Below are 68,576 nucleotides of genomic sequence, written 5' to 3' on the forward strand. Positions count from 1 at the left end.
GATGAATTTTGTGTGCTCGTCTGAATTTGGTGATATGCAAGATGAAGGTAAGGAAATCTGCATGGTCAAAGTTTTTAATACATAAGGCCCTTAGCTTCTTTATTAAGCACGCCAAACTTCAGTACAAAATATAGCACAGTTCCGAAGACATAAAACTGAAAGTAGGATAACCGGTTTACCCCTTCATACTGCCTTGAACAGTTTATGGAAGTAATATGAGAGGTCCACGCGGGTATGTACGTTACATGCGCTGTTGTCGCAGCGCAGCCTCGACATGAAGAACTATGACGGGAAGGTGGTCATATTGCTGTTAGTGTACGAACATTATTTCTTACACCATGGAAACTAAGGTTATAGTTATGCGGGCAGCAGGCTTGTGTGTAGTCGCAAATCCTTTGAAATGACTTGGTCACTTCGCAACGTTTCATGTCCGACGCAAACTGATATTCACCACTTATACCAAATGGTACGTCCTTGGAGGGGCCCATTGTCCCGACTCATGCATCAGCATAGTTACCTGGTGTAGAACTACCAGTGATCTCAGCGGATGAGGTCCCATGCCGAGGCCCATGTGGTGGGCTGAAGCACTGACCTCCATTAAGAAGGCTGGACGACACATCCTCGCTCTCCCACGAGGGCGCTTGGGAAGCCACCAGAAGGTCCCTTTGGTGTCTCGGAGGCTGGGGTGTTCTGGCGTTTCAGGTGCGTAATTCAAGTAATATCAGGGTGCAGTTGTTGTTGTGATCGTACTTACTGTGTTTTATGAATTATAACATTCTCACCATTATCCTACGCTACACGTAAAGTGACAGAAGCCGTAGTGCTGATGTCCGAATACAGCCTAATGCTGTGAACTTCAGCCTTACAATTACTCAGCAGTCACACATTGGAAAATATTGTCACGAAATTCTTTTTACCAAAACAAAAATACCAGGCCTGTACGGTAGGAGCAGCGCAGTCACAGCGAAAGCTAGAAAAGCGGCCTTTCAGAGCCTTTTCAAAACACTCAAGGGTAACTACTGCAAGCACACTTGCTTGATCTCCACTAGGGAATTATTAATATTTTTGGGGGGCAGTAGGCTGTCATTTGCGATGCTATTTTTCGTCTCTCTTCGGAAAGGTGTGGTATTCGCTAAGCACTTGCAAGATATTTTGTGCCAATTGTCCAAGCAGTGGCTGACGACGATGCGGAATCATGGCTGAAGTGGGTATGCTCCTCATTTATAAAAGTAACAAGACAAGCTCTTTTGAAGGGTTGGAGCATTGGACGGCCCACTCGTTACGCTATTCGCAATGTGCGACCAGTGGTTGTTCTTTCGCTCTTTTAAAACGCTTTATAAGTCATATCAACGCGATTTCTTTCCCGACATCAAGCCTGCCTAGGGAAGTTTCTAAAGTAAGTTTGCTGGTAAATCACAAGCACCGGCGTTGCTGAGTGATAGAATACTGAGCTGGCACCCATCAGACCCTGGTTCGAGCCCCACTGTGTCATTGGCATTAGGTTTTTTAGAGGCAAAGCTCCTCCAGGCATGGGTCTGTCCATCCCTTGTATGTATGTAGTAGAACGTAGCAACCGGTGTCACATACCCGCTCTAGAACGGTTATGTGCCACAGGGGATGCGAGTTGGGAGATGGCGGTACTTGGAGTGTTCACTAGATGAACGCAAAGACGGACGGACAGACAGACTAGCAGACGGATGGACGGATGGATATGCACACGGACGTACGGGCAGATAGACGCACGATCAGACAGACTTACATATGAATGGACGGACGGACGGCTGGACGCATGGATGGACGCACGCATGGTCGCGCGAACGGATGGAAGCAAGAACGAATGGACGGACGGAAGCACAGACGGGCTAATGGATGCTTTGCCTAACTCATCAACCTTCACTCTGTGGATATGGTATGAGTTTGAAAGACGATAGTCTTTTTCGGGGACCATCGACGCAAAAATTTTGGTCTGTATGTCTGTCTGTTCATTTTACTGTTTGTCCACCCTTGACAGTACCGAGTACTCTAAACGACACCAGCAGCCCCGCCGTGGTGGTCTAGTGGCTAAGGTACTCGGCTGCTGACCCGCAGGTAGCGGGTTCACATCCCGGCTATGGCGGCTGCAGTTCCGATGGAGGCGGAAATGTTGTAGGCCCGTGTGCTCAGATTTGGGTGCACGTTAAAAACCCGAGGTGGTCTTAATTTCCGGAGCCCTCCACTACGGCGTCTCTCATAATCGAATGGTGGTTTTGGGACGTTAAAACCAACAAATCAATCAAGAAATAAATTACCAATACCCCAAAACGGCCGACCCCACCCTATCGGGTGGGGTCGGCCGATAGGGTGGGGTCGATAGGGTGGGACACAAAACCCATAAAGCAGCATGCTTGTCTAATATCCAAACCGATACGGCAGCGCAGAAACTATAAACCAGCAAACAAAAAACAAACACGCTTCTTTTTATACACTAAGCGTGTGTTTATGACGGCCAAATATTTCGTGCGAAATGGGACGAGCTGTCTGGCACGGGTATGTCTAGAAAAACTGTCAATCCATGGACATTCGTCGCTGTCGAGATAACGACAACAAACCACGCTTTCATCTGCGCACTGGGGTGAAACCAACATTTCAGGGTGGGTCCACCTTTTGTTTTGATTACATTTCATATAATGCTACGTCACTGCAAACATCATGGCGTCACTGCAAGCGTCACTGCAAACGTTGTGCCAAGTGCTCGGCTTCACGTATCGCAGAACCATATATCGACAGCCCCTTGATCGTGAGCTTTTCTTTCAGGGCTGCCAAGAACGCAGTGGCCATTCTGCACTTCATTTGCAACTCGGCACCTCCATGGTAGTCGGCGATGAGCAGTCGGGGAGAATTATCGAAAGTTTATTTTTTATTTTTATTTTTTATTTTAATGCATACTACAGACCTTCACAGGTCCAGGAATGTGGGCACGGTACAAGTAGCAAGTACATGTTAGGCACTCAAGTCCCGTAGAAAAGGAAAAAAGAAAGAATTCAACATACAAGTACAGGTTTACACACCCAACACACTGTTTACACACAGTAAATCAACCAAAGTGAATCTTTAAACAGAGTCTTTTAGAAGGTTCCATTCTTCCACTGTTTTTGTAAAAAAAGAAAATATAAATGCATCTGTCCGTGCAAAATAAGGTGTTAGGGTTCCCGGGTGATGGTGTCTCGTATGCCTTGTCGATATTGGTGTCAGGTACTGTGTAGGGTCAAGTGCTGTTTGTCTTTGAAGAAGTTGGGAAAGTTCCTAGTAACACTGCTGTTCCGAACGTTCCATTTCATTAGAGAAGTTCCACGACTTCGAAGCCGGGGTCGAGGCCCCGGTTGAAGAGGGTCTCTCTGGAGTTTACATTTAATACCTTAGTCAGTAGGTTGCACTTGAAGGCATCACAAATGAGCGGTGCGTGCGTGGCGAAAAGGCCGTGGTACATGAGGACGTGGTGAATGCACGAGTGGGCCTCCAGCAGCTGTTGAACGACGGCGACCGCTTGTTTGAACGTCATCTCCGCGTCGTGCGGAATGCACAGGCCCTCTTCTGCCAAGCTCCTCAGTGATGCATACCCGCTAAGCGTTGGCAGTTCCCGCAGTTCTAGTTCGGCGTAGAAGAGGACCTCGTTCAATGCCGAAAGGTAGTCGACGATCTGGCAGGTGTGGTCGGACATGGCCTTATAAGGTGGAAACAAGTCCCTCGCGTCCAGTCCTCCATATAGAGCCATGGTGGGGTAGAAGCCATTCAACCCTGCCATTATTGGCAGGGCTGCTCTTGACAGAGTTGACCTTGAGGCAGGGTTGCCCTTGAAACCTGCATCAGGCAACAAAACGACACATGTAGTGCTCGCTTGTAGTTGGAATCGGAACTAACCGCGTTGAAAATTCGTTATGCTGAAATCACAATGGTGCAGTCGACTAGCCTTTGTTTTGGTACGACGGGCTGCGAAATGGCGTGGCACGTTCTTTGAGCATAGCCGGTCTTAGTTTGATTAAAAAAAACAAGCACTGGACGGAGAAATCGCTACAAGCTCTCCTGCGACAGAAGACTTCGAATACTTTCAAATGCATTCAAACTCTTGGCTCCATATATATATATATATATATATATATATATATGGACGGACGGATTAAATAAATATTTTATTGTTTTGTTTCCTATACTGCATTATTCTCGAAGTCTATAACTATATATATATATATATATATATATATATATATATATATTTCTCTCGCACTCTAGTATTTTGATTCAAACGAAAACAACACATTGTCCATTACGCATTCGCCTATTACGAGTCGAAAACGAAAGACACCTTCTTTTCTCCTAATCCGATGCACTGACCCTCCCTCATCCCCTTCTGAAAGCTTTGTGCAGATAATGGCTTGTACTGCCTCGACGATCGGAGACACTGCAAGCTTTCTGTACCTCTGCCATCTTTTTGCACTGCCTCTGTGACCGGTCCATATTTCTTCGAGTAGCCATACAATGCGATGACTTTATATTGTGACCTCAATATTTTGTGATCTGGGACGTCATTATGGCGGCTTATGGTGACGTCATCGTGTAAAAATTATTTTTTAGATTACTCGCGTTGACGCCGCTGACGCTGATTGTATATGATGGCGTTTTATGCGGCATCTAAGGCTGTCTCTTCAATTATGAGTGTTGGTAACGAATGCTTCAGCTCTCTAGATGGATAAATGAGATAGAACGCCTTCTGTGCTCCGAATAAGGAAGATGCAAACGTCTCACTCTAAAAAGAGCGATCACAAATTAATTGAAAAGCACGTGAGCAGCCGTGTACAATATGCTGTCTTGTAGCGCACAGCTTTGTGAGCAAGGACAGTGACCTGCTGATCTTAAGAGCGGGATCGAAGAAAACATCTGGAAGATCATCTTGCAGGAGATACTTCGAATGATCTGACACTGTTGATAGCAAAGACAAGCTCACTTCTCTCACAGTTTGCCGCCGGCAACTGTACCGACTGGTTCTCCCACTGCCGCCGCAAACTTCTGAACCGAGAGCACGAAGAGTAAGGTGGTAAACCTCCTTATACCGAGGTGGGTAAGAGTGTCATTTCGGTCGCTAACTGAAATCTTTATAATTTTAATTGACCTTTTCAACAACTTGTATTCGCCAAGTAGTCCTTTTGTGCAAGAGAAGCACTGAAATAATAGTCGAATAATACCGCCGTACAAAAAAATTAGTAATCTTGAACCTGAGAAAGTATAACCGCAGCTTTATGCTGCACCAGCGAAAAGTAGAGCCAATCGTCACGTCTGAAAAAAAAAAGAAATGCAAACACGAGTGCTATGCTTACATTGGATAAAAGTGACTCAATGTTATGGACAGTGGCAGCAGCAGAGTTTTCAAGTTATCACCTTTGTCATTTGCCAGAGGCAGCACTGCAATTTAATTACGTGGCACTATATGCATAACACGTTTCATTGCTTTGAGATTAGAATACATGGTGATTTACAGACTTGACATTGTGAGAAGCGAAATACTTCGTTATATCGAGAATTTAGTTATAGAAAGGTTTTGTGTGGAGGGCCCAGATGCTGTCTTTGTTAATGATCACCTTTCGTCGGATAACAATGAGCTCTTTCCTAAAGCACTTGTTCTCAAAAAAGAGAAACAGTATGCGTTTCAATGTACTGATAACTGTCAGATAAAAGCAAGGAAATGTACTGATACCAGAGTGTTTCGCATAAAATCAGAAGTCAAGCTCTCCATTATCTCCAAGATATAGTTCAACTTTTGCATTTGTAGCGTCTGTCAAAACGCAGGATATCGTATATTTCACCATTCGAACTCTCATCATGGCTGTCTGAAACATTCGGGACGTTTGTTCACTTTAACGCTCGAAGTACAAGATAAAATATCATAATATTACCACATTTTTATCAGCCACGGCTCACCAGTTTTCTATTATCTGCATCAGTAAAACGTGGCTTAGAGACTATGAAGGGAACCTGATTAACTTTCCTTCTTATTCCTCTGAATACTGTCTTTGAAGTGACTATGCACATAATGGAGCAGCTATTTTTAGATCATCAGGCTTTCACTATCACAGGCGACTGGACTTGAGACTAAATATCCCTGGTGGCGAATCCGCATGGATCGAACTTTATGAACCACATTTTTCGGAAGATAGTACGAATTTAGTTGCTTCCTGCATTTCTTGCTTGCCGTCGTCCCCTGTCGTGGAGTTTTGCCTAGCTTTAGAAGAGGTGTTGAATGTTATGTCATTGGAATGGAAGCGCGTGATTATTTTAGGAGACATGAACATCAATCTCCTTGATAACACCAACGCAAAGGTTTCAGAATACATTTCCTGCTTTGGTGGGATGGCTATGAGTTCGTCATAACTGCACCCACTCGTGTTCCACTTCATGGTAATGGCACTATTATACAACACATTTTGTGTAACTTCATTAGTCCACCTGAAGCAGCCGTCATTGAGGTGCCTGTCACAGATCATTATACTATTTATTCAAACCGTGACAAAGGCATTTACAGTAATATTAAAACAACTCGAAGCTTCAAGAATAAACTAAATACTGCTTTATTCATTAACATCATTGAGCAGTGTAATTGTCGTCAGTTAAGAAGTGCGAAAATTATGAAGTAGCCTATCAACATTTTCCTCCATTATTTCAAATTTAGTCATGGCCGCTTCTACAGTAGTAATAAGCAGAAAAAAGTACCTTGTCTCAATTCGTTGTTTACATGTCACCTTATAAAATGTCTGCGGAATAAGGATAACTTATACAAAAAGTCGAAAAAGTCCCCTTTCATTGTCAATCCTCAAAAGCTTTATAAATAATACTCAAGCACATTAGCTATGTTACTTAAAGCAACTAAAGTAAAATACTTCGAAAAGATAATAAAGCGAGCGGGAAATGACGTTAAGAAGCAGTGGAAAATTGTAAAAGTATTTGCTTGGCAGGGCCACGGTACATTTAGACATAACCTTAATTCACTCAGAAAAGTGTATGATCGAAAACCCATCGAATATTGTGAACTCTTTCAATGACTCATTCGGCATTGATATTTCTCAGTCAACAGCATCTCTCGAATACGCTTCCTCACGATTATTACATTCATTTTTTCTTTATCCAATGTCACCTGAAGAAGTGTTCAGCTTTATTAATAGTATTAGGAATACAAGCGCTGGTCTGGATAAGTTCTCTGCTGCTCTCAAAAAACTCATAGCTCATTTGATCTGTGATATTTTATATTACAATATAAATCTTGTATTTGAGACTCGGGCTTTCCCAACAGCCCTGAAAAGGAAAAATTATTCCCGTCTTTAAAATAGGCGCGAAGCGTTTAATCTCGAATTACCGAGCCATATCACTTCTCTCATTTTTCAGTGAAGTCATTGAAAAGTTTTTAAGATGTTATTTAGACAAGTTTTATATTCTTTCTAATAAGCAGTTTGGCTTCAGTCCCGGTTAGCCAAATGAACTTGCCATGATATCCCTAACCGACAAAATAAATCTGCTATTGACAACAGTTGTGTTGTTGGTGATGTCTTTGATGACTTTTAAAAGGATTTGACTTTATTTCCCTCGTCATTTTATTTTAGAAATTACAGTCCATTGGTGTATCTGGCATCTCATTAGAACTGAGTTGTAGCTATCTGCGTGATTGAAACAGTTGGTATATATCTCCGGTACCTTTTCCAACCCTAAAATGATCAACATCGATGTTCCGCAGGGTTCGATTTTGGGCCCACTTTCATTTTTAATTTACATCAATGATCTTCCTCATTGCCTCGCTCATTCGTCCTGCATTCTCTATGCGGTTAACACCACTGTATTAACGCCACATGACGAGGTAGTCTGAATCCTGTTTAAATGAAACACTGACCTGAAAAACATCATTGAATGGTTCAATAGGAATAAACTAAATATAAATGCTAAGACGTTAAAATTTGCGGTATTTTGTCACCAAATCAAATTATAACTAAAAACCTTTCTGTCTACGCAAGCGACTCTCAAATACACTCTAATTTTAGTACAATGTTTTTCGGGGTCAAGCTTCACGAGCATTTAAAATTGAATTCCAATGTTCTACAGCTTACACGGAAAGCCGCATATGCCATTCGAGTCTTGCTAAATGTTCACCCCCTTTTTTTCGTTTTGAGATATTATTATCACTGTACAACGCTTTCTTTCATAGCAACATAATCTCTTGGATTTCAACATGAACAAGCACGTATGTTACTCATTTATCACCCATTCAACATCTTCAAAACCAAGCATTGAGAATAATAACATTCAGTAGCTTCATGTCTAATGCATCATCCTTGCTCGTTCACATAAAACTTTATAAGTTCAGAAGCTGGGCAAGTATTTTTCGGCATTGCTATCTACAAATTCGTCAATAGAAAACTTCCCATTCCTTTTACCCAAGCCCAGGACCAATTATGGCAAATTTACCGTGAAATTTTTGTCTGTATTCTTGTGGAAATTGTTACATTTGGATATAAAAAGTAATTTTCTTGTAATGTTTCAAAAAAGCTCGCATTCGCTCTCACTAAACTGATAATGCTTACTAATATACAAAGTTTGTTATTGCATTTTTTGTTTTTGTGTGCTTATCTGCATTTTTGTATGCATTGTGATTATTTGTATTTTATATATCTCAATTTATTTTCCTGACCGTCATAATGCTTGCTTTTACACTAAGTGAATGTTATTGCATATGGTATTAGTTTTTTGTGCTCATCTGCACATTTCCTACATCTTTTCTCGCTGTATTGTACTTTTATGTACAGTTATGCGCTCTAATTTTGGTATACCCTCCACTGTTTGCTATTGTGTTGTAACTCTAATGAGAGATTTTTTAGAAAGTCTCACTCACAGTTTTGCAACTTTGAGACCTCCTTCTGTATTTCTAATCAATCATCTCATGCAATGTATGACTTGTATTTTCATTTCAAATAAAATGAAAAGATAAAGTTCAATGCATCGAAGTTTACCCATATATATATATATATATATATATATATATATATATATATATATATATATATATATATAATATATATATATATATATATATATATAGAGAGAGAGAGAGAGAGAGAGAGAGAGGGAGAGAGAGAGGAGAGAAAATAATGTGTAGTTGGCTGGCGACGTCGGAAAACACGTTGTGTGTTGGAGTTGTGAAGCGATCTCACTAGCGAATGATTTCGTATGGCTTGGTAAAACTGTATTGATAGAATTCCGAAGGCGTGTACAGTAGCACACGGCAGGCCGCTCCCATGACGGGATTGTCTGGCCGAGACCTCTGCTGCATGGAAATTCCTCTGGACAGCCCAAAGCTGTGCCCGTATGTCCGTATTCCACACAGCAGAGCCCTACTTGCTGGTCTACGCTATATCAATACGATATATCGAGAGCACGTGATATATTGGATCCACATAATTATCACATTCACGCGGCTGCTCACACTTAAGCGTTTGTACTTGCCAAGCACGGGCCTTCACATCAGTTTTTCAAATGGCACGGAAAGTGCCTCTTTTATGCCCCGCGACATGCGAAAGTTGCTCACCTCTAGCAGCGAAGCTCGTCTCGGTCAAAACTTCGGGTCCGGCTAACGTCGTAGGTCGTAGTGGCATTTACCTGCAGAGAGCGGGTAAATCTTATACGCCACTCTTACATTAACTCAGTCTACTCTCACAACTCAGCACTACGCCCACTAAATTTCCTGCCACTCCTCACACTTCTTTCAACCACTTCATGCCACACTATTCCCACTTGATTGAACCCGCTTCATTCAAGCCCACTGCTCGTCATCAGCTTCGCTGTTTTGTAAGTGCCCGCCAAGCGAAGTTGGCTGAATTTTTTCTTCGAAACTGAAGTTGTCTGCTTGAGAAGCACAGCAAACCACGTGGTCAAGAATTCTCCGCTACTGAAGATTTACGGCTTATTTTAGTCTTCACGTTCAAGCCTAACGAGCCTTTATTTTATCACACTATTCCCGGCCTGGCTTGGCTGCAACGTCAGCACTTTATGCGTCCACAGGAAATTGAAAATATGACCACCTCCTCATTGCAGTAACACCTTCCCTTCTCAGCATTATCTGAATGCTATAATTGAACAACCTATATTATTATTATTATTATTATTATTATTATTATTATTATTATTATTATTATTATTATTATTATTATTATTATTATTATTATCACCGGCCCAGAAAAGAAGTATTTCATACGGAACTTCAGGTCAACACAACGCTGAGATCTACAACCGCAAGACTATGTCCGCAATCAGGCGTGCTCCGGTTGAACGTCAGCAGAACATGACATGCCCAATGTCTGTTTTTTGCATGCTCTAAGAAAAGACGGCTTTGTCACATGCATTCATAGAGTTTCGCGCAACCAAAGTAAGTTCAGACCAGCATGAAGGCTATGGGGGTCATTTTATAAGCGATGCACTTCGATAGGCACTGTCGTGTACATGCATGAACCTCACCTTTACAATAATAAAAAGTCTTTTAGTTAGGAATCCAAGTGTTCTAGTGGTTCAGCTCCCTGTGTTTGATATCCTTGCTTTTTGGCGTTTCAAGACCACCAAATTATTACGAGAGACCCCGGGGTGACGGACTACAGAAATGTCGACCACCTGTTGTTTTTAACGAGCACTGGTCCACAATTTAATACCTTAACAGCCTGTTTACTCCATTCGCCGGAAAACGTAAACGCTTTACTTGTCTTGTGTCATCTTTCCCGCTGTATAACTTTGCATTTTTTCAATATGTCAAATTTTCATTATTTTAGACAATCTTCAAAGAAATAGCTGCAATTATGTTATAGCTACGGGCGAAAAAGCAATACAAGAAAACAATAAATCCAGTAGAAGCTGCCTCGACGTTTTATTATAAGTAAGCAACTTCTTGCTGTCAATAATTCAGAGTCAATCAAATAAACAGAAGTGGTGTGCTTTACCAGCTACGCCATATTAAACCCTACGTAACGCATTTGTGCAACTTGGACCATGAAGAGCCCAATCTAGCGTTAAGCAAATTATTCACGGCGCCTCGGCATTTTGCGAGTAGGGCTACGCAAGTGAGTCGGTCAATCTAACAAGATTGACCATCCTACTGGGACTATGGTTTAAAACTGATCAAAAACAATGCACACACAAGCGTACAGTGACGTTGAGAGCCCGCCAATTTGCATACAGAGCGAAATTTCCATTCACCTATCAGAAGCGGAGCGTCGCTGTCCTCGATTTTTTGTTTCGTTTTGTTTCCCTGGGATGATGGCTCATACCCACTCAGGGGGATTGGCCAAGAAAGTCTAGTGCAGTTTTTCTGTGATCATTTTAACTATGTGTAATGAATTGGTATTAAAATAAGACTAATGTAAATAAACAACATAAAAAGAGCAAACGAAAAAAAAATCAAGTTGAGAAATTTCGAGATTTGAGGTGTTATGATTACAACTCAGCTGCGTTTACTTAACTCTGCCCTGGAGACTAATGAATAATTTTTTTTATTGAAGATCACAAAGGTATACGCTTGGTTGCCTGAATATAATCGCAAACGGCATTGAAAGCATCCCTGTGGCAAGGTCCCAAAACTGAGGCCCCAAAGCTTAGCGCCGTTTCCGCCGTCAATCTAACACCTATTTTCAGAAATGGCATAACTAGTAACCTTTTTCGAAGTATATGGTAGCGGCGACAATACAAAAAATATTGATCTAGTGATTCCATTTCTCCGCAGAATGCGCAGAGGGGTGACGTTGTCTGACCAGCTCTGTGTAGATACAGGTTTAGGGGGGGGGGGGGACACGACATCGAAATTTAGCAATTAAAACTTCGAGCTTTCTGGACTGACTCCAGTGGGGTTGCCATGGAAACATGAGGTGGTTATAGTCTGTCCATGTAGTTAATTTTCTATCGTATCAGTGGAGATTGCGGATTTTAGATATCTTATTGCCGTGATATATTCAACATCTGGCAGTATGGACAAAACTGGCCCATCAAGTGCTGCTCGTGCTAAGGAATCGGCCAATTCATTTAATCTTAATCCACAGTGTCCCGGAACCCATAGTAACCTCAGGAGTATCAACGGCGGGGATACTAATGTTTTGAATGCGCTTAGAATTCGAGAGTTCTCTGAAGCTGTCAGAGCTGCACAAACTGAAAGGGAATCCGTCATTATGACTGCGTTGTTTTGATTTGATGAAAGTTTTCGAAAAGATAAAATAATCGCCATGAGTTCCGCTTCAAAAACTGGAGTAAAATCAGGCAGTCTCACTGAAAAGGACCAGTCAAGCAAATCAGAGGCATCGCCTACACCTGCCTTTTGATTATTTACGGAAGCATTTTTGGCTATTACATTTTTAGTTTCTGCAGGCTCCAAGTAATCTTGTCAATAGTCTCATTAGTCTTAGTCAATAATTGTCATTAGTCTTAGTCATTATTTGTCATTAATTGTGATTAGTCAGTTTTGAGTCAGTCTCAATCACATTCAATTACATTTCTATTGTTCTCGACCAATGGCATCGTCTTCTTCTTCTTCTTCTTCTTCTTTTCTTCTGCTTTGTCCGGTGCCTCGTGAGAAGAATCTCAGCCTATTAATAATATGATGATGATGATGATGATACTCGTTATTCTGGCCCACACCCACAAAGACGGGATCGGGCAAGAACCGAATGGCAGGATGTTTAATTAAAAGGCTATGGTTTTACAAACACAATGTAATTTTGGACTGAAAAATAATATAGAGAGAAAAACGTAAAATCGAAAAATGAGTATATCTGAGCTGGGAAAATGAAACGTCGGGAATTTTAATCGTCTTCGTCGTCTTTGTCGATTCACCAAAATAAACACTCCGAGCTTGATTATTTCTTCTAAAGAGGGGGGTAACAATTCACTAAATACTCCGTCATATTCGTCAATTTTGTCTAAACTAAATAGGTTTAAACATATCTATTCAATCAAGTTGCCCCGTTCTATTCAACAACTCGAATTGTTCTTTCGGAAGGCTAAAGCGTCGCGCACCCGGCCCAGTTCTTGGTTTTTCAACATTGGAGCTCACCGAAACCCTCTTGTGGCGTTAATATAAAACTGTCATCACAATGAACGGCCTCAATCTTATAGAGCATCTCTCGTTGCCTAGCAACGCTTTGGAGGAATCAAAGTAGGAGAGAAAAATGGAAGTGGGTTGGAGGAACAGAAGAGGCAAATAAAATGAAATATTGGTCGCGTATTTGCATGCTTTCCTGCAAAGTACGTCGAAATACGATTGTCCCCTGTCTAGAGAGATAGAAAAAATAACCCGTTTATGAGAGAAGATCGGTGAGTGGGATCCTTAGTCCGAGATTTTATTGGCTCGGGCCGCCCTCCTCACACGTTTCACGAGCGCCTCTTGGGTCTTCAGATCCGAGCAGGACCCTTGGGCCTTGGGATCCTTCAGACCCTTGCATGTTGTGTTGTGTCTTGGCCTGCAAAGGGAGATTGTGTGGAGATTCCCAAATCTTCTGGTTAAAGGTGGCTGTTTTATTGGCGCAGGACCTGCACTGTGGCGCGTGTGTGTCGGGATCTATCTTAGACAGTATGTTTAAAATATGCATCCCAGGATAGGGTCTGCAGGTGACGCCGCGCTACCTGTGATTCCTTACTGAGGTTCTGCCCAGGGGGCGGAAGATTCTGTCTTTCAAGTCGTTGGTGTTGCGAAATTTTGTGTGCTACGTGAGACTTGGCGTTATCTGGCAGTAATGTGAAGAAATGAATTTTTTTAGAACGGAGAGCTACTGGTAGGTGACAGCACCGTGCCGTTTAAGCGAAGCGTATAGGAAACACTGCTATGTCGTTGATAGCATCGCATGGTCAGCGTAGCGTAATAAAGAGTGCCGTCTTTATAATTGCGTATTTATGAATTTTAAAAATAAAGATACAAACTACCTAGCATTGACGTATTGATGCTGCGTGTCAAATATGCGTTACATTTGCTGTTTGATTGATATTTCACCAGCACAAAAACAGATACCAAATTTAGATAGGTGGGCGTTGAGTACGAGCCTAAACTGTCTCCGGGTGGCTGAATCGTTAGACAGACGGACAGACAGACAAATATTTCTGCGTTGAAGTATTCCAGAAAGACTATCGTCCTTAAAATTTTGTAGGGAAGGGGCATTCGAACCTGAGTACTCACGGTCGAAGAAACGCAAGCGTCGGAACTACTTGGCTAACAGAGTACTTTATTGCAAACACTCTCGACAAATTTATGCCTTTACTTTTATGACCTGCGTATTTGTATATATATATATATATATATATATATATATATATATCTTGCTAGTATGCCTTAAGCGTTGAGTCCGCGGCGCGTTCATTAAAAGAACAAACACAGGTCAAGCGCTCAGCGATCCGAATCGGAGCTATCACGAGTACGAACCACGGACCTCTTACTCGTCTTTGGCAGGCACTGCTGATTGCACCCTATCCATTCTACAAATCACTCCCCCGCAAAAAAAAAGGAGCCATCCTGGCGACCTGAGGCACAGGTACGACTGCTGGGTCATAGTGCGGCTTCCGTCGGTCGACATGAACAGTCTCACGACCGCGACGGCGGCGGACTGTGGATGACTGTACGGGCTCGACAATATAGTTTACCGGGGATGCTTGACGCTGGATGTGGTAGGGGCCTTCATACTTAGGCAGCAGCTTTGAAGAAAGGCCTGGAGCTGAGGAGGCAATGCGAAGCCACACCAATGTTCCCGGCAAATAGGACTGGGGTTGCAGGTTGGTGTCATGGCAGTCCTTTTGAAGTGCTTGGTCTTGTGTAGTTAACGAACGTGCTGGCTGCCTGCATTCTTCCGCATAGGTGGCGACTTCTGAGAGAGTTGCAGACTCTGAAGTTTCCGGACGATACAACAGAACCGTATCCATAAATGAGGTGGGTTAATGGACATATAGAAGAAAGAAGTGAGGAAGTACATTCGTGGACTGAGTGGCGCTGTTGTACGCATAGGTGACAAATGGTAGTATGCGGTCCCAGTTGGTGTGGTCTGCAGATACATAGATGGGCATCATGTCGCCTAATGTGCGATTGAAGCCTTCAGTCATGCCATTGGTTTGGGGATGGTAAGCACTGGTCGTTCGATGAACAACATTGCATTCGCGCAGGAGGCCTTGTACAGCTTCTGAGAGGAACGTGCGTCCGCGGTCGCTGAGTAACTCGCGAGGAGTGCCATGGCGAAGAACAAGTTTTTGAAGAAAAAATAAGCCGACTTCACGTGATGTAGCCTCTGGCAGCGCGGCAGTCTCGGCATATCATGTCAAATGATCAATAGCGACAACCACCCAGCGATTCCCGTCAGGTGTGTATGAAAGTGGGCAGTATAAGTCAATTCCGATGCGATCGAAAGGTCGGGATGGGCAGGGCAATGACTGAAGTTGTCCAGTGACGGCATGTGGTGAACTCTTCCGGCGTTGACATTTTGAGCATGAACGTACGTATTGGCGGACAAATGGGTACATTCCACGCCAGTAGTGCTGCAGCCGGAGGCGTGAACGTCTTTATTACACCAGCGTGGCCGCATTGGAGGTCCGCATGGAACGAGGCGCAAATATCAGCACGTAGATGGCGAGAAATCACCAACAACTATTTGCGACCTTCACTGAGGTAATTGGGGCGGTAAAGTAGCCCATCGCGCATGGTGAAATGGCGAGCTGTGCGCCGCGGCGAGCGACTGGTGGTACTTGGTGATGGCTTCGATAGGAACTCCATTAAACACACTATCCAAGGGTCTTGACGCTGCTCGGATGACATGTTAGCGTGTGTGAGGGAGGCAGAATTGTAGGTAGAAACAGGCGCATTTGCACAGTCATGTGGAAGTGGAGATCGAGAGAGAGCGTCGGTATCTGTATGTCTGCGCCTTCACCTGTAGACGACGCGGATGTCGTAGTCTTGGAGTCCTAATGCCCAACCGGCTAGGCGACCAGATGGGTCTTTTAGAGACGACAACCAGCAGAGGGCGTGATGGTCAGTCACGGCATCAAATGTCCGACCATATATGTAAGGACTAAATTTAGCGATTGCCCAAAAGATGGCTAGACATTCTTTCTCCTTGACCGAATAATTTTCTTCAGCTCTGGTCAGAGTGTGACTCGCGTAAGAAACGACGTACTTATCGAAGCCAGACTTTTGCTGCGCAAGGATAGCGCCAAGGCCTATTCCACTAGCGTCCGTCTGACTTTCGGTAGGGGCGTCTGGGTCGAAGTGACGAAGAATCGGCGGTGATGTCAGAAGATGACGTAATTTCGCAAATGCGTCCTCACAGGTGGACGACCATGCCGAGAAACTTTGGCTATCAGCAAGTAGACGTGTTAAAGGGATTATTATAGATGTGAAATTGCGAATAAATCTTCGAAAATACGAGCATAGCCCTACAAATCTCCGGAGTTCTTTGAGTGTCGACGGCTTAGGAAACTCGGTGAAAGCGCGGAGCTTGTCTGGGTCTGGGAGAACGCCGTCCTTGCTGACAACGTGCCCTAAGATTGCGAGCTTCCGTGCGGCGAGGTGACATTTCTTCAAATTTAGTTGTAGCCCAGCCTCTTTGAAGGATTCCAGGACACTTGCGAGGCACTGGAGATGGGTATTGAAGTCTTTTGAATAAACCACGAAGTCATCCAGATAGCAAAGGCAAATATGCCACTTGAGACCTCGAAGTATGTTGTCTATAAGACGCTCGAATGTGGCGGGGCATTGCAAAGGCCGAACGGCATCACGTTGAATTCATACAAGCCGTCAGGAGTTACGATCGCAGTTTTGGGGCGGTCGGCTTCATCGATAGGTACCTGCCAGTACCCCAACCGAAGATCCAGCGAAGAGAAGAACTAAGCTCCTTGCAAACAGACGAGCGCGTCATCAATTCTGGGAAGCGGATAGACATTTTGCGCGGGATTTTGTTAAGGCGCCTCTAATCAACACAGAAGCGGATACTACCGTCCCTCTTTTTCACGAGCCCCACCGGGGATGCCACGAAACTTCGGGACGGCTGTATGACTCCCCGACTAATCATGTCAGTCACCTGGTCTTCAATAACCCGACGTTGAGCTTGAGAGACGCGGTATGAACGCTGGCGCAGGGGTGCATGGCTGCCGGTGTCTATAGGATGAGTGATCGAAGTTGTTCTGCCCAAGCTGGGTTGCTCATAATCGAAAGACATCCGAAAGCCGCTGAGAAGCTTCAAGAGTTGGGTCCGCTGAACGCTGGGAAGGTCCGAAGCAATAAATGGAAGGAAGACATCTGGGTTAGACGTGTTGGCCGTGGTATCGATATTAACGTTCGCGACATGGAGGCTTGCTGTGTGACCAGGTAGTGAGTTAGGGCAGACTTAATCAATGTCCTCAAGTTTCCCTATACATTCTCCGCGGAACATAGTGGTTGGGAACAAAAGCAGGTTCGTGACATAAATGGTTGCGGAGGAGTTTTCAATCGTGATAAGAGCAAATGGGAGAAGAAAGTGCTTACGGGAAGTGAATTTCGCTGACAACGTAAACAAGGCGGTACAGAAAGCATAGTTCGCAGAAGATTGGCACAATAGCAGACGACAAAGGTGGGATGTCAGTGTCATCGGCGATGACGACATGAGAAAAAGATGAATTGGCAGGAGCGATGTCCGAAATTGCTGATAATTCCAGCTCGGCACGGGCACAATCGACAACTGCATGATGCATGCAAAGAAAGTCCCAGCCCAATATAACGTCATGCGAGCAGTGCGGAACGACGACGAATTCAATCACATACAAAACATCGTGAATGAGTAGACGAGCTGGGCACGTGACGGAAGGTTGGATGTGATGTGCAGTCGCCGTACGGAGAGAAACACCAGAAAGTGGAGTCGTAATCTTTTTCAACTTGCGGCACATTGCTTCACTCAACATGGACACAGCAGCTCCAGTATCGACTAAGGCGGACACGGCAACACCTTCAATGATGATTGGGATTTCGTTTGCAGGTTGGGAATGTGGCCTTGTAGATTTTGACAGTGGCGCAGTTCTTGCCTCGGGAACTGCAGTGGTCAGTTTTCCGTGTGGACGGGCGCGGTGCGTCGAAGCATTGGCGATAGCGAACGCCGGCGCGAGGAGGGTGATTGAGACGAGTGGGAGGTGCGGCGGTTCGACGATGAGGTGTTTGAAGTAGCGTGGGAGGGTATTGGCTGTTGCGGCTCTGTATGGTCGTAGCTGTAATTGGCTTCAATGGCAGTTGAACGAGGAACGCAGCGGCGGCAGAAACCCTCGACATGCCTGGGTAGACCACAGTAATAGCATATTGGTCGGTTGTCCAGTGTGCGCCAAGGATTATTGGGAAGGGTGGCAGGACGTCGATAAAGTGGGAACTTGCGGGCTTGTCGGCGCCCGCGGTACGTAGAAGCCATGAGGGCGTTCAGGAGGGCCTGTGCTGTATGGCACTGCATGTGAAGGTCTTCTCGCGACGTCGGCATAGGTCAACGGCACTGATACAAGCAGTGGCTGGTGCGTAGGCGGAAGAGCTTCGGATACTTGCTCCTCAATGGTTCGGCACAGTGACGAGGGGAGTCCATGACTATTACTAGGGAGACAGGGAGCAATAGACAATTGGCGGGCAACATCCTCGCGGATTAACTGTTGTATTTCGTGCGTCAATACTACCGGATCAGGAGAGATTGCGCCAACGGTCAGTGCTGACGTGCTGGTCGTGTCGAAACTGTGACGTCGCGTGGAATTGCGCTGCTTTCACAACTCGTCGTAGCTCTGACAGTGCTGAATGATGTCTGCGACGGTTCCAGGAGTTTTCGCCACAAGCATGTGGAACGCATCGTCCTCGATGCCCTTCATGATATGCTTGACTTTGTCGGCATCGGACATGGCCGGATTGAAGCGCCGGCAGAGGCCTACGACGTCCTCAATGTAAGAAGTGAAACTTTCTCCTGCCAACTGGGCACGATTACGCAAACGCTGCTCCGCGCGGAGCTTGCGCACTGCCGGTCGGCCGAATACGTCTGCGAAGGTCGTTTTGGAAAAGGCCCATGTGGTAATCTCAGTTTTATGATTGTTCAATCAAAGCTCCGCGAGACCCCTGAGGTAGAAGTGGACGCGACTGAGTTTGTCGTTATCGTCCCACCGGATGTTGACACTCACTTTTTCAAACAAAGCGAGCCAGTCCTCGACGTTCTGTTTATCAGTGCCGTTGAATAGAACTGGGTCGCGCTCCCTCGGAATACCGGGGCAGCGGAGAGCGGGGGGCGTGGCAGCATTCGGCTGTGCTGCAACGTCGTCAGGCACGATGGACGGTGGAGGTAAAGTCCGTCTACGGAGTTACAGGTTCAAAAAGAGAACCAGCACTCTCCATCACTTGATAGTACGCGTTGAGAGTTGAGTCCGCGGCGCGTTTATTAAAAAAACGAACACAGATCAAGCGCTTAGCGATCCCAATCGGAGCTATCACGAGCACGAAACACGTCCTATTTCTTGTCTTTTGCAGGCACTGCTAATTGCACCCTATCCATTCTACAAGATATATATATATATATATATATATATATATATATATATATATATATATATATATATATATATCACAAGAAAAAAGTCCGTGACACACCTGTACAGGGATTCAAACCAGTGATCCCTCGCGGTGCCTCCTGATGAATTCCATTGGCGGATACAGAGTGGCCGACAAACTCTCCGCCAGAACACTCCTCCCTGGTGGAAGGTAGCACGCTGTGGAAGCTACATAACGGAAGCACCTGCCTGCTACCACGACAAAAAATAGATCGTGCTTAGCTTATACTGTGAGACGACGTCAGGTACGAAGGAGCGACCGTTTTATTGTCAACCCAGACGCGCGAGCCAGCAACCGAACAAGCAGCGAGCCGCTACGATGATGATGATCACGGTGCTTTGTATGCGCAGGTGAAAGTGAAAATGATGAGCAACACAATCAGCGCTCACACTATTTCCCCCCTACACGAAAGCGGTCTGCAAGACGTTCATTTAGTAAGTGTATGAGCGCTGGATATAAGGTTTCAGGCGAGACACATGGACGATCTCGGTCCCGCGACGACGGCGATCAGAAGCCGAAGTAACCGGCGCGACGCGATAATTTACGGCCGATGTTCGTTCAAGCACGGTGTAAGGACCCAGGTATCTGTGAATGAATTTTTCACAGAGGCCGGGTGTGCGAACAGGTGTCCAGAGGAGCACTTCGTCGCCTGGGTAGAATGACACAACTCGACGTGTCGCATCACAACGAACTTTTCGCTGGGCCTGAATGGTAGAGGTGTTGGCGCGGGCGATTGTGCGGCAGTGGTTGACACGGGCAGCGAATTCTTCCGGAAGGGACGCAGATGGGACAGAAGGCGTGGACAAAAAGCTGGTGTCTAGAACAAAAGATGGTGCACGGCCATACACAAGAAAAAACGGGCTGTAACTTGTAGTGCGTTGTATGGCAGTGTTATAGGCAAACGTGACGAAAGGTAGTATTGTGTCCCAGTTCTTGTGATCGGGTTGGACATACATAGAGATCATGTCTGACAAAGTTCTATGAAAACGCTCAGTAAGACCATTGGTTTGCGGATGATATGCCGAGGTGGTCTTATGGATTGTGTCAGAGGCCTGTAAAACTTCAGCGAGCACACGAGAAAGAAATGTCTTGCCACGGTCACTCAGGAGAACACGAGGGGCGCCGTGGCGCAGGATAATGGCACGCAGAACAAAGTCGGCTACTTCGCTGGCAGCTCCAGTAGGAAGAGCTGCCGTCTCAGCGTAGCGAGTAAGATGGTCTACGGCAGTAACAATCCAGCGGTGACCGGCGGCGGTAAGCGGAAGGGGTCCGTATAAGTCTATGCCGACGAACTCGAAGGGAGCGGATGGGCACGGGAGAGGCTGTAGAGGGCCGGCGGGAAGAGATGTCGAACGTTTTCGGTGCTGACATGATGAACAGGAAGTGACGTACCTGGAAACACTAGTGGAGAGGCCAGGCCAGAAGCAGCGAGTCTTAATGCGATCGTAGGTTTTATGAAAACCCAAGTGGCCAGCCGTCGGGTCGTCATGAAAGGCTTCTAAGACTTGGAGTCGAAGTGAGCGAGGTATGACCGGGACCCATCGGCTACCGAGAGGATGGTAAGTTTGTCGAAGTAGCGTTCCGTCATGAAGTTTGAAACGCGTGAGTTGTCGTCGCAAGCGGCTGTTGGGAGCACGAGATGAGCCGGTGAGCCGATCGATGATTGTACGGCAGTATGTGTCTGCACGTTGGAGCGAGGTGAGGTCTGCGGATTGAAGGAAGTCATCCGGTGCAGTGGGCTCGATGGGACTAAGACTGGTCATCTGCGTGGTCTCTTGGCTGGGAGGTGCTGCGCAGCAGGTAGATGCGTCATGATTTTGCAACAGCGGACAGCGTGACAAAGCGTCGGCATCTTGGTGTTTGCGGCCCGACCGGTATGTGACACTGTAGTCATACTCCTGCAGTCGGAGCACCCAACGACCGAGGCGTCCTGACAAGTTTTTTAATGATGACAACCAACAGAGCGCATGATGATCCGTGACGATCGTGAAGCGGCGGCCATACAAATAGGGGCGAAATTTTTGCACGGACCATACGATAGCGAGACATTCCTGTTCAGTGATGCTGTAATTGCGTTCCGCTGGGGAGAGAGTACGGCTCGCGTAAGCCACGACTTGCTCTTGTGAAGCCTGGTCACGCTGCAGCAGAACAGCGCCGATTCCGTGCCCACTTGCGTCAGTGTGTAATATAGTAGGGGCTGTGGGATCAAAATGGCGAAGAACTGGCCCTGACGTGAGGCATCGCTTCAGGGTCTGGAAAGCAGCTTCACAGTCATCTGTCCAAAGAAATGATGCACTTGTGGTCAGGAGTTTGTGAAGAGGAGCCGCGATAGTGGCAAAATCACGGACAAAACGGCGGAAGTAAGAGGCTAAGCCGAGGAAGCTGCGAAGGTCTTTGAGCGTGGTGGGCTTAGGAAAGTGCAGCACAGCGGCCACTTTGTCGGGATCAGGTTCGATGCCAAGCTTGCTGACAACGTGGCCTAACACTTTGATGCTGCGGCTCGCAAACCGACACTTCTTGGTATTTAGCTGGAGACCGGCTTTGGCTAGACATGTGAGCACCTCGTCTAGACGTTCTAGGTGTTGCGAGAAGCTGGATGAAAAGATGACGATGTCATCCAGGTAACAAAGACAGGTCTTCCATTTTAGGCCACGCAGCACCGTATCGATCATCCGCTCAAATGTGGCTGGGGCATTGCAGAGCCCAAAAGGCATCACATTGAATTCGAAGAGACCATCAGGAGTAGCAAACGCTGTCTTCTCTTTATCAGACTCATGCATCGGGATCTGCCAATACCCAGATCGTAGGTCGAGACTTGAGAAATATTCTGCACCCTGTAAGGTGTCAAGTGCATCGTCAATTCGAGGCATAGGATATACATCCTTGCGCGTAATTTTGTTTAGTGCCCTGTAATCAACGCAAAATCGCACTGATCCGTCCCTTTTCTTAACTAGGACAACAGGAGAAGACCAAGGGCTTGTGGAAGGTCTGATAACGTTGCGTGCGAGCATGTCATTGACTTGTTCCTCGATGACCTTGCGTTCTGAAGACGACACGCGGTAAGGGCGACGGCGGATAATACGAGAACCGTCTGTGGCGATGTGATGAGAGGTCACCGTAGTTTGACCTAAGCCATCCGAACAAACGTCAAAACAAGTCTTGTGTTTTGTTAAAAGGGCCATTAAGTCATTAGTTTGCGTTGGAGTGAGATATGGACTCAAAGTGGTTTTAAGCGCATTAGATGAGCCTCCTGGTGGCGTACACTTAGCGACTGACGGCGGAGACGATACAGTGACGACACATACCGGTGCTATGTCGATAAGGCTGGCAACAGTGGACCCCTCTGGCAGTAGTTGTGGCTCTGTTGTCGTGTTGTAGGCGGTGAGACTGGCATGACCACGCGAAAACCGCACTAGACAACATGCGATGGCGATTCCTCGGAAAAAGCAGCGCTGATCGGGGACAACCACTGCGTCACCGTCAATGGTATCGCTGGATCTAATGGTGAGGATACGTTCTTGGGCCGGGGGCAGTACAAAGTCTGCAGCTGCAACAAGGTGAGGCGACGAAAAATCGTAAGCACTAGAATTTTCAGTGTCCGTAATGCGAATAACGGGCGGACCACACGAAATGACAGCGGAAGCGGCTGACAGGAAGTCCCAGCCCAATATAATCGGATGAGCACATGAAGAAAGCACAGCCAATTGTATATGGTGACGAATTCCGTCGATCAGAACACGAACAGTGCATTGTCCAATAGGGTAAATTCTATTTTCATTAGCACCACATAACACCGGACCAACATATGGAGTTTGCACTTTTCGTAGACGATGACATAGTTCGCGATCAATGACCGAAATGGCTGCTCCAGTGTCCACGAGTGCGTCAACCGAAATGCCTTCTACACAAACAGTTAGTAAATTTGCAGGGCGCGCAGGAGGAATTGGGACAATTCGACGACAGGCAGTTTCTCCTCCAAAAACTGCAGCTGCTAGTTTTCCGAGTGGCTGTCGAGGGGCATCAGGGCAGAACGTAAAGGCGAAGTAGTACGGCGGAAGGGCGATGGTGAACGACGGCGGGGTGAGCGGGAAGAACGAGGTTCACCGTGGGACAAAGGAGGCGAAGGCGAACGTCGTGACGAGGGAATGTAGGTTCCTGGAACGTAGGGGTCAGACCTCGCAGCCCGGTCACTCTCGTACGAAGAATAACCTCGTCGTTCATCTTGCTGGCGCCGACGGCAAAAGCGGGAGATATGTCCTCTTATGCCACAGTAGTAACAGACGGGGCGCGTAGGGCGCCAGGCAGGGAAGTGTGGTTGTGGTGGTGCCTTGGCTGCCATCGCAGCCAAATGGTCGTATACGACGTCCGTAGTTACAGGTGGAGTAGGTGGAGGAGGCCGTGACACGACTTCGGCATACGTAGGCACATGTAAGGGCACAGGAGGCGGGGCACGTGCGACGCTCGTCATCGACGCCAATTCGTCCTTTATAATTTCCCGCAGGTTAGGAGGGGGTGAGCGGGCAGGTGAAGTCGGTGCGCTGGCAGGAACAAGGCTGTGAAGTTCCTCTCTCACTATGGTGCGAATTAGAGCTCGCAGCTCATGCTCGCCAGTAAGACGAGTGTCATAGGAGGCGTGTGGAAGGCGCATTGAGTAAAGTGCGTCCAGGCGCTGGCAGGTGGTAATAATGTCCTGAACTGTTGTCGGGCTCTGCATGACAAGAGCATTAAAGGCGACGGAGTTGATGCCTTTCATTACTTGCCGAATACGATCGGCCTCCGGCATGTCCTTTTGGGCGCGGCGGCAGAGGGCCAGAACGTCTTCAATGTACGATGTGTACGATTCGTCAGGCCCCTGGATGCGGGTAGCGAGCTTCTGTTTACCTACCTCAGAGCGTCCTGTAGAAGTGCCGAATATTTGACGCAGCTGCACCGTGAATGCTGACCAATCAGGAAAGTCGCGTTCGTGGTTATGATACCACGTCTTAGCAACCTCCTTCAGATAAAAGGGTACATAGCGCAGCTTATGTGCCTCATCCCAGTAATTGCAAGCACTGGTACGGTCGTAACTGTCCAGCCATTCTTCTACGTCCTCACCGCGAAGGCCAGAAAACACTGGAGGGTCTCGTTGCGAGGTACTCACGGTGTGGTGAGGCCCAGTAGGCTGAGCGGGTGGTGCGAAGAAGGCGGTAGGGGGTGGGTCGTTTTGCGCCATCACTGTTGGCAAGCACAGCCGTCGACCTGATCGGAGCTCCAGGGGTGACCGGTAGTGCACGAGGACTTGGGAATCACAGCACGCTCCACCACTTGTGAGACGACGTCAGGTACGAAGGAGCGACCGTTTTATTGTCAACCCAGACGCGCGAGCCAGCAACCGAACAAGCAGCGAGCCGCTACGATGATGATGATCACGGTGCTTTGTATGCGCAGGTGAAAGTGAAAATGATGAGCAACACAATCAGCGCTCACAATACTTTTGTCATTAGCGTTGCAAAAATGATTGAATTGTGGAGTTTAAAGTCCCAAAACCACCCTGTGATTATGAGAGACAACGTAGTGGAGGGCTCCAGAAATTTCGAGCGCCTGGGGTTCTTTAACGTGCACAGAAATCTGAGTACGTGGTTATACATTTCCGCCTCCATCGGAAATGCAGCCGCAACAGCCGGGATTTGATCCCGCGACCTGCGGGTCCACAGCTGAATACCTTAGCCACTAGACCACCGTGGTGGGGTGGCGTTGCAAAAATATTCACTGCTTCATTTGTTATGAAACTCATACAGTCGCGGGAAGTCGTAGGTAAAATACAGTTATTGTTAGTTTTGCAAAAATTTCGGCAAAAAATATATCTTTTTTTTCATTCTTTAGAAGGCACATCCTTTTTAGCAAATTTGTTTTTTAGCCAACCTCGAGCAGCCAATGAACGACGGCGACCGCTTGTTTGAACGTCATCTCCACGTCGTGCGGAATATACAGGCCTTCTTCTGCAAAGCTCGTCAGTGATACGTGCAAGGTGAAATACGTGCAAGGTGAAATAAAACCATACGTGAGACATGACATGCTAATAATTCACCGTGATGTCACACATCGTCAAAGACGCGTTTGTATCCCCATAACGCAACACCTTATGAGCGGTGGCTGCAGCCACAACTCCGCGAACCTCCGTGCCGCTAACAAGTCGGCGACTCCTAAGCGAGCGATGTCGATCAGCTAGAGCAACCGAACGCGAGACCAAACACGGCTGGGCCAGCGGAGAGTCTACCGCCAGCAAACTTCGAACAGGAGAGCGAGCGTAGGCTTGGCCGCCGCCACAAACAGCGTCAAGCTGGTTTGGAGCTAGCGCTGAAGAAATCGACGGTAATGCGGCCCTTTTCCACAAACTCGAGCGAGTGCAGCGCACAAACGCGAGTCCGCCTTTGCCGCCAGCGGACGGCGCTAGCGAAAGCCCCGCCAGCCCATGCTGGTGCACTTACAGCGCACGACATACTACAACCAAGCTCTTTACGAGAACCCGCAACGTGTTTTCGATGACTGCCAACACAACGACGTGGTCTCAACCCATTATCGTCAGCCCGGAGCTCATCGCGGGCGGCGAAGATAGGCGAGCACTCGATGAGCGAGCGTACGGGAGGCCGATGGCAATGGCGGCTAATTTCCAGGCGGTCGCAAAGCACAGGCGAACTGCAGACGCCGAAGCTGACCTTAGTGATGCATTTCGTGCGTGCGATATACAACACCACAGCCCGTTGCCGGCAATCGCGATCCGTATCGCACACGCGACAAGTAGAGTAGCATAAAGAATGATAACCTACTTGCCTTAGAATCCAGTGCTGCTTTTTGCCCTGAGTCGGACTGAAGTATATATCGGATAGGCGTGCTGACTTCTCAGCCGCCATATTGGCCTCCCCAACTGTTGCAGTCGTGTGTTGGTCGTGACTATCTTGAAGCCAGAGATATACAGCGCGGCGTGGTGACGTGTCGAAGCTTGCTCCAGACTTCATGGGTGAAGCGAAACGCAAAAGCAGCAGCCCACGCTCATCCAAGCGTACACACAAGCACCACGTCGTAATTCTTAGATCGTCGAATCTAGGCGGCCGTGGTCGAGCACTCCGAGCGCAACACACCGTGAACTGTTGCCGGCAAAATACGGAGAAAGACTGACTCAGCAGAGGAGGAGAAGGACATGTGTTTGGTGAAGAAGGATGGTCAGCCACCTTGGCAACGCTTTTTGCGCTGCTTGCAATCCCCGGGCGGTTCATCTTTTTGGAGAATAAGTGGTGTCACGCTGCACGCTTCCCTCTGTTGCTGCTCCTCAATGGTCTATCCGTTCATCGCGCGCGTCGAGCACTGCGCTGCAAAGCGCCGCACTGCGTCTAGCACTGCGCTGCAAAGTACGACGAGTCCGATCTAATACAGACACTTTACTTGCCTTGCACGGCTCTCTAACAAAGCAGAACGACTGTTCCCGTGTCAGGGCGAAGCAAAAAGTTTCCGCTCTGAGAAAGGTACCTCGAGTCTTTGCTGCACACTCTCATGTGTTGCGTTACAGACGCCTAATGGGTACTCCAGAGTCGCAAAAGTAAGAAATATGACGTAGAGGGCACCTCGCGATGCTACTTACTGTTGGTACATATGAAACGTTTTTTAAAGATTCAATGCTAAACGTGCACGACTTTTGAGAGAAGAATCGACTTTTGAGAGAGGAGGCGTAAGCTACGAATAACTGAAAATTTGGATGTAACTGAAGAATATCTGGAAAAAATATCTTTTCACTAATGTTCCTCGCGTTAGATTGAAGTCATGCCGATGACGTCATCAATAATCAGTTCGTGAACATGATGACGTCATCGGATAGCGCGGTCACTGGCACAGCTGTTAACAGATGTATGCATAGCATTTTTTTCGAGCCGACTGATGACACTGAGATTTCTCGTACTTTTTGGGCCTAAAAAACAGCAATGCTGTTGATGCAGATGGCATTCAAATCAGACCAATAAAATTTGTAATTGACGTCATCGCAATCCACCTTGCATTTGTGTTTAATCTTGTTCTAGAAACTGGCCATTTTCTAAGTGCTATGAAGAAAGCCAGGGTCTCAGTGATTTTTAAAGGCGGTGATCGAAATGACTTCGGGAACTACAGGCCTATTTCTATTTTGTCCACCTTTTCTAAGGGTTTGAAGAAGGTGATCTCAGCTAGAATCAATAACATTGTCTGACTGTCAGCACGGATTCCGCCCAGGCAGGTCGACAGAGACGGCATTGTTATGTCAAAAGGAGCTAATAATTAATAACATTAATGCAGGAAAACTAACTTTAGGTATATTTATAGACTATAGCAAGGCATTCGATCGCTTAAATTATGAAATTTTAATAAGAAAGCTTGACAGCTGTGGTATTCGGGGCGTGGCAAACTTGTTGTTTCGATCATATCTCTCCGGGCGGACTCAGTGCATTGCTATTGAAAATTTCTGCTCTTCATATTGCGAAATTAAATCGGGAGTACCACAGGGTAGCGTATTGGGACCGACCTTATTTAATGTCTATGTAAATGACATTGCTGAAATTGTTAGTGATGCATCCATTGTGCTGTACGCTGACGATACAAGTTTCTTTGTCTCTGGTTATGAACTTGATGATCTGTCGCAGAAATCTCGCAATATTCTTTCTAATATGTCGGCGTGGTCTCGTAATAATGCTCTAACAATTAACAGCTCAAAATCGAAAGCCATATTGTTCAGGGCGAGAGGCAGCCAATCTTGTTTCAATCAAGAATTATTCTTAGACGGTGCTCCCATTGAAATTTTGAGGAAATACAAAGTGTTAGGCGTTACGTTTTCAGAACACATGAATTAGACCGACCACGTTGAACAAACATCAAAATCACTGTCATCTGCCGCTGGTGCGCTGTCGCGCTGTCGGCATTTTTTTCCTGAGAAGGTGAAGTTGCAAATATATTACGCCTTGTTTGAATCACATCTTCACTATTGTGCGCTTGTATGGGCCACCACCACGAAAGCTAATATTCGTACTCTTCTTCAGCTTCAAAAACGCGCCCTTCGACAAATAGCCAATGTACCCTATTTTTATCCTAGCGCTCAACTTTCTCAAAAATATAATATAATACGTGCAACAAATCTTTATGAATACCGACTTTTATATTCATTTTGTTTCGGTTCCGACAATATCAAATCCTTCCTAAAACATACGTCACGACTAGAATACAAAAAAAGTGACTCGCGCACTCGTAGCCAAGACAGATGGTTAGTACCATTTAGACGCACAAATTATCTTATGCAGTCACTACGACATAGCCCACCTTCGTTGTTAAACAAAGTGCAAGGGGAAACATTTACTCCAAATACTTTGACTCGCAAACAAATTAGACAATACTTTTGTAAATCGGAATGAACATATAAAAGACATCGTTAATACATTTTCGCAATTTCTGTTACATTATCTACTTCGCGCTCAGTGTTTCAATATACAAAGTATCATCATATTGTGCATCATGGTCATTTTTATAGCAGTGCTTTTCTTAGTGTTGTAAATACTATTGTTTCTTATGTATCACAATGTACTGTCACATCTCTTCTCACATATGTATTAAATTTCTATGTTATTTTTAGTACCATGTGTTCGTGGTAAATTACTAGTGTTATTCAACATGTTGCAAATTTCTAGTTTCAATTGAAATGGTGTATTTGCATATATGCTAAACATCTGTATTTATGTTGGTTTTAGTGTTACTGCTGCCATGTGAGGGCCTTCAGGCACATTCAAGTTGTACTTTGCAGCTTTTCGCCTGAAGGACCCCCAACAATTTCGTTTGAAAATAAAAGCATTTGTTTCTTTCTTTCTTCTTCAATCCATAAAATAGTTGACGGTTCGAAAGTGCCAATATCGCAGTAGCTTATAATTGCGAAATGTGACCGCAGAAAACACACAGGAAAATTCACAGATCACAAAAAGCGGTTCGTGTTGACCATTTTGTGTGTTCTGTTTCACTTTTTAATGTGCTCTTTGCGGCCATTTTTCCAAATAATGTGTAAGCAATCGAACTACACTCCAGTCTTCCAAGTCTTAAAAGATATGCGCCAACTTCTGACACGTGGAACCAAAAATTAATACCACAAAGTAACTCCCTCTTCATCTTTCTGAATAATTTGTAACACAGGAAGATGAAATCAAAGGAAACAATTCAATTGTCAGTAGCCTACTATTGTGTTCGCTGTGAATAAACACCCCTAAAGTGTTTTAGGTATCCCTTATTATAAAAAATTGTAGAGTGCTTCTTTCTAGTTAATTCTTTTCTTTTGCAGTTACGTGACTAGAACAGCTCATCGCGAATTCAAATGTTGTTCAACATTCTGATTTTTCTCGTATACGCACACAAAGTAGAACATAACGAAAGATTTCGTACTTTATCTGATATGTGGTGTTTTTGACAAAAGGGTCTATAACAGATAGAGCAAGATGTTATCATTTTTTCATTGCGCTCAGAGATGGTACATTTGAAATGGAATGCAATTAAAATGAATGTATTAGGCACTATAAAAAGTACTGATCTTAGATGGCAGGACAAGAAGCAGTTAAGGGGGTATGGTAGGGTAAACCCCCCAAAACATCGAATTTGCATTTTCGGCACCGGGAAATCTAGTGTACTCTGCTAAACAAACCGTTGGAAGCCCAACATCGAGTGGCCACCCCAAGTGGTTTAAATGTCGCGCTGAAGTGCGCCGCTCGCGCTCTGGCGTAAGCAGTAAGCGCAAATAAAACATCGTTTTTCTCAAATGGCGTTTTTTGTACATTATTCAACTTGAATGTACCTTTCCTCAAACAGTTTTAATATATTTCGACGAAACTTTGTATGCGAGAAGTACAACATGTTGGAAAAAGTCTTAACTTAAATAAATTGCCGATTTGTTAAAATGTGAAGCTGTAACGAAAGTTCACAACAATACGCACCCTCCGTCGTGTTGTGCAAGCAGTATTTTTATTTTTTTACATAAATTTTTGAAACTAATATTTCTTTTATATTGTATATATCCTACGAGTCTCTACAACAACACGGCCGAATATGGGTACAACACTTTTGGTAGTTGTAGAGAAGAATACATTGAATAAGTGAACCCCCTTTAAAATTTGGGACTAGGCCTTAGAAGCAGAAGCAACACATGATTACAAAAAAGGTGTCACTTGTTACCCCGAGGCATTTTTTGTGAGCACGTCAAAATTTCGATAATACTTGCAGCCGTTTCTAAGATACTATGCTAAAACTGACATATAACATTTACCCTACTACATTCCCTTAAGCTCAAAAGAAGAGCTTAAGCAGTTTTAAAAGCTTTCCAGAGATGCCGTGAACACGTGAGAGCTGCCGGCTGCGCAGGAGTTCACCTTTGTTTACAGCAAGGACAGCTCGTCGTTCAATCCGCTACGCCCACGATACCAAGGAGGACACCGAGAAAAACACAAGATGGCGTTAATTTTGTAGCAAAGTATTCCGCGTGGTAAATCCAAGTTCAAAATAAATGCTTCACAGAATATCACACTAACCGAACCTCAATACTGAGTATCAAAGTATGGTGAGCTATATAAATTTTACCTACAAAATATAGGTTTTAAGTTTCGTAGTACGCCAATTCATTTTATCAGTACCAAATGACTGTGTTTTTCCCGGTTCCTTTTGAAGTGGGCTTGGCTCTCTTTCAATACTTGGAATGAAGAGAGACCAGCAGATTCGACATCTACTTCGAATTTATTTATCATAATGCGCAAAATTGAAGTATTCCAGACAAAAAAGCAGCGCGCAGCGTGCCCAAAGTTCAATGCTAACTTCTGACACTTTCTCTGCGACATGCATCCAGCGAATCGAACTGGTTAGACCCGATCAACATGCCGTGCGAGTTCAATGCGCGCCAGGTCACGTTGACACAGCGAGCTCCACCGTGTGCCAGCATGTCGGCGAAATAAGGGCGCCTCAGCTGGCGAGGGGAGCAAGTCTCGGCAGCTGGCGTCTCGTCGCACTCCGACTCTGTGCGGAGCACGCAGCACCGGCGGAATTCTTCCCAACTGTGGTACACGCCACGACGGCCCACGGACAAGCACGTACTCTGCGGGAAGCTCCACGCGACGCACTTCTTGCCATCAAAGTTCCACGGCACGTCCAGCACGTAGTGCCTACATAAAATTAAACAAGTTTAGGTGTTGTTTTATGATCACCATATTTTGCGGTTATTTATGGTGTATGCGTTAAAAGCTTACACTCTATGTACATAAGTCAACAAAGTCTCTGAAAAAAAGTGAACCGGCGAAAATAATACTGCATATTGGGCTATTTGAGTTTGCGAAAAGTTGACGCAAACAGCTTGAGATACAGTTGTATGTATGTATCTGCAGTGCTATACCACGGCTTGAGTAGAGTGACCGGCGCGAACAATTATGTGAAGCCCATTACACATCAACCACTGTAGACAGAGCGTAGCGACAGTGCCTCCCTGACCAAGAGGCTACGGAAGGCCATACCTTCCACAACAGCTCACCAGTGAGGTGTCCTCTCACGTGACACTCGCCCATATCTGAAGGATGACGCCATCAGTGACCGCACGACGCAACGTAGTGGCGCTACGCGCACTACTGTAGCGCTACAGGCGGTCTGCGTAATCTGTCGTGGTGGTGGTGTTGGTGGTAGAGGTTAGATGAGCAAGAAGGCTCTAAATTCTGCAGCCTGGTAGGGAGCAAGGCAAAGCGCCTAAAAATCTGTCTTCCTTCTACTGTGGTTTGCTCCTGTTCACACTCTCTTGTTGTCATTGTTTTTCGTCGTCAGCTATGCTCCGCGGTCGCTATTTTTCATCCTCATTAGCTCTGCCAGTTATTATGCCGCCGACACTGCTCATTGCTGAAGTGAGTGCCCGAGAGCTTCGCTTTGAAAAACAGGTACAACTACAACAATAATAATCAGAATTAGAATAAATTATTATAATACCATTATTATTATTATTATTATTATTATTTTCTGAAGTTGAACGTCACAAAATCACGCTACGAATTTGGGAAACGCCACAGTGAAGGGCTGCGGAAGTTTCGACCACCTAGTGTTGCTTAATCGACGTGTGCTTAAATATATGCACACGAGCTTCGCTTAAGAAAACAAAGGCTAAATTTACACCAGGACAACGACAATCGTGTTTGAAGTTCTGGATATCCGCTGTTCAATACTGTATTGTTCTTTTTTTAATATATCCTCAGAAACTTTCAGTGCGCGCCTCCTTTGTACAGCACTTCGTGCATTGCGGGCGTCGTGAACCAAGTGAAACGCCGACGGCCCCGTAAAGACAATCAAGGCCAGCCGTGGCGTACCTGCCGGCCCTGCAAGCGCACAACCTCCGACCGAGTGGCCCACGCACGTGACGGGGGACAAAAGCGCGGTTAGAGGACAATTGGTCGTGATATCAGCAGAACAGACGTTTGCTCCCTTTCTTCTTCCTTCGCTTTGCCACCTGATAGCTGCGCTCTAAAATGATGGCTTATCCCTCTTTCCAACAATAGTTCATAAATCTGAACTGAAACTACTCTAATGGAAGTAGAATTACAGTTCTGTTGGACGTTAGCAACTTACTTCTAAAGTCTCTGTTGCTGTTTCATCACCATGGTAGCATTTGATATCAACGCACTCATGTTGCCACCAACTGCCTATTCTCTGTCGAGCACATTGTTTGCACCACGTGGCGTCTGTGGTAGCGGGATATGAGGCGACACACATCAAGAATTTGAATAATAGTTCACCGAGAGAGCATCGAAAGCATGCAATAATCGCCCTCCCCGTTAGCGTGTGTCTCATTTGACCAACACAGTCACTTTAACGAGATTTTTTCGACGATGTTTGGTTCCTGTGAGTGTTCAAGGAGTAGTGATAATTTTAACAATATGGCATTGTTGCTTTTAATAGAAACACGGGTTTCGGGAACTGCAAGAAAAGCAGTGTAGTGTGGTGCCTGGAAAAGCATCGCTTATATAGGACACTTTACGTTTCAATATCGTGGGAGCCACTTCGTTACCTTTAGGAGCCATGTGACGTGACGCGGAAGACTTCTATCCGTGATGTACTAGCGGTATATTTGTGATGGTACAAGTAAACAACAAAGGCGTATATTCTCCAGCAGTGTTGTGGAGTTGTGACTCCGGAATTATCATGATTTTGGAATCATTGCGCATTTTAGCAGCCTCGGATTGGAAGGAACACAATGCTGTGAGGAATGGAATTGGAATTTAATTAGGCATCTTTTTCCCGGAAGAGAATGGTTATAGAATTACGCTTTTTACCAAAAACACAGCACGTCTTCGTCAACAAGCTATTTTCCTAATTTCAAACATTAGTAAATGAGAGGCTCGAATATCAATAAAGCAGAGTTTTAAAATGGCTTGGCTAATTACAAGCAAAATATATTTATAAGCAACGCAACGGTTAGGTGGGCAGATGAGATTAAGTAGTTTGCGGGTATAAATTGGCAGCAGCAATCACAGGACCGGGTTAGCTGGCGGAACATGGGAGAGGCCTTTGTCCTGCAGTGGACGTAGGCAGGCTGATTGTGATAATGATGATGATGACATTTATAAGCAGCGCATATACTAAAAGTTTGTCCTTATATTGACAGTGCTCCTCTGAAGTTTGTCTCTATTTTTCGTGTAGCTGTGGTCGAGTTGAACTACGGCGGCAACATCACCCCCTGCACACTTTACGCCATGTCCTTTCTTTTTTCTCGGTGGCACCCCAGCTACAGCCGAAGCCGTCTGCTCTCTTTACATCCTTCATGTCTGTGCTAGCTTCTCTCACTCTATGCCAACTCGGACGCGTCTTTCAAAAAACCCTTGTGATGTTGTGATTTCTATTACCACTGGTGCGGTGGTTTTGTTCACTGCAATTTGCCCTCGTACTTCTCCCCCCCCCCCTCTTTGGTCATACTGTACTTCTTGTCTAGACACACGAGCGCCTTCGCAAGAAACTCTGACGGCGAAGAACTCTCGGTCGGCGCAGCAAACACTCGTACAGGATGAACTGTGTCCGCTCCCCTTCCGTACAGACAGAGAGAGAATGCAAATAAACTTTTGAAAGCATTGCTTCCGGAAGCCGCCTGAAGCAGCAAAGCTGACGTAATGAAGGCCACAGCGGCGCTCCCCGATACCCGAAGCAAACCCACGCGCCCAAGTAAACCTTCGTTCCCTCTGTACTATGGAGAGGGGTGGGATAGCCCGGGAGGCACAGCCACCGCTGCCGTCGATTTTGGCGGTTAGAGAAGCGCTACCATAATGAACTACTACACAGGCTCCTGAGTCCAGCACTTCTCGCTTGAGCAGCTCATATTTGTGAAGCGACACACATAGGTAGACAGCAATTTTCATATCTTATTTGCTTATAAGCAACTGTTATAAGGGGCCATCCAGTGAAAATTCAGGTTTTATAACCAAACGGCGAATCGCTCATTTAGCTCTTAGCTTTACGTTGCAAAATTTCGGTGAATGAAACCAAATTGTTTTGAAAGTAAACATTCGACAGAAGTCTGTCTGGTTGGGTATGAAACTGGGAGATGATTTAGACTCCACCCGAAGGTTGTTACTTTGTTACTCGAGTCGTGGCACATTTGTTACTTGCATTGTGGCACATACAGAGGACAGCCCATAATATCAACCACTCTATCGCAACCCTTCCCCCAGTGTATTCACACGCACTGCGCACCACGGCAAAACGAGAGAGAGAGAGAGAGAGAGAGAGAGGTTCATTAGCCAACCCGCGAGTGCTTTGAAGACGACGCTGCTACTTAGCCTCTGCAGTCACCCATGAGGAAGGAACCAAGTCGGTTCTGAAACGTCAGGTTTCTTCAAAAACGTTTGGTTGGAGTCTAAATCATCTCCCAACCAAAATGATGTTATTTTTGTTCCTTGCTGTGCTTGCGACGTTTATTGCAGTTTTTAAAATCTCGAGGACGCTTACTACGACGCCAATCGAGTAAACAAAACACTAGTGACCGATTGCCAACGTGTTCGGAAGATGAGACGTTCGGGAGATCAAGCCTAGAAGATCAGACATCCCTGAATTTTGAGCTCAAAGCTGGTCATCCCACACTCCCACTCCACCGGTTGAGATCACTTCATTATTAGCGCTATCTGTTTTTGTAACTTCCCTTGGTTCCTATGACTCGGCGCATATCCGTGTTTGCATCGCAAAGGAAAGGAGACATTGAAAATATTTTTATGCCCTTTATATCTACCACTCTAATATCACGCTCATATTAGTCATATAGGCGTGAATACATGCTCTATCAAAGTCAAAGGCCACAGCGCTTTCTCTAACTCCCCCTTTAGCTAGCCAAAGCCAAGGGTAGGCGTGATGTAAGGGTGTGAAATATCTGCCAACACACAAAAGAGAAACCGTAGGATAGGTCGCTGTAAGGACAAATGAATCATTCCAATTGATACTGAAGGGAGAATACATTATCCTTGCACGTTCGTTCTCATTGATACCCCACACTAAAGGGACGAATACTCTATGCATGGTTTGGTGTTTATCTCAAGAGCAGTTTGGTAGCTGGCAAAAATACCTTTTTCGACAAGAAAGACATCGCATACCTGCGCACAGGGGAACACAAATTTCTCACCCAATCTTTGCTTGCGAGGCGCGCTTGACAAGCGTGAGTGCTGATGAGCAATGCGGCACTATATTCTGTATAGGATGCGAAGGCAGAAGGAGCCCAAGTAAGGGTACACTGTTCAATCTAATACGAGTATATCTAGTGCTTTTTTTGTTGTTGTTCCCAATAACCAAATTTTAGTTTTCTTTACATTATTGACTGCTCGAGACGCGGGGCAATACTGCTTAGCCACACTACTTTTGACAGCATGAAAAAGCGCTATGTCGTCAGTTTACTAAAGCCTGAACAAATTTAAACTTAAACAAATAAAATATCATCATTCGTTTAAAAATGCTTGCCATGAAAAGACTACATGTAGCACAAAAACTGTTCCTAAGGGAATTAGTAGGGTGGTTTTACTGCACAAGATATGCCACTAAGCTACTAACCCTCGACCTTGGTAACATGTTTTGCGCACTTTTATAGATCCTAATGCATCTAAAGACACTATATTTATAGTGTCATTCATTCTTAACTCGCTAAAACTACCAAGATGGAGTTGGAATGGCCGAACATTTTACATCCGAAGAATTAAAAGGAATGAAACTGTGGATAAATCGTGATTCCCCGGAATGGAATCGGAAAGGAATGGAGACGCCCATTCCGCAACACTGCTCTCTAGCCACCTCTAGAATGGTTTTAATGATTTAGGCTTGATGCTGGACGATAAAATTGCGCATGTTTGTACAAGAATTTAACCCGTTCAAAAAATCAGTCCGGAACCACCTGTGCATGGCCAAGGAGTGAGAAAATATGAATGAGGCATACCGCTGTGGTTTTTTTTAAAGGCAGCATGTCATCTCAATAGTGCCCGTGCATCGTCCTTGTGTTTTCTGTAGTGTTTGGTTCGTACCTGTTTCTTTCAAGCAGTGCACAAGAAAACTGCAGTATAAGTCTCTTCTATTGCGATAGCAATTATATGAACCCCGTCAGCTGGTTTTTGCCACTGGCGTCATCGTCAGTGTGAACGTGGGCGTCGACGTCGATGTCCTACACCGTATATGAAAACTCAAGAAAGGAAAAATCTAGAAAAAAGAAACACTCCGCGCGTGTAATCAAACGTGAGACCTCTGCGTCGTGAAAGCGAGGCGTTAGCCATTATGCTACTCCGGAGCACATCCTTCAATGATGAAATGACAAGCTACTTATATCTACCACTTACCGCTGCTCACGAGTATCTCAGGAGGGGGGCATTGTGTTTTAAGCATTACCACCAAAATGGCGCAATGAGCGCGCGTCGCCACATCGCGTGGCAGCGCCCGCTTCTGTCTCCTACACGTACTTTGCCCGATTGTGAGAAGGGGAGCGAAGTAGAGTGCCTCGATGCGCGCGCCCCCGCTCAGAGTGGTGTCAGCTTTTGCAAGGGCAGATGCCGCCGCCTCGGCTTCGGCGCCAGCGCGACCACCATTTTGGCGCCTCCGGCCGGTAGTTCGTGCTTGGCGTGTGAGGTGTTGTCGGGCAGTGTTCATTCCCTTACAGTTTTGTGCACCCATCTCCGCATCACCATGCCCGGCTGCTGCGTGCCGCAGTGCTCGAATCACTCGAGAAACGGATGGAAGTTGTACCGGTTTCCAAGAGACCCAAAAAGAAGGCTTCTTTGGACCGTTAAAATCAAACGAGACAAGTGGCAACCGACTAATACGTCGCACGTATGGAGCGTAAGTAAACATTTTTTTTAGTGCGTCGTATTCTGACTGGTCAGCATTATTTAGGGCGCCGTTGTTTTTTATTTAGGTGCGCAATGTAAACGCAGGACAGCCAAACGTCGTGCAGGGTACTGTGCGGCGTGCTCGTGTTAAAAGATCACGCTTTAAGAAAATGCGTCAAGTACGGGGGCTTCGGAAGCCCCCGTGTCGATAACATTTCATGCTGGTTCAAGGGCCTCGAGTGTGCTACTACATTCATAGGAATTGCGACTAGTTTCAGTGCCCTTGCACGGGAAAGTGTTGCCTTGGCAGCAGCGTTGTGAAATCCTTCCCACCCCCTACCCGAGGCTGTTAATTTCGTGCACTGCGCTTCGCAGCTATTTTGCTCGCGAGACCGGCTGCCGCTGTCGTGACCGTCCGCCTCGCAGCCCGAAGACAGACTTCGTGAAATTGCCGTACTCGCTCGCCAACTCGCCCCGACAGCGTACGCGTCGACCGGGTGCTGGCGGAGTTGAGCTGAACGAAAAGTAGGCAAGAGATGGGGACGCAGGAGGTGTAGTTAAACAGATGAGAATTTAGAAAGTGGAGGAGGGAGAAAATTATATGCAAGGGCAGAAAACGGGGAGTGAGTTCAGGCCGCGTGCCGGCGAGCGAGTACGGAAATCTGACGGCGCCTGACTGCTGCCGAACTTCAAGAGTACGGCACGTAGAGTTCACGTAATTCACATAAGAGGAAATTGGACGTGAAATGCGCGCATATGGCCTCGCAGGGAATTAACATAGGCTCGGGTGCGTGGTAGGGGGATTTCACAACGCTTACGAGGCCTGCCCATGTTTATTCGTGCACGCGTTGGCACTGATCGGTCGAAATTTGAACGCCTCTTGTGAAATCAAGCCGTTTGAACATAAACATGCTGTTCCTGCGAAAAACTCGTAATATTACGAGGCCGGACTTCTGCCCGTCTTGTGTGTATCGTCGTATGTATACTTGGGAATCAGGAACACTTCAGTGACGAACAAAACAAGCGCTGTTACGGAGTGTTGTCATTTTTACCTGACAAATAAATTCGATTGCATTGGGAACTTGGAGGCTTGGGTACAAAGCTTTCGATAGAACGAAATCTGTAACGCTCGCTATAAAATCAGACCTGGTCCTTTGTCGGCACAATAGACTAATATTTTATTCACATGAATTCAGGAATCCTTACAGATTTTCAGTGCGAAAATTGAAAGGGTTATTATAACAGCAGGCTGGGTCTATGATCGCGCTCACTGAAGTGGCTTACGTGAAAGCGCGCGTGAGCTCAATTAGTTTCCTTCTTTTTGTGCTTCAAAGTTGCTGCTAGTTCCTGCTGCGAATCATACTGAATGCATACATGAAATCTTGTTTATTGACAGTGACAGACATTCGTTTTTCTTCTGCCAGTGTGTTAATTTCCAATTCTGGTTTTATTTGCAGGCTCACTTTGAAGAGAACAACTATGAGCAACATCGTGCGGATGGCTGGAAGAAGTTGAAACCAAATGCCGTCCCAACTTTGTTCACATTCAAACGTAAGATTGAACTTTTTTCTTGCATTACATAAAGCAGCACCAGTTGCAAGTACTCTATGTACCTGGGATTTCTACGAAGCTAACACCAAATAGGTCCTCATATGCTGCGTCCACATTAATGCATAAATTCTGGAAATGCAGTCACGGACAAAGCTAGGAAATGCGAACACAAAAATGTGAACCAGACCACGCAAAATCGAAAAATACTGCTAATATTAGACGGTCAAATAATGGCACGCTATTAGTGCGTTTGGAAAGCTACATTTCCCAACTTTGTTTTTGTGATTACGTTGCATCACTTTGACTTGCATGTAAAAAAAAATTGCGATACTTGAGTGTTGTGGTTTATATTTCTTGTTTGCATTTTTTGGTCATGACTGTATATACGTCTGGATTTCAGTGTTTACAGGCATGACCCACTGCACAACAGTTTTCCGCTACTTAGCACACGGTCGTGTACTGCTAGGATGTCAGGTGCAGTGGCTATGTTATTTACAAAGGGGGAAAACGGAAACCATTATGTATACGAGATCCACGATGCACGAGCCCCCACTACAGTGCGCCTCATTACCTGCATTGCGTTGGCGTGTCAAGCCCTACAATCAAATAATCAATAAACTGCATAGGGAGCGAATGTCAGTTGAGCCCTCCACAACGGCGCACACGTGTAGCTCTGGCATATGAAGCTCCAATTTGAATTAGAGCCATTTATTGTGGGGAGAAATTTTGAGCACAATTTAATTATGGTATTTTAAGACCTTCCCCTATCCCTTGTGGAAAGGGCGGGGGAAGGACAAGTGTCTTCCTCACGTCAATAGCTAAGCCGGTATCTGCTGCATGTGTTACATTTGTAAAATTAACAAGCTAGACATGAACTGGCATTGCTTGAATATGTTCATGAATACATACATTTCTGCTTGCAGCACTGCCTAAGGAACGAAAGCCACCAAAAGAAAGAACTGTGCCTGCACCCTCCAGCAACGAGACCAACAAATCTCCTCTTGGTCTGCGTCAATATCCAGCTGCAGTTAAAACTACCCTAGAGACCCCACAAAACCATGCCGTTCCTGAATCTACACGGCAAGGAACATCGTGTTATGGGCACGACACCATGGAAGTTGACGACGCCGTTGTTGAACTGTCAGCGAACACTAGTGATGCAGATTCAAGAGAAGTTAATGCAGCGGCTGGTGAGACATCAAATTCTACTGCAGAATCAGCAGAACTGAAGAAGAAGCTTGCTGACCTTACAAGAAAGTACTCTGAACTTCAGCAACATCATGACACAGCCAAGAACACCATTAGTGGTCTCAAGAAAAAAGTGCAAAAACTCGAGACTGAGGCAACAAATATTTCGCAAAATATGAAATTTCTCAACGACGATCAAGTACGCGCTCTCTCAAGGAGCAGCAGCTTGGGGAACTCTTGGTCTCCGCACACTGTCAAGCAAGGCCTTCAAATTAAGTTTGCTTGTGGAACAACCGGATATGAAACTTTGAGAAAAATGGGATATCCTCTCCCATCCAAAAGGACGCTCGCACGGAGGATTCAAAATTTGAAGTTTCTCCCAGGCGTTCTTCACGAAGTGATAGACGTTATGAAATGCAAAGCCGAGACCATGGAGGATGTAGAAAAGGACTGCGTCCTTTTTTTGGATGAAATGGAGATAGTGCCGGGGTTTGAGCTAGATCGGGCTGAAGACGCACTTCTCGGAGGAATAACTCTTCCTCCGAAGCCTGAAGAGCCTGCGGTTCATGCTCTGGTATTTATGTTGGGCGGACTTAACCAGCGATGGAAGCAGGTGATTGCATATGAATTTACCGGAAGAAACATCGATGGCGGCTTGCTGAAAAACTATGTGTTGGAACTAGTACAGCTGTGCAGTCAAATATATCTGAGAGTTCACGCAATCACATGTGACATGGGCTCGGCAAACCGCGCAATGTGGAGGGAATTCGCCTTTTCCAGTCACAGAGATTCTTCCACGGTGTGCTCCATACCTCATCCGTGCATGGACGGGAAGGAACTTTTTTTCATTGCTGATCCGGCTCATGTCTTGAAGAACCTCAGAGGCCAGCTCTTGAGCTCAGAAGTTTTCACGTTGAGTGAGGCCACAGTTGCCAAACATGGCCTGCCTTCTTCACAAGTCAACTTGGAATATGTTCAGGCTGTGCTCGAAGAAGATTCTAAAAAAGAACTGAAGGTAGCCCCAAACTTATCCGAAATGCACACCAGCGCAGGCCACTTCACCAAAATGAAGGTTGGTGTCGCTGTACAACTTTTTCGGGAAGCTCCCCCAGCTATCAGATTCCTTATAAAGGAAGGAGTTCTTAAACAGGAAGCAGAAACAACAGCTTGGTTCATGAAGCTGATTTCAAAATGGTATGCACTGATGTCTTCGCGGCATCCAACACTGGCCCTGAGTCGGAGAAGTAGGGCTAAGTACTCCGAAGCCCTAGATACATCACACACAGCAATAGAAACCATCAGAACTATGAAAATGGGTGCCACATCCCATTGGAAACCGTCGCAAGCAGGTGTACTCATATCAACTACAGTTGTACTTCGCCTCCAAGACGTTCTTTTAGGAGACGAAGGCTATGAGTTTTTTCTAACGAGCAGGCTCCTGCAGGACTGCTTAGAGAACCTCTTTTCTGTGGTGCGGCTTATGAAGCCGGTTCCCAATGCCTACGATCTCAAGTGCGCTCTGAGACTGGTGAGCGTAAGCCAATTTTTGCATACACCGAGGACGACCAGCTACGAGCTTGATGACAGGGAGTACCTGGTGGACCTGCTATCCCAGGGGAAGGAAGCCTGCGTCGAGAAGGAAGCTCAGGAAATCGATGATTCAGAGATTTTGTTCATCGAAGGATTGTCGTCCACAGAATGCAGTATTCTCTTTTACCTAGGAGGATTTATTTTGAAGGGAATTTTGACATCTGTGAAGTGCGCAAAATGCAAAGATGCTCTCCTTGGAACTGCCAACGACGAGCATGCTTCGCTGACAGCACTGAAAGAGTACGTTTCAGATGGAGGCAATCTCATCTACCCCAGCAAGGGAGTTATGAAAGCCTTGATAGACTATGAGGAGCATTTTGCTGCCATAAACTCTTGGTGCACGGACAAAGTAGTCACGATGAAGTCGCCGCTTCGTTCACTCACCGCATACCTAAACAAGGTGCACCGCCGCAGCTTGTGTGTATGCGCGGAGCACGAGGACAGTATATACCGACTGCTCACAGAGAGGTACGCAAGAATAAGGCTGCGCATTCACCTTCGGCAGGTTCCAGTCGGGAGTTGCAATGGACATGCAAGCAAAACATGTGCCGGCGTCAACCTCTCATGAGAAATGGACACGCCAAGATAAGCTGTATGCTTAAAAGGTTTCGGCTCACGTGGGCACGCTTTTGACTCTTGCATTTTTTATTTTTAAACATTTCATTTCGTACTGCATTTGGTTTGTCTTGTATCTGACTTTGATTTTCACTAGTGGGACAACGCAGCATTAAGGCGCACAAATAAATGGCCTGTTCACTGAAATCGTGGGTGTCGTTTCATAAAGGTACACTGGTAAAGCATGTTACTCTCGGGTATGCTGCCCGCACAGTGCATGAAATGGTGAGGCAGGGGAAGGTGGTACCGAATGTCAGATAATGTGTGTGTGTGTGCGTGTGCGTGTGTGTGTGTGTGTGTTATATATACACACACACGCAAGTATATAAAGTACAGCGATTCCTGCCTTTGCTATTCGGCTGATTCACAAAGACCCAAATATTGCATTCCTTTCAGCAAGCGTAGTAATAAAAGTTCATGCGCCCCTCCGTCTTAACGACGACAACGGTTTAACGCGAATCTTTCTGGTGTGGGAGTTCGTGGCTCATTTCATTCAGTCTATGTCAGCCCCTGGCGCATTGTACAAGCACAGGCCACCAGTTTGTATTACGTGCGTTGTTCCATTTAACAATTAGGCAACAACAGCACTAAGAGGTGTCCAAGTTGCACCAAAAAAAAAAAGCTCGCCAACGAGTACTTCTTTCCTACCATACGCGAGCACCGCAAGCCGTAATGCGCTTCGCATGCTGCCCCACTACGGCAGGAGCCGTAATGGCGGCCGTCGTAGCAGACGACGCGGCTGTCCTCACCCTCAGCGGAGCGCGCGGGCATCAAGACACCCTAGAGCGAAGCTCCCTCAAGCGCCCTCATCCAGCGGTGGCGTGGAGGGGAAGGTCGTACGCCTTGGCTGCCCTCGGGTTCTGCCTGTAACGATTCTGCTGTAGTTACCGGGTGCACGAAGGTCACTGCAATCATTGAAGTCTCCATTTGCGAAAAGCGCGCGCTTTTCAGACACAGCTACGCAACAAATGAGACGCTTATTCGCGTGCATCCGTACCTGTGAGTACGTTTTGTGCGTCATTTCTGCGTGAAGAACATGGGTATGTTTCGACATGCTTTATATTCTGCGCGCGACCTTTCAACTAGTTGCTATCGCGTTCATTGCTACACCATTCCGGTAAAGCTGTCACTTTTTCTTTCTCTGCGAAGCAAGAAAGTCAGCGGTAGCTACTTCGGCGCTTGTTCTTGCAGACAGGTGCAATAGGTTTCACACAAGCAAAGAAATAATAAGCAATATACTTGCGTAATTCAGAATTCCTGCCTACTTTTCTAAAGAGATTCTGCTTCGGCGAGCTCACATTCCAACTTCGTCTCTTCCTTGTCACCAGCCGTGCCAGGTTAAGACGAGGTTTAGGTGCACCGAGCCCAATCGCATTCACTTTCGCCCTTCGAATTCAATTATGAATATCACGAGCTACGTGCCACTTTTGTTATTTCTAAAAAAATGGACATGCTTCAAGTTATGATGCACAGGAACTTCACCATCAATATGCACTCAATAGAATACTAAAAAGCTTATGAACGACTCTTCGCTAATTCCTCACATCAAACTGATGGTAGTTGCGGAAAAATATCTCCGCCACGACACAGACCTCTTGAGGAAAATGGCAGAAGCCGGATTGTCACGAAAGATATAATAAATTCTCTATATTTAACTAAGACGTTCCGTATAATTTTGACACGTAGGAAAAAGAAAGCCAATTGCATAGAATGTAACAACTAGTAGGCTTGATGCATTTCAAGGGCTTTAATAACCTTGCCACTGCAGAGCAAATACTATCATGGAGCAGGTAGCATGGCAAGTACGGCGCCTCCACAGAGAAGCAAAGATCATGTGCGCTTCATATTTATTGCTACTACACCCTACGTAAAATTTCAACTCTATGCAACACGCAGCTGACGAATCATTACCTGTCACATTATGGTAAATGTATTGCCACGTGCTCGTGACGTCTATAAAGGCAGCAGTCAGCGTATCCAGGCTCAAACTCTATTTGGCCGAACTTGTGGCCAGGAAACCGAATATTTTAAGCAAGCAATGTGTATACATGGTTACTGGTAGCACTGAAGAGAGCGTTGGCCATCGATATTCTGATCCGCGGCAACATGCGTCATCATTTGTACGCGTTGCTTCAAAGATTTGAGCGTTATCGCTGATGGCCGAGTTTGTTAATAATAAACTCAAATGTTGCGTTTGCGCCTTGAAGCCAAAGAGATGGTCTGAAAACGATACGGAATGCTTTTGGGCATTGTGGCGCCGATTGCGGGAAGCCTTATCTTCACGTGCAATACGCCGACGATGTGAAACATACCGTTTGGGGTAGTATATATTATGAGACTTGTGCAAAAAAAAGTCGTGACGAAGGCCAACCGTTCCCCCTCCAAGCTCCTTCATGTAATGTCCTTCATGTAATGTCCATTCCTTCTCTGGGCCTCAGCTATGCGACAAGACGCCCCTGCTCGAATACAGCTACTCGACAAGACATCGTTAGAAAATTTGAAGAACACACAATAAAACAACGTTCAAACAATGGACCTAGTGACTTCAATAAAAAAAATAATTGGGATCAAATCAATTAAGCCTTGGGAACGAGCATGATAAGTCCGTATACCATACTTTCCTGGGATATTTCTGAGGGCACACGGTGGCTTTTGCCAGGATGGGTCAACGATTCACCGTTTTCGATTAAAGCCTCCTAGTTGGGCCAGCGTGGCCGGAGAGACATCAGACGCAAACCATTCGCAAAGCAACGGGGAATATGTGTATGCGTAACGTATAATAAGGTGGACAAAAGCATCAAATAAACACCAGTTTCGTGTTGAGCGCACAGCAATGATGCAACAGCCACGAAGTGATTGATTGAATGATTGACTGATTGATAGATAGATAGATTGATTGATTGATTGATTCATTCATTGATTGATTGACTGACTGACTGACTGACGAACTGACTGACTGACTGATATGTGGGGTTTAATGTCCAAAAACCACCACATTTTTCGACCACCAGCAGTTTTTTGAAGTGTACGCGAATGTAAGCACACAGGCCGACAGCCAGAAAGTGGAACGCCTACGGAGACTACCAGTTCAGTCTTTTGCACCTGATCCAGCGAAACTCGACAAAGCATTCATGTTAGGGAATAGAGCTGATTCAATATAAACTCCAGATTTTGTGTTTTCTGTCGTCACAACGTGAAATAAGCAGTGAAACCACACAGCAAAAACAAAGGAATTCGAGTCGTCTACCCATGTCCGTCGAGATAGCGCTCGCGACCACCCCCTTGTGATAAAAGTTCGGTAAAAGCAGGAATCCAACTCAAGCATTCTGCGTGCTAGCCAAATATTCTACCGAAGAGCGACGCCTGGTCTCGCAAGTACTTTTGAAATAGACAGCTACGTGCGTAAATCGCTCATATGGGATGCAATGATGGCTACCGGATGTCATAAGCATTACATATGCACCCCTATAATACCACCGTCATGGCAGTTAACGATCAACTGTTGTTAGGCGCAATGCACTGAATGTGATGTATAGTTTATATGAATCAAGCAACGGTGTGAATAGACATTGCTAATTTCATTTCGAGATCGTTAACAAAAATCGGTGCATCTCCACTAAGTGAAAGACGATGATGACTGGGCGAAGCTATAATCCGTAAGGTTCATGTATACATTGAAATCACCGACTGCTATAAAGGACCAACAGATAAACGGATGGACGCGCAGACGGACATGTGGACGTCTGCACGCGAGGAGGAACAGGTGGATGTATGCACGGATGCATGTACGGCTGGACGCATAGATGGATGGACGGATGGACAGATGGATGGACGAACAGACGGACGGGTGAACGCACGGATAGACGAACGACAGATCAGTGGGCGTACAGACTGATGGACGATTGAATGAACGAGTGAACGGATTGACAGACGAGCAGCGCGGGTGATCACGTATTGTGCTGTCGTATACTTGATAACACATAACGTCGGCTCTTTATCAATCAATCTAATTTTATTGATAAAATGGAAGCAATTGTTACAAACTAGCTGGACCACAGGACTATACTGGCAAGTGGTCGGTCCATATCCAAGTACATACCTTTGATATAGACTGACCAAATTAGAGTTTTGATATGGTTGATTCATATAGTAGTTTCGCCACGCACATACTTTTCGTTATTTGTAGTGCAGCTGTTCAGTTTAAGTTGGTATTTTGGGGGCTTCACAGACACCAAGAAGGTCAGCCGTATAGGAGCTTCTCCCGAAAAGCTGGCATCAGCAGCGTTGATCGAATGAACGCAAAGAATGGCTATCATGGTCGGAACAGGAATCGAACCCCAGTATTCTGCGTGGCAAACAACTATTCTATCACAAAGCAACGCCAGGTCCCAGAACTGCTTCGAAGTAGACTACATTGTTCGTACAACGATAATTGTGTTTGCAATGGTTGCTATCAAATTTTATAAACCGTACTTATGTAACCTTATCATATATTCGACACGTTTTATTAACGGAAATTTTTGTTAATCTCCATCCGGTGAAGATAATTTATCAATACATGGCCACCAATCTCGCTTGCACAAGCGCTACGTATCAGCTTATCGCTTCAGGTGTTGCTATTACCTTTGTTGCTGTTGCCATGGTTACACAACAGTAAAAGTGTGAATGTAGAACAATTATATGTGCATACAATATTTGTACGTTTAGCGTCATTTCGTAGCGTTTGGCTTGATACAAAAATTACAACACAGTCACCTTCGATTCGCATGTTTTGCATAACATTGATTGCCAAGGTAAGTGGGATCTGCCGATCCCATTCTTGTGTGTGTCTCCTCTTGGTGCTTGACGTTACAAACTACGGGCGGGAAGTTGTCTCTCTCCTTGAAGAGCATTCATCGGCAGGCCTCGCTCGCCTGGCGATGCCATAGCTTGCGCTCTTCGTTTGGCGAATATGACCACATGAGTAGCTAGCTTTATATCTTCTTCAGCTAGCCGTTCTGATCCAGAGTTGAAGCGCGGTTTTGTTCGCTCGTCTAACCTGTGATGCGTGCGGACATGTTGTCGATATGGAATTAGAATGGCTACGGTATCTCGAAAAAAAAAACGCCGAGAGTGTCGATGCATTTGCTATTACAATAAAAGACAAAAGTGTTTGTACGCATTTCTCACTAGCAAAGATGATATTGATGCGAGAGCATTAAAGAGCTCGTGTCGGAGAACTTCCGGTATCTGCGGCGACGCTGTTAGTTTCGAACAAAACATCGGTGGTATCTTTGTATGAAAATGGCGGTGAATGCAAATAATTAAAAAAATGTGTCCGAGCCACAATCGAGCATAGGCAATCTGTGCAGCAAGCAGGCGTTCTACAGAGCCACGCATACATGTGCACGGAACTGCTTCGAAAGTAAAAGCTATACACCGGCCATGCACCACAAGGAGTCGTGTCAAGAAGTGCAATGGTGCGTGGCAGAATATTACGATGGCACCAGGTGTCACACCTTGAGAATCGCGCAAATATTGGGTAGTAAGAGAACCCACTTATTACACAACCCCCGCTCATTACACACCCACTCTTACACTTGGTCCTAGTTCTCACCCAAAGCATCCACAATGTTGCACAGCTGCAAAGCTCCACATATTCATAGCTCGCCCATGGCGTTATACACACAATAGATGGCTCCAGCTTGACGGCTTATAGATGATGTCAAGGCAGTATATGAACGTGCGAATCACCTGATTCGGTCTGAAAACGACGTCGCTGGAACGCTCTTTGCCTTCTGTGCGTACATAGCGACAGAATCAAAATGCAAGGCAATGCGTTTGATTCGATGCACTGTAACAAGCACGTGAGATCATAAAGTTCGCCTCCCACCATGTCGGTGCTTCTATGTGGCATATTAAGGTATGTCAGTGCAAGCGATCTATTGTTTTGCGGGCGAACAGTGGATATTTCAGTAATTGGCAAAACGATCTTATGGAACATTGCGGGCTTCATAACTGCACTATAGCAGTATGCGTTGCTTTCCCCACGTCCAGGCTGAGGTATAGACAGAACGAGGTAGAATGTCTAAGCAAATCATAGCATGATGCGAACGCAGCCTGGTTACGCTTTTGCAGTCTGCTCTTAAAGGCAAAGCTTAAACATATGCCCACTGTGAGCAAGCAAAGTGTAGTGCAGTATACTGTGCGTGGCCTTTAACATTATCTTTTACAGCTTCAGCTTATCAGGGTACAACAAGGGGAACATTAACTTTGTCTAAGCACAAAAAGCCTTTCATTGAGGTTTTACCATTTGCTGTCTAGGGGCGAAGCATGGTCGAAAATAGTCTACCAATAGGCGCCATATTTAGATGTTTGACTGCAAATATGTTCGAAAGACGATAGTCGTTCATCTGGAGAGAGTGAACAAAACATTTGCTTTGCGCGCGAGAAAATCGTTGAGTGGGATTCTGGAGGCGCTGCATCAGACATGAGCGTCATCTGGCAGTAATCTTGGAAAACAAAAGAATGGCCTCCAATATAGCGTGCGCCCAGCTTGCGTGGGCCATCTGAAAGGCCGTAGTTTGTAGAATGCAAGGTCACAGGTAGGTGGCAGCACCACATCGTCTTATCTATGCGTAGAAATCATTCACCCTTTCGTGCATAGCGTCGCATTCTCAGCGCAGCGCAATACACGCTATAGTCCATAGAACTACTTGTATAGGCATTTCGTAGTATATAGAAACAGGCCACAGAATAGTGACGGATTCATAATGAGCTTCAAATATATGCGCAACGTTTTTTTTATTCGACAGTGCGCAGAAGCATGAACGAAAAAACCAGATCAATATTGGTGGGTGAAGAGGAAGTGGTTGAACTTTGCCCTAATAATAGAATTCTTTCGCTTGACAGACAGATGGTAGCGATTTTCGGGATTTCACGTAAAATATGTCTCAAATATAAACTCACTGAAATGATTTTCGTACTTCAGGAAGGGTTCAAAGCTAAATCGTGGTGAAAACGTGCGAGGCCAGCAAGGGAAGAAACCAAGATGCATTAGGTGAACTCACCGGTTGCAGGGAAAGAAAAGTGTGCTTCCGTAGCAGCGGTCTGACACGCGGCGGCCGTTGACACAGCTAGCGAGGAAGCTCTTGATGCTTGAGAACCACATGAAGCCGCGGTTGCACACGTGCACTGGGTCTGTGGCTTCCAGTACGCAGGTTTTCCTGTAGGCACTGCAGTAGAATTCGTGCTTTGGATGCCCGCAGTTAGTGTACACGTGCCCACTGTACGACTCGAGGGTTACCGCCTGTGATGCGCAAGAATTGCGTACATCAATGCAACATAGGAAAAAGGCGTCAATGTCTAAAAGATTTAAAACACCGATATATATATATATATATATGTATATATATCATCTAACGGACAATAATTCTAAGTGGTTGAAAAATACTTTGTCGTGAGCAGGAATCGAACGTACGACCTTCGAATAACGTGTTCTGTGCTTTAACCACTGAGCTTTCACAGCGGCTGCCCCCCCCCCCCAGCCGCCCTATTTATTTGCTTTATATGTGAATTTAAACACGAAAGTGTAAGTCAGCGCCATCTGTAGCCATAGCGCCGAGTGTGGTACACACTTTAATAGTCTGCCTGGCGTCAAGTGGCACGTGAACCTATTACGAGTGAGCAGCTTACCAATAGTCTCTCGTATACAACCTAATGGCACCAAGTCTGCCAGTACGAGGCCCTCGTTAATGGATAAGAGAAAGAAGTGTATACCTAAGGGCTCGTTTTTCTGTTTTTTCCTTGTTACATTGGTTCTTTACGTTACCTTGGTTCTAATAACCTCTCCTATACATTTCTTGGCAATATTATCGGTTATATCTCATTATATTGTGTCAAAACAAGGAAAAACGAGCCCTTAGGTATACACTTCTTTCCCCTAAAATTTACATATATATATTCAGTACAATGTTCGTATACCTTTCCACGTGTTGAGCTCTGATCGCTTATACTTCACGTAGAGAACGATAGATAGTCGTATTCGCTTACACCAGCGTTTTATAAAGTTACGTGAGATGGGATCCATACGAGCTTTACTTCGTACAACATTGAAATTAGTTGTTACCTCATTCAGCACTTCACTCCTTCGGTGAACCTGAAATTCTTTTTATATGGAGCTATTAGTGCGCCATGCAAAAACTAAAAAAATATATAGTGTCACCCAGCAGGCTAATTAATAGATATGATAACAGCTAATCGGAATGTTACAGGAAGTAAGGCTAGCTTATCTTTTAGCATCTAACCCGGCGTAATTCAACGAAACACAGGCCTAAGTGGTCACGCCCACTTCTGCGAGTGAAGTCAGCTTCGTGCTGTGATAGCTTCAGCGCAAGCGCCACGTATTAGAATATAAGCTCTATGCCAATCCTTTTTGAGGCAGTATGTTCGTGACGGCACCCGGCAGCTCTGTGTGCGAGTCAAGACCCAACCACACGCATGCAATTTTCCAGCAACAGCGACAAGCTGCAGAGGCAAACTTGCGCCGTCGCGCCGTCACGTCGCAACGACTGCAATCACATGTCGGCGACAGTCTCAATATTGCTATAGTTAAAACAATCACGTATATACTCCTAAATAAGGTATATACCCCGAAAAGAATTCTATAAAAGCAGCTAGATGACAACATGCCAAACTTTTTGCGGTCTTGTGTGGCTTAAGGAAGCCACAAAAGTATTTTGCGACCTTTTTTTTGGATATTTGGTTTTAACGCGACAGTGTGCCCAGAAGAGTATGCTACGACGGCTACTACGCACGTGGGAGGACGAGTTCGCATTCCCGCAAGCGACCAAATTGCCACAAGCTACCGTCTAAACATTAAAAGAGACCTGCGATAGCAAGATTTAAAACAAAACATGGCCGCACACTCCTTCTTAGATTGATACGCGAATGTAAAAAATAAAGTTGATTTCTGGCATCGCTTGAAGTACGAGCGGATAACAAGCATTGAGAGCAAATCGCAACCAAAGCGAGGTCCACGGGCGCAGCCATGTTGCCGAAAATCGCAACGCTGGTTTTCGGCCGACAGACGACCTTTTTCAGTTTTAAGATATAGGTGACGCGAGAAGTGGTGACAACGTAAGGGCCTCCACGACAGCAAATATTGTCGCTCGTCGCTTTCGTTTGTCACTGTAGTCAGAAAATCACGCCCATGCGGCATGCATTTTTTCACTTCTGGACCCCCTGATGGGCATCTCGCGCTACAAACGATGGCCGGTGCGTAGCCTCTGCGCTTCAGCTGCGGTCATCTCCAGCGATTGTACGCTTTCCCTAGCACGTAGAGCATATGACACAAGGGACGATGCTTTCGTTCTTCGATGCTTTATAAGGAACCACCGAGGGATGATAAAAATGCTGTAATAAATGCTAACTATATAAAAGAGAGAACAGAACGCCATCATGACTGCAAGAACTGCACCACATCGTAGGTGTTATAGAAGCCTTGGTCCTACGGAGAACCTTAAAGCCTCGTTACTTAATGTAGAATTGATTCAATTCAAAGTTCTGCGTCTGTCAATCTTTTTCTCCATTTTGACCTCGTGCGGTTAATCAGTAGTTTCATATGGACCAAATCACTTACACCATCGTTTTAAACTTTCTTCATTTGCCAAACTGTAATATCATAATATTATATAGCTTCCTACGTTAAAAACTTGTTATTTTGAAGCAATTAAACAAAACAATTACAAATCAATGTAACCTCAATGCTGGCTGCTCTGGCATTCGTGAAGCACATAGAGTTTGTCTGATTATATAATGATTTTCGGACAGTGCACACGCAGTGCTCGTGCCTCAAGTTCTTCACGTCTTCGACCTTGTGCGCCGTTTTATTTTGATGTCGACGTTCGCGTTACTTCAGTTATAGTTTTGTGCCCAACCACATATACCTTTTTCGCTTCAGATCACCCCAGTTTTACTATTTCGTATTGTTGAAAAGACTCAAAACAGAAATGAAGGTATTGAATGATACAAGTCAAATTTGATGAATGTAGCTCGATTAAGAGGTTAAAGGAAGCAATCCATGCATATCTCAACTTCATAGTTCACCTACGAGGTTACAGCATTGTCACAAAATATTTCTATTAAAAAGCCACTTTGTCTCCATTTTACGAGAGGAGACTTTTTTCCCGGTGTGACAGGTATGACGCGAGACCATTCAAGACAGAATGTGACATTTTGTTTTCTTTTTCCCGTTTATATTGTTTTCGCAGTCTGTCAATTCTTTATACTAACTACAGCCCAACTGAGTTCATTCTGCTTGACTGATTGACTGACAAAACGAACGAGAATCGCACAAACTGTTATAATGCAACTTTGAATAATTACAGACGCTCACTAAAACATCAAAATTTTTGCTCGTTCACATGTTGAAATTGGAAGCATAGAATGAGTACTGACAAAATAAATTACGCAAATGGCAAATATGTAGACCATAGAAACTAATGAGTGCGATCCTAAATTTTCCGTGTTAAGGTCCACTACGCAATATGTTAATGTTTACTTCACATGAGGATGGCACTCGTACTCCTGTACGGTTGTTTCATCTATGTTTGAATTAGGGCTGCATTTTTCAGATGGATCTGTATAAACGAAACGCATTCATTCCAATTAACATCTTATATATATATATATATATATATATATATATATATATACATATATATATATATATATATATATATATATATACATATATATATATATATATATATATATATATATATATATATATGTGTGTGTGTGTGTGTGTGTGTGTGTGTTTAGAATGGACTACAATGTACGAAGCCCGCTCACGTTCCAATGAACAGTTTCTTTAGTTTCTTTTTTAAAGAGCAGTTATCAAAATCCATTCCTGCAGCTTCCCTGCAAATATTATGAACCCGCTATTTATTATATATTTCATGCAAGGGCCACTTTGTGATGTTCTTACTCTACTTCCATAGCGCAAGTGTAACATTGGCCCTAAAAGGCCCTAACAGAAAAGAAAAAAAACCATTTCGTGAACAAATAGATTAGCTGACCACAGCCCTAATTATATTACTAGAAGACCTCAAGGCATACATGATTACATCACATATAATGAGCCAACTTACACGTCTTAGTTGCACGTCGTCTTCTTCGAGAGCCCCAGTTGTAGCGGCGGTAACCCGCGGAGTCGTCACTGGGCTAGTCATCACCCTCGTCAGGAGTTGTAGAGCTGTCCTTCCTTTCGTAGCCCTGCCCGCGACCCGGACTCTTGTGCGAGCGCTGGTCGTCGTTCTCCTGTTCTCTTTTTCATCGACGTCTGGATGTACGACTCTCCTCGGAATGAATCGCTGGCCAATGGTGTTGGGCGCTATCTCCAGCCGCTGCTCGAAGGCACCATCTGCGACGTCTGGTGTGACATCGTAAGGCAACAGCGAGTTGGGTAAAATGAGTAACGCGTTGCCTAGGAGCAACCTTGCAAAAGCGATGCCAAGGACGAAGCTCAGGAACTCGACACCGCTGGGCTTCGTGGACTGCCTCAAGGATTCGGGATCCAGCGTCTGCTCGGAAACAGGCCCTGAGCCTTCGTAGTAGTATCTCGGAAAGCTACCATCCGGTGGCAAAGACGCTACTTGCCACGGACCTTCAGCCAAGAAACATAATTCAGCTGGTGATGATGCAGCTAACGTCGGCAAAGGCGTCCATTTGCTGTGGAAAGTCCGGACTGGTGGTGAGACGACGCTCGATCGCTTGGCGTTCCCGTAACACTGAGGCTCCCCTTGAACGTGCTGCATTCTCGCCAAATGCAAACGTGGACAATCGAAGGACGGTTACAAGCAGAACGAGGCAACCGTGCGTGTGACGCTCGTACTTCTTTGTCTTCGCTGCCTCACGGCACGCGCTCCGGATTCAACAGTTCTTGTTGTTGTTCAACTATTGATCGCGGCGCATACCCACTATGGGGGATTGGCCAAGAATGAAGTGGTTTTTAACATTATTGTTCAGTTTTAAAAAATTGGAGATATAATAGAAAGATAAACAGTAACCTAAAAAGTACGGTGCTTGATCTAATGCATACAATTCTTTATATAAAGAAACGAATTAACCTTAGAAGAGAGCATTAATCTGATTTATACGTATGCAGTTTTGTAGACACGTAAGATGAATGAAAGAGAATAATTAGTCAGTGTATTAGCTTCTTCAGTATAGTCCTGGACGGCCGCGCATACTGTTGCAGTAGAAAACCCAGAAATGGATGCGCCAAAAGGCAAAATTGCAGGCCGAGATAAGTCAATACCAATACCACGTAAAGGTATTTCTAATATAGTTTTTCGTAATGTGTTCAACCGCACGCAGGACAAAAACAAATGTTCTATTGTTACAAGTTCATCAGAGAACGCGCACAGTGGCGAAAGTGCCTGAGCGGACCTGTGTTTATAGAAATTTAGATTTGCTAACCGGCAACGCAGCCTTGTGATATCTACTTCCTGTTTACTAGTGAGGCAAAAGTCTCTTCACCCGGGATATAATAAAGGGCGATATTCGGTAGAGTTTGTTAGTGCTTAACCTCTAAAGACTTCCATAGGCCTATGTCTGCGGAATCGTGCAGCAGTCACATAAACGGATGATGGGCAGTGTGGTAGAATTAGTTCGCTAATTGACAACTTAGCTAAGTAATCAGCTATTTCATTTATTATTAAGCCTTTGTGTCCAGGCACATAAACTAGTCGAATTTTTCTCAAAAACGCCGGGCATTAGTGCACGGAATGCCTTTGTTACTTGATTATCAGCACCAACAGAAAGTGCCATACAGAGAGATAGGGAATCTGTTTTTATGACAGCTGATGTAATTGCTGTATTTATCTTGCGTAAAGTGAGCACTGCTGCCAGAAATTCAGTCACAAAAATGGGTATGAAGTCAGGTAGTTGAAGGGAAAAAATCCAATCTAAAATCGGGCTGAAAATAACCCCAGGCTTTTCGTCACATTGCAATGCATCTGCAGCATATCAACGTTCATTGTAATACTGCGCAGATGATCTTGTCGTAAACCATCCAAATAATATGGGGAAGTAATTTGGCGTTAGTAGGAAAAATATCGTGAACTTGAATTTCCACAGCGTATGAATTACCGTGACTCGGCATAACGTCACATATACGTAAGTTTAGAGGCTGCAGTAGACTTTGCACAAATCTATTTTGTGGAGTGCGAAATCGCGGCCATCTAGCACCGAGAAATGATTCCGGGATGGGAAAAAAGGCTGTTTCTGAATGTCGCAATGGTGACTCACTAATTCTTAAGAATGTTAGAACAGTCAGAAAGCGAATATTTCAATAAAGAGCAGGGACCATCGATTCCAGATTCCAGATTCAACACATTGTTAGCAACTGTTTTAGGCAAGCCAAGGCATAAGCGCAAAGCTTCTCTTTCCAGAAGACTTAGAGGCCACAACTTGTAAGCTGGAACTCCACAAAAGTTTACACAACCAAATTCCAAAATAGTACGAATGTACAAGAGATATATCATTACTAGTGTGCCTCTTCTCATACTTATGAGGTAGTTGCTTAGCCTACGTAATATGCCAATGGCCCGAACACTTTTTCTGGCGACATATTCAATATGAGGTCACCAGTTTAGCGATGTGTGATAAATTACTCTAGGGTAATTAACAGATTCCACCTGTTGTGTATCCTCAAGATGGTAAAACAAAGAGATGTGTACAAGGTATTGCAGCGGGAAAAGAAGGAGGACAAATTTATTCGGATTAAGTAGAAAGCAGTTTCAATCAAGCCAGCTCCCCATTATGTTAAAGTTAATCTGCGGCCTGAAAAGGTCTGAATGTTATCTATTATTGCAAAAAACGCGATATTGTCTGCGTAAACATAAGTTCTTACATCCTGTTTATGTCGAATGGTGCTCAATAGTAAATTAAATAGCACCGGGAAAGCACTTAGCTTTGCAGTACTCTCCTCGATTGTGTATCAGTATATGATGAAAACCCATCTTTAAAACATTAAATCTTCATGCCTGTAAGAAAATTGTGAACCCAAGCTACTATGTATGATAGATTATTAGGGTATTCTAATCAAACTTTCAAAATACAGTTCACCACGGTATCATATGCTTTAGCGATGTCTAAGGTAACTAAAGCTGCATGTTTGTTATGTAGCCGAGCTAACTGAAGCCGACTTTCTAAATCAACGTGGGCATCCCAAATTGAACAACAAGCCCTGAACCCATTTTGACTAAACTTAGAATTGACCTCATAGTAATAAGTTCATTATTTCGTATATTGATGATCTTCTCAACCAAGCTCACTAAATTTGATGTCACTGCGATTGGCGTTATGTTATCCAACATGTATGCTTCTTTTCATTGTTGAGCAACAATATAAATTAGGCAAATTTCCCATCTGGAGGTATTCATGCGTTTCCTAAGGAATAACTCACTAGTTCTAGCGAAAGAGTAGCCGATTCCTGTAGTAAAAAGTTTAACACACAGTCCGTAATTCCATCTGGTCCGGGAGCTGTCCTCGGTAAGCAAATTATTGTCTGACTCAATCCAGCTAGAGAAACTTCTGGAAATTCATGCAAGTTTTCCAGCATGGGCCGAATAGCCAAAAGATTAGCAGTGAAGCGGCGTTGCAAACTTTGCGCTATGTCATCTAGAGAGCTGTCTATTTCTTGCGGCATCAAGACACGTGGCTGCAACGTTAAAGGTGCTGGCAGTTCTTCTCTTGTCCGAAGGTAAGCGAACAGAGCACGCTTATTTCTTGATTTTGAAACGTAACCGAATTTCTACTGTCGTATTCTTCTTTCGCGTGGTTCACGTACGCCTAAATACGTCAGTAATAATTGATAGTCCTTCAAGTTGGTTGGGCTCTGATTATGAAGAATTTTTCTCCAAGCGGCTTTTTTTCTTCTATAATCGCGCGTACACTCATTGTTCTACCAATGAGAGGAGAATTGTTTATTCAATAGAATAGAAAATTCGGAATTGTTTTTAAATCTCTCCAGCATTGAACCAATTGTAGATGCAATTTTCTTAGTACTGGCATTTCAAAGCTTAGAAATGGCAGAATGGAGGCAAGCTTGAAATCAGCTATGGCTGATGTATTTGCGTTTTGGCTGTTCTAAAGTTATTGTTGTACAAGTAATATCAAAAACTACAGGAACATGGTTGCTGTTGGTTGCCAAATCCAGAACAGCCCATTAGAAACGCTTGATTGCATGAGCATGACGTTTACTCTAGTACTGAGCAAGGCTGACCTCGGACAAATGTTGCATGGCCTTTATTTAGACATGAGAGGTTGGGATCAATAGTCCATTCCCCCAGTCGCCTGCCACAAGAATCTCTCTTTAGACTCCAAGACTAATGATGTGAATCGAAGTCTTCTGTGAGTACAATTTCCTTTCTACATGGTATCAAAGCAGTGTCAAGATAACGCATACTTTGCACACCGGAGGGGAAGTAACAATTTATAACTGAAAAAAGGTGGTATGCGGGTAGACACTAGCCGAATGCTGAATATTTCACAATCCAAGTCTAACATTGTGAAAAAAATTTTTGCCCTATGGCATAATTTACTTGATACTAGAATCATCAAACCGCCACAAAGCGGTGGGCGATCTGATCGAAATGAACGAAAACCTGCAAGATGGAAATTTTTATCCGGTGTAAGCGAAGTTTCTTCGAGATGTTTAATATCAAGATATAAATTATTGTAAAACTAATGTAATATGGTTGAGGCTCAGACTATAGAAAGGCAGTTCCACTGTGGTACCCCCAACTGACCTTTGGTGTTGGGCGCACCGGAGAGACGCATGCCGCGCCCTTGTTAGCATCTTTCCGCGAAGCGCCTGATTCATTCCGTTTAGTTTTGGCCTTCTAATCGGGGAAGATAGAGGATCTGGTACGTTTATTAGTTCGCATATCGAGTTCCATATCCGTTGCAGCACTTGTGCTCGGCTGAGGCGTATGTCGCTCCAAGTGCACCTGTGTTCCGGACTGCTTAGCCTTGGCTGCAGATGCAGCAAGTTCGTCCAACACTACATTGCGTAACTGAGTGACATCGCTGGTAATGTGTGATACTGCAAGTTGTGCACTACTCTGTACGCTTTGCCGAATCTGATTTGAAAGAATTTGCACCAAACAGAGGGAAGGGTTAGATTTGTGTTTATCCAATAGCTTACTCAGTGCCTTTTACACAGCAGTTTATATAGCCTGCGATTGATTGTAGTCTATACTGGAAGTGTAGCGCGCTCTAATCCCAGAGTATCCAAAAGCCCTTTCTCTATGTCAATGGCTTCCCTTCGAGAAGAGTAATTCGCATTGGGCTTGTGTATTGGTGATGATGATGATTATTCTCGGAAAAACAGCACAGCCAATCATGGGGGATGGCACGGAGTGTGCGGCAATGTAATTTGCAAAGCAAAATTATATACATGTATAAAGGCAAAGAGAGATACGAGATAAAAAGGGCGAATTATGTGCGAAAAATATAATCTATATGAAAGCGAAATTATTTGTGATAATTTTGCTGTCTCCTAATGCAATGATACTGATCTTAAAGATGAACATATGAGATAAACAATGGATATATTTAAGGTAAATAGATAAATGCTTTGCTTTCTGCTTAGATATCTGCTACATACAATAATGAAGGGCTTACTCGTTTCTGCATGATTACAAAAAATATAACGGGGGGAAGAAACGAATCTAGGCATGTGTAAATAAAAATAAAATAATGGCATTTTGCGTAGCAGTTTTGTTAGCGTGACGTCTTATATGCATTGTGCTGCCAGAGAGCTAATCCACGGATACATAAGGTGCCGAGAATTTGTGTCGGTTTCTTGGCATAACATAATTGTGCAAAATCTAATAGGATGGCAGTTTTTGAAAATTGAGGAGCCATCCAATGCTTGAAAGTGTATGGCCAGTGAATTGGTTCAGCACAAGACATTCATTTGATACAGAATACTGAGCCATAGGAAATCACACTTTTCAACTAAAGTCAAATATTTATCCAAAAAGTGTGCATTGTATTTTGTGCATTTGTACCTTTGCATTTAGGTTGCCTGAGTCTTCTTGCTATGAAGCCCGTCGTCTCGTCTCGCTCGACGGAAGGGCTTGACGTTTCGTACATTATCTGGACTTGCCTTTGCTGCTAATGCGTGCCCTTTATTTTAAGGGGGCCAGTGTTTTGAACGAGCCAGTGATGACGATTCATCCATGTTCCTGGTATAGTGGCCCAGCACGGCCGAAAGGGGAATGCCCAGCACGGCCGGAAGGGGAATACTAACTGAGCCATTGGCGGGAACTAAAAAACTAATTGAGCTATGGGTGGAACGATTCGCTGGGTTTTACAAGCTCAATTTCAGCGCACCTATTCGGAATCATCGCACATTACCGTACACCGACAATTACTTGTTGGCGTTATACACCATAATCCACAACCAAGACAGATAAAGAGAATCAAACATTGCAATATTAGCAAAAATAGGGTAATGCACGCAAAAAAAAAAACTGCGTTGAGCCGGACCCAAACCACCGACCTATGAGTAACCATTGCGCTATATGGCGCTTCTACAGTCCACCGTTCTACGAACACAGCTACTGACGATATGATTCGTGGGGTGTTACAAGCTGTATTTCAACGCACTTATTCGGAACCATCAAACATCAGCATACACCGACAATTACTTGTTGACGTTATACACTATACTCCACAGGCAATGCAGATAAAAAAATCAAATGTAGCGATTTTAGCAGAAAAATAGGGTAACGCACGCCAAAAAATTCGTCGAGCTGGATTCGAACCAACGACCTATGATTAACCATTGTAGAATATGGCGCTATTGACGTCCACTACATTATCAAATGAGCTTTTGATTATCAGCTTCAGTATAAAACATATCAACAAAACTTTATAACAGAACAAAAGAAAATTACAGGTTAAAAAATTCAATTCACTTACCTTAAGTACTCTACACCTAGCGCTGTTTTAACAATAATTCTACCTACTGCAGCCATACTAGCACATGTGTGTGAGACTTTTGTTCTTCAACAAATATCTGAAGACTTTCTTTGAAATATTGTTTCGCTGATCTGGCGTCAGCATCTACATTTCACACTGCAAAAAGACATCTCCATTCACTGTGCCGTGCAAAAATCATAATTAGGTCCTATTGAGGACCATCTTCACTGTCAATGGCCAAAATCTAAATTCCTTGAGGGTGCAGGGGAAAATCTTTCTTAAAGATGCACTGCAAAATATCCCACATGAACAATGCACCCGAACAGTCCAGGAATACATGGTCACTGTACACCCCAGTGTAGATAAAAACCTGTTTCGTTCGTCCAAGTCTTCACTATCAGCATGCCAGTGTGCAAGTGAACGAAAAACTTTTTAACACCAGGTGGTACGGGCATCTACTCGCTTAAGCACCTCTTTTCCTCTTTTTGTACTACACTGAGTTCTATAGAGTGGCATAAGCAACACGATGTCACATAAGTATCTCTGGAACTTTTTCAAATTTTTGTGACATAAATGCCTCATTGAAAGTCGACTGAGCAAAAAGCGCGCTGACATAACTACTTCTTTTAGGTAACCGCGCATACTTCCGTGATTATGCTCAGTCGAAACAATGAGTTCAGGTAAATCATGATAATCTCAGCTGGCAGGAAGGTATGTTCTACATTCTTTGAAAACATAAATTGGCTGCCTATTTGTTGCAAAATCATATGGCTTAAATCAAGCCCGCCATCACGGGCTCGCATAAACAAGTGTGTTCTGCTAGTTCACTCTCATGTGGAGCCCCAAGTAAACACTGACAAATATGCGATGAAGCTTTTGGACATTTATTCTCGAAACGTGAATTACTTGCACGAGGTACATTAGTTTACTTATGATCAATCGGTTGCATACTGTCGCCTTAGCAACGACTGACAGGTTCAAGTCATTCTAGATTTAGATTTTTGCAGTTAATAAATTCTCCTATACCAGTACAGTTCAATGTCAATATCATTGTCTAGGGGTACTCCCAATACCTAACAGGAGGCGTAAAGAAACTTAGGTTGGCGAAAGTTTCGGGAGTAGACGGCCACTCGCTGTGCCAGAATCCGTGGCACTTTCCCCAGTTCACAGTACTTCCACTGGACACAGAAAAGGACTTGACTGTTTTTACAACATGCAGTATACTCTCTTAATCAGTACAGAATGTGGCAAAATCATCGGCGTAGGCCAGAAAACGCACCTCTACTGCTTGTGATTTAAAGTCGCGTATCACGTCACTCTGTCAAATCATCTTCATCATCATCATCTTCATCATCATCATCATCAACACTATCGTCATCAGCCTGACTACGTCCAATACAGGACAAAGGCTTCTTCAATGTTCCGCTATTCAACTCGATCCTGTCCCTGCTGCTTCCATTTTCACCCGCAATAGAGACAAGGAGCGCAGTGTTAGTTCTATAGTTTCAAGTATTTTTTATTAAGAAGTAGCACCTGCTTTGAGAATTTTTCTTCAGAAAACCATACTGCCGAACCGATATCAGGTTGTGTTAAGTTCAAAAAACGATTAGACCTGCAAGTGATGACTCCTTAAAATAACATTTAAAATACTTATAACACAGAAAGAACAGGTAAAATTCCATCACATTACCAACTTTGCATAATGGACTTAAACTGGTGATTTTTACGTCACAAGAAGCACAACAGTGGAAAACATCAAATTAGCGAAATAAGACGAAACGTTTATTATATAAAAGGCGCAATTTTAATATTGAGAACATATTTTATAACGTGACAGCAAGAATAGAATATCGTTAGCTCTGGTTATAAGCATGACACTAAGTTATAAAATGCACAATTTACAATTGCGATACAAATCGGGCATATCAAGAAAGAAATGGCATTTTACCCCTGCACCATTTTGGAGGGCCAGGCGCAACTCCTAAAATGACGACACATTGCAGACTACCGACCGCCGCGCCTCAAGCGCGTTGCCTCTGCTGGGCTTCACTTCATGAAGCTCGTGCTGGGCCCTCCCATCTTAAAGTATACTCCAACCGTGTGAAACGAAACGCCCGATGTCATTGGCCACTGGATTTTTTGAAGTAGGGGTGGCGGAATACGTCTGTCACAGTCTCTGAGGCCACTATAGCAGATGACTAGAATATCGTGAGTGTTCATAACAATGATTCCACTTGTGTTAATTTCTTATTATTTAACGCACGTGCACTTTGCATGCTATAATCCGAAGTGCCTTTCCCTCATACACTAAAATCGAAGTCAACCGATGGTTGATCTTACGATGCTCACTCATTTTGAAAGCCTCGGTAGATAGTGGCATTTGCACTGTTCCGGGTTTTTGGTTCCGCTCTCATGGTTCGGCTAATACCAGCAACTGCTTTTTCGGAATCTCCCACCGGACACGGCATCTTTGCAAGAAAGGCTCCAGTTCTCTCATTTAGCCCGACGAACTAACTCTAATTTTTTCACAGTTCATGAATTTGATTTCTTTTTGTACTGCAATTTTGAGGTGTCTGCTAATCTTAAATGCCTCCAGCTAAATAAAAAACACCAGGCTCGCGCGGAAAGCGCAGCACAGTTACAGCGAAAGCTACTAGAGCGGCCTTTCAGAGCTTTTTCTAAACACTCATTGGGTAACTGCTGCAGGCCCACTTGCTCGGTAACCACTACGGCATTAATAATTATATATTTAAACTAGATGGCCGGCGTTTCTGATGCTAATTTTCGACATTCTTTCGGGAAGTGTCGTATTCGCTAAAAAATTACAGAACTTTTGTTTCGATTGTTCATGGAGTAGCTGAACAAGATGAGGAATAATGCCTGAAGTTGGTATGCGCCACATTTATTAGAAAACAAAGAACAAGCTTTTCTAATGGGTTGGAGCTTTTGACGACTCATTTTTCGTGCTATATATTCGCATTGTCTGACGCCTGGTATTTTTTGTTGTTACAAAATGCTTTATTTTTCATAATATTGTCATTACTTTCCTCTCATCAAACCTGCTTTGGGCAAGTTTGCCAACAAGTCCCAAGCACCGGCGTAGCTCAGTAGTAGAATACTAGACTGGCATCCAGCGGACCCGCGTTCGAGCCTCACTGTGTCATTGGTATTAGATTTGTTTTGCTAATTTCGCGTGATGTGGGTACGAAGACCTGCAATGGCGGCGGCAGAACACTGCGGCGCTGCGCGAGACCCGATTCGTGATCTCATAGAAGTGTTTGCTGTACAAATTATTCAAGTAATTGTGAAAGTACCGAGCAAGAATTCAATTACCTTTATGTCAGAGTTTTGACAAGTGTTTCTAATGATTAGACTAATTTTAGTAGCCGCAGTTTTACGCACCAAAATTATAGTATGAATGCGAGGCACGCCGCAGTACAAGGCTCCTGAAGCATGACCACTCGTGTTTTTCGCGGCCACTGGAACCGAGAAGAACACAGGCCTCTGCCATTACGCCTGCATCGTCTTGGGTCAGCAGCCGAGTATTGTCACCGAAACAATACCTCGACTAACAGGTTGCACTTAGGGAAACACATCGCCTAGTAACATGATCTGGAATAGAAGTTTTTCGTTATTTAGTTTTGCCAAAGTATCAGTCACTTCACTCATTTGAATTTTGCATATATTAGGTTGGCGATTTCTGGGGCTTCTAAATCTTGTAGCATTTAGTATACGCGTCTTTCTATTTTACTTAAGCTGCTAGATGATAATCTCTGGTTTCGGAGAGATCACTGGGACTGTTTAATATCAAAACTCATCCTCTTATAAAACGCATCCTTTTTTTTCTGGAACGATCACAATAGTCTTAGGTCGTTGAGTACTTATCACAATAAACGAGTACTAAAAGTTTAGAAGGAACAACGTTTCTTTTTTTTTACCCACTGTCTCCGTGCATAAGATGTGTCTCTGCTAATAAGTTTGTTCTCACATAAGGGCATCACAGTGGACGTGAAGTAAGATTCTGTAATTTGAAAATTTAGATGATTTGGGGGTGCGTGGTGAAGTACAGTGCCTTAACCAGAATGAGGATGATAAGACGAAGACACATCGGTTAGATTGTATGTACAACAAATTATTTTGCGGAGCTAGTTCGTGACACAACCCTTACTAAATAATCGTAGCGCTTCAATTCATGAGGAGAGGACATGTTTTTCCTCACGATGGTCTTGTGATAGCCCCGGACACGATAGTATTGTGACCACAGCTGACACAGCTATTCGTTCACTTCTAAGCCAGTGTGTTCTCACATATTGTCGCTTTTTTCTGTCAATTGTTCGTATTTTTCTTTTCAATTAACAAAACATAAATGTCCGGACGGCATTTTGTGCATATATTATATGCTGTGATTTGTCTTTTTTGTTTGTTCCTATTTTGTTTTGTACCGTGGAAATTTTCACTGACGTGATGTACCTCTCTTTGAATTTGTAAACCCCTCTACAACAATGCCCCCACAAGGCGCTGTAGGTACATGTATAAATCAATAAAACCACAGGCCCGCGTCTGGCGTTTCCTCCTCACGTGTAGCTCTGCGCTGCACGCGTCCTGAGCTATCAAAAGCGTCGAGTGCGGCGCTGCAAAATACGACAAACGCGATCTAATACAGACACTTTATTTGCCTTGCACGGCTCTCTAACAAAGCACAATGACTGTTCCCGTGTCAGGGCGAAAAAAAAGGTTTCCACTCTGGAAAAGGTACCTCGAGGCTTTGCTGCACACTCTCGTGTGTTGCGTTACAGACGCCTAACGGGTACTCCAGAGTCGCAAAAGGAAGAAATATGGCGTAGAGGGCATCTCGCAATGCGACTTACTGTTGGTATCATATGAAACTTTGAAATAGTCGATGCTACACGCACACGTGTTCCTTTCCTTGCAGCGTGGTTAATTTTTCCACCAGGAAGTGAAGCGAAACTACCGATTGAGAAGGCGCTGAGAACGAGGCCTAATTAGGCAATCGCCCTCTACTTGTGAGACGAGGCTTAAGCGTCCTCCCAAGTTTTTTGCTCGCAGCCAACGACGCCGAATTCGAATTGTCTGCGAAACGAGCTTTTAATGCCTCCGCAATAATAGTCGACTGTCGAGAGAAGAGCCATATGCTACGAATAACTGAAATTTTGGATGTTACTAAATTACACCTGCACAAAATATTTTTTCACTGAGGTTCCTCGCGTCATATTGAATTCATGCGAAATCCATCATTAAAATAGTTGACGGGTCGAAAGTGCCAATATCGCAGTAGCTCATAATTGCTAAATGTGACTGCAGGAAACACACGGGAAATATAACAGATCATGAAAGGTGGTTTGTGTTGACCATTATGTGTGTTTCGTTTCACCTTTAATGTGCTTTTTGCGGCCACTTTCTCGAATAATGTGTAAGCAAACGAACTACACTCCAGCATTCCAAGTCTAAACAGGTATACTCCAACTTCCGACATGTGAAAGCAACAATAAATACCACAAAGCAACTCCTCCTTCATCTCTCGGAGTAGTTGCAACACAGGACAACGAAATCGAAGGGAACCATGGAACTGTCAGTAGCATACTACTGCGTTCGTTGTGATGCACAAACATTGAAAGTGTTTTAAGTATCTCACACTATAAAAAATTCGTAAAGTGCTTCTTCCTAGTGACTCCTTTCCTTTTGCTGTTACGTGAATAGAACAGTTCAACGCGAATTCAACTAGTTGTTCCACAGTCTGATTTATCTCGCATTCGTTTACAATTTAGAACATAAAGAAAGATTTCGTACTTTATCTGCTATGTGGTGTTTTTTTTTACAAAGGGGTCTAAAACAGAGAGAGTAAGTTGTTATCATTCTTCCTATTCGCACCAAGATCGTGGATTCGAAATGAAAGGCAAATAAAATGAAGGTATTCATCACTTTAAAGAAGTACTGATTTTAAATGTCAGGACATGAAACAGTTAAATAGCTAAGGTAGGGTAAAACCCCAAAATATTGAATTTGCATTTTTGGCAACGAAAAATCTACACTCGTCTGATGAACAAACCTGTGGAAGCCCGATATCAAGCGGCCACTCAAAGTGGTGTAAATGTCGCGCTCAAGTGCGCCGCCCGCACTCTGGTGTAAGCAGTAAGCACACGAAAAACCTCGTTTTCCTGAAATGGCGTTTTCTGTACATTTTTCAACTTCAATGTACCTTTCCTCAATTTTTTTTTCAATTTATTTCCACGAAACTTTGTATGCGTGCACTACAACATGTCGTAAAAATTCTTAACTAAAAGTTGCCAATTTCGTAAAACGTGAAGCTGTAAGAAAATTACACAACAATAAGCTCCCTCTGTAGTGTTGTGCAAGCAGTATTTTCATTTTTTACATAATATTATGAAACTAATAGTTATTTTAGTTCGGATATACCCACTGAGTCTCTACAACACGGTGGAAAATAGTTACAATACTTTTGGTAGTTTTTCACAAGCATACAATGAATAAGTGAACCCCCTTTGAAATTTGGCAGTAGGCCGTACGAAGGATAAGCAACCGAGGCTTATAAGAAGGGTGTCACTTGATACCCAGTGGCATTTTTGTGAGCACGTAAAATAATAATAATACTTGCAGCCGTTTCTAATATACTATGCTGAAACTGAGATATACCATTCACCCTACCATATTCCCTTAAGCTCAGGAGAAGAGCTTAAGCAGTTTTGAAGGCATTCCAGAGATGCCAAGAACACGTAAAAGTTGCCAGCTGTGCAGGAGTTTAACCCTGTTTACAGCAAGGACAGCTCGCTGCTCAATCCGCTATGCCCACGAAACCAAGGAGCACACCGAGAAAAACACAAGATGGCGTTATTTTGTAGTGAAGTATTCTGCGTGGTGAATCCAAGTCCAAAATAAATGTTTCACAGAATATCACACTAACCGAATCTCAATACTGAGTATCAAAGTATGGTGAGCTATATAAATGTTACCTACAAAATATAGGTTTTAAGTATTGTAGTAGGCCCATTCATTTTATCAGCACCAAATGATTGTGTTTTTCCCGGTTCCACTTTAAGTGGGCTTGGCTGTCTTGGAATATATGGAATGAAGAAAGACCAGCCGATTCGACATGTACTTCGAATTTAATTATCATAATGCGCAAAACTTATGTATCCTGAACGAAAAATTAAGGTGCCGTGTGCCTGAAGGTAAATGCTAGCACCTGACACATCCTCAGCGACATGCATCAAGCGAATCGAACTGGTTAGACCCGATCAAGCAGTGGTGCGATTTGAGTGCGCGCCGGGTCACGTTAACACAGCGAGCTCCACCGTGTGCCTGCATGTCGGCGAAATAAGGGTGCCTCAGCTGGTGAGGTGAGCCCGTCTCGGCAGCTGGCGTCTCGTCGCACTCCGACTCTGGGCGGAGCACGCAGCGCCGGCGGCATTCTTCCCAGCTGCGGTACACGCCACGACGGCCCACGGACAAGCACGTACCCTGCGGGAAGCTCCACGCGACGCATTTCTTGCCATGAAAGTACCAGGGCACGTCCAGCACGCCTTGCCTACATAAATGTAAACAAGTTATTGTGTTGTTTTATAATCACCGTAATGTGTGGGTATTTATGGTGAATGTGTTAACAGCGTCCATTGTATGCACATACGTATGTACATATGTCCGCCCATTCTAAGCTAGTCAAGTGAAGCATCGCTTTTTCC

The 68,576-nt window shown here is 44.6% G+C and overlaps 1 protein-coding gene across 1 annotated transcript; it reads right to left on the reverse strand.

The window, feature by feature from the left end:
• Window positions 1-46,524: 46,524 nt before the first annotated feature.
• LOC142776414 (uncharacterized) lies at window positions 46,525-60,147 on the reverse strand. Its single transcript, XM_075880039.1, has 2 exons — window positions 54,012-60,147; window positions 46,525-50,167 (listed from the first exon to the last, which is right to left on the reverse strand). Exons 1-2 carry the CDS (start codon window positions 54,675-54,677, stop codon window positions 49,925-49,927), a joined length of 909 nt encoding a protein of 302 aa, XP_075736154.1. The 5' UTR covers window positions 54,678-60,147; the 3' UTR covers window positions 46,525-49,924.
• Between the last annotated feature and the right edge of the window lie 8,429 nt (window positions 60,148-68,576).

The sequence above is a fragment of the Rhipicephalus microplus genome, chromosome X, assembly GCF_043290135.1.
Source record: "Rhipicephalus microplus isolate Deutch F79 chromosome X, USDA_Rmic, whole genome shotgun sequence".
In the NCBI taxonomy this organism is placed as follows: Eukaryota; Metazoa; Arthropoda; class Arachnida; order Ixodida; family Ixodidae; genus Rhipicephalus; species Rhipicephalus microplus.

Coding starts and splice junctions, on each gene's coding strand:
- LOC142776414 (XM_075880039.1), bottom strand. CDS start 54,677: ATGCAGCACGTTCAAGGGGAGCCTCAGTGTTACGGGAACGCCAAGCGA. Junction 50,168..54,011: donor ACGACGTGCAACTAAGACGT/GTAAGTTGGCTC, acceptor TGCGCATCACAG/GCGGTAACCCTCGAGTCGTA.